This window comes from Rhipicephalus microplus, chromosome X (assembly GCF_043290135.1).
Source record: "Rhipicephalus microplus isolate Deutch F79 chromosome X, USDA_Rmic, whole genome shotgun sequence".
Lineage (NCBI taxonomy): Eukaryota > Metazoa > Arthropoda > Arachnida > Ixodida > Ixodidae > Rhipicephalus > Rhipicephalus microplus.
The window spans coordinates 153,558,969-153,631,057 of record NC_134710.1 but is presented as its reverse complement, the minus strand read 5'-3'; the positions used below and the strand labels follow the sequence as shown (position 1 = coordinate 153,631,057).

The 72,089-nt window shown below is 43.8% G+C and overlaps 1 protein-coding gene across 2 annotated transcripts; it reads right to left on the bottom strand.

Annotated features, from left to right (window-relative positions):
* Positions 1 to 25,171: 25,171 nt before the first annotated feature.
* On the bottom strand, positions 25,172 to 42,424 carry LOC119176898 (uncharacterized). Of its 2 annotated transcripts, none has more exons than XM_075878028.1 (4): positions 42,283 to 42,424; positions 40,714 to 40,874; positions 29,471 to 29,518; positions 25,172 to 26,967 (listed from the first exon to the last, which is right to left on the bottom strand). In XM_075878028.1, exons 2-4 carry the CDS (start codon positions 40,865 to 40,867, stop codon positions 25,925 to 25,927), a joined length of 1,245 nt encoding a protein of 414 aa, XP_075734143.1. In that variant the 5' UTR covers positions 40,868 to 40,874; positions 42,283 to 42,424; the 3' UTR covers positions 25,172 to 25,924. The 2 variants fall into 2 exon arrangements, with proteins under 2 accessions (XP_075734143.1, XP_075734142.1); XM_075878027.1 differs by having other exon boundaries at positions 40,714 to 40,869.
* Positions 42,425 to 72,089: the final 29,665 nt, after the last annotated feature.

Below are 72,089 nucleotides of genomic sequence, written 5' to 3'. Positions count from 1 at the left end.
TATGGCTCCAAGTTACGCTAAGTGGGGCTCATCGGCTTTATCAGAGACTAAAGCAGAAGCATTTTTTTGGCGTTTTAGTGCCGAAAAACCTAGATATCAAAAACAATTCGTCACAATCGTCTCGCAACAGCTTCAACAGAGCAGCGGTGATGATATATCCTTTTCGGCGAAAATATTTGCCGGACGCAGCAAATGCTTTGACCAGTCTTTAAAGAGTTTGCTCGCTCCCATCCGTAAGTGCATCAACAAGTCACAGCAGAATAAAAGTATGAGCAACTAATGTAATACTATAGGGCCTCTGTTCAGCGCTTGCCTGCCCTTCAATACAACAGCACAAGAAGCGAAAGCGTCCCATAAGGTGCTCACACCGCAAAGAGCCTACAAGGAAAATTATCAGAGTGAAAATGTTTGTGAAATTCCGCTATTTTGTAACATTGCCTCATAACATTTTCATTTTTTCGTAAAAACATAATTGAGTGATTATTGTTGTGACGGAAAACTTCGCCTTACTTGTTGGTTTCCCCAGTGTGAAGCCAAGTGACCACTGTCGAAAGGGGGGGTGCTCAGCCCCCCCCCCCCCCCCAACTTTTCTCAGCAGAAGGGGGGGGGGGGGGGCTCGCGCCCTCTTTACCCCCCCCACCCCCTGCTGATACGCTCTATGTGCGCATCTAAACGTGAGAGGCCCAGTCAACGCCGCTAGTAGCCATGACAGGGAGTGTGGAGCACTGTTTTTCTGCCCGTTGTCATCCCGTAGCACGTAATCTCATTACGATTCGGCAACTGACCAATACTTCCTCGCATACTACCCGAAAGCATCATGGCTGCCAGAATGAGACCCTCATCATGAATGAAAGAAAGAAGTACAAATTTGAAGGCTCGTTTTTCTCGCTCAAGCAGCAACTCTAAAATTTGAATCTATGAGGGTGCGGTCACGATCGCCGGTGCGCTATTTCGACCAGCCAGCTTCAGCGGTCGGCTTGTATACCCTTCTACATGCTGCGCTCTCAACGCCAGTAGACTGTGCAAAAAGAGTACCTTTTCGTGGAGCAACCGTTTTCTCTTACACGAGCGTTTTGTAGAGTATCGTTTCCAAAAAAATCTGCTAGCCTGCCTTTTTATATTATTGCAAAATGTTGCTAGTGCATTCATTGTTTCGCCCTTGCGGTAAAATGATGAATTTTTTTCTAAGCTTTTTAGAAGGCATTGGTGCGACTTTCACTTACATTATTTACCGCTGCTTCAAAAACTTGGATTGCTCGGATAGCTTTCACGATGGTGATGCTGTGCTAGTACCTAAGCATCGCCCATCTTCGGTTCACCCAGAGGAATGGAAATTGATTACGCTTCTCAACGTTGATTACAAAACTTTCGCAGCAGTTATCATTCGGTTATTCCTTAAAATGCATAGGCATGCGCAGGGAGAGGAGGGGAAAACAGGAAGGTGCAGCCACCCCTAGTAACCTGTGCTGGGGGGAGAGCGCGAAGTGTGCCCCACACATTGACCTAATAGGAAGGGGGCGCTGTGACGAACCTTCGCCTCCCCCCCCCCCCCCAGAAGAGGGATCTTGCACACGGCTATAAATAATGGAAAATTATGAGGCATGCCCCACCGCAGTGGTTTAGTGGCTACGGCACTCGGCTGCTGACCCGTAGGTCGCGGTATCAAATCCCTGCCGTGGTGGCTGAATTTTCAATAGAGGTGAAAATGCTACATATGCCGTGTGCTCAGATTTGTATGCACGTTAAAGAACCCCAGGTGGCCGAAATTTCTGGAGTCATCCACTTCGGTGTCTTTCATAATAATATGGTGGTTTTGGGACGTTAAACCCCACTTGTCAATATTGTGAGGCATGCTCGCTTTTCCTAAGATAAAATCGTAATCTGGCTTTCGTAACACGTGACATAATTGCATACAGGCCGACGAAATCAGCACGTGGGCTCTCGGTTTGACATTATCAAGTAATACCGGTGTCACACGGGCACTTGTAATCGCGATCAGTGTCGATCCAGATTAACCACGATCCAGATAAGGTCTTCTACATGGTCACTTTTAATCACTATCAGGCGTGATCGTGATCAAGACAATCGCAACCCGAGCATTGGGATCTGTCTGAGAGATCGTGATTTTGCTGTCGTCTGCACCCCCAGCCGAGCTGGTTGAAAGAACAATAAACAAGGAAATCAAGCATAGTTCATTAAAACGCTTTAAAACAGTGGGATCTTTATAAAGAAGCAAATCATATACTTTAGATTTGAACAATATCTGAAGTATTGCATATTTATGATTCGCATAGACTGAATGTATACTTACGGGAGAAGCAGACGAGAAGCAGTCGACCGTTGCCTTCGGCGCTTAGTTCAACTCTCGCTTCGCCGGAGCTGTTGGAGCACTTGAAGCAAACTGATTGTATTGCGTCGAAAGCCTTTCGACTACGTCGCAACGTACGCACACTTCACGGTCGAATGAAGAGATCTTTACAGTAATTGAATGCTGGCAGGAGTGACTGGAAAAGACTTGAGGCGCCAGAAGAGAAACACTGGCGCATACAGCGAGATTGACGCTTCGCAGCGACTACACGGCTACGAGCGGGGGCCATCAGAAATAAAATCGAAGGTTAATAATTTCACACAGCAATACAGGCAAGTGCTAGGAACGCTTTATCGAATGATGGACATATTAAATTACTATTGTAGTGGCACACAAAGCTTTTAGACGTTCGAGTGGTTCTTGCACGAATAACATGGATGATAAAGGGTTCTATAGATATACCGAACGCCGACTTTTGTCAGTGGCATAATTTACGGCACGCAAATGCCCCCTGGGGCATTTCATCTGACCCAAGCTCGAACCGAATCAGCTTGGGTCGTATAGAAGCGGTCATAAAGGCGATCGCGATCAAGAAAACTGATCCGGATTGCCCTAATTGCAATTAAAGGGGCCCTTGTGACACCAGTACAAGGCACTTGATTTTTTTGAAAAGATATTTAGCGCATGACAGTGTCTGGTTTCCCGCAAAGCGTCACTTAGATTAATTGCTTGATTGATTGTTTGATACGTGGGGTTTAACGTCCCAAAACCACCATATTATTATGACAGGCGCCGTATAGAGGGCTCCGGAAAGTTAGACCACCTGGGATTCTTTAACATGCACCCAAATCTGACCACACGGCCCTATATTTCCGCCTTCATCGAAAATGAAGCTGCCACAGTCGGGCATAGTTCCCACGATCTGTAGGTAAGCAGCCGAGCACCTTATATATATATATATATATATATATATATATATATATATATGTGTGTGTGTGTGTGTGTGTGTGTGTGTGGTTAGTGGTTCAGTTATAGTTTTATTTTCTTCTTGATTTTGTAATAGTTAACAGTTGATTGTAGTGATTGATTCATTAATTGACCTTATTAAAATATGGCTGTGGTGCAAATTATGATCACTGTGTAAATAAAATATTGATCATTCCCGCTCTATTTCTACTGGATACCATTTAATGTTGATCCCGGGTTGCACATTAAGGAACCCTTAGTGGTCGAAATTTCCGGAGCCTTTTACTACGGTGTCTCTAATAATCATATGGTGGTTTTAGGACGTTATACCCTACATATCAATTAATCGAGCAATCAATAGTGTGCATACTGATTTGATACAATGTTGTTTTGATACCAAATTCCATCACAGACAGGAGAGTTCAACTGGTTAAAACTGGTACCACTCTAGCGATGATCAAACGGCCTTGCTTTCAAGCTGCGACGAAGCCCGTCATCTAGCGGAGGTGACGTATACCACTGGAAAGAATCGAAAAAACTTATTTTAGTCCTGCAGGGCGCGCTTAGCGCGTAGCGGGCGTCTCCCACGTATAAGGACCGACAGGGAGTATCTGGCGGAGCGTACCATTTCATTTTTTTTTTATAATTCGCGCTGGCTGCTCGATAACTGCAAGACGCACACGCAGCGCTTCTCTTTAAAAGGAAAGAACAAGATGCAGAGAGTTGCACATTTGAGAAAGGACTATTTTAACATTAATATTCTTATAGTTTAACGTATGTCGTGTTTGCATTATTTCTCGAGCGGTACGTTTTGCCACCAGGCCTCCAAGAGCTGTCAAAGGCCCGACAAAGTCATGGCAAATACCGCTAGCGGTGGAGAAGAAAACTGCTAGAAGTGGGCGTCCTTCTTTCGGGGCTTGCGGTGAAGTAGTGTCGTCGTATCCGAGTGAATGCCGATACTCAAGCGCTGCAGTTGCACAAACAACGAGTGACGTAGAAAGTGGCAGATAATTCGCTCCTTGAAGAGAAATAATGAAGTATAACGTAGAATCGGCGAGAGTGCGGAAGGGGATGAATGTCTGGAAATCTCGTACGACACGATTAAACGATGCGTTCATGCAGACAACACAGTAAACATACGCCGTTTCACGGGTATCGATGCTCCCAGAAGAAGGAGCATGTATATATATATATATATATATATATATATATATATATATATATATATATATATATATATACAATGATATCTCCTCGCCCAGCGCAGTATCAATCGGAAATTGTCTGGAAAGGTCTTCATTCCACGTTGGACGTAAAAAAAGTTGATATAGGCATATCCCTGATGAATTAACAGGGTTATCGTTTAAAAACAAGTAACAATACTTGAAACAATATACTTAGAAAATAAAATTAGGAAAAGCGTGATTCGTACTGAATTCGGACACCAACGAGACTGCACCACGAAGTTCACATGGTAGGGCTGTCTAACGACGACCGCAGACAGCGACATGAATTTTTCGCGGCATTACATTGAAGAAAAAAAGGGTGGGGGAAATAAAAGTAAAACATTCGAAAACGGAAATTTGATCTGACGACCTGCGTCATGACCGGTTCCACAACTGCGCGTCAAGCCACCAGAAAAGATAGATGGTGGCGTCTAATACGATTACAAACTCACGGCAACGGGCCCCCTGATTTTTACCATTACACAATGGTGACGGGTCCCCTGACATTAGTCTTTGCTTGCTAGTCAGCCAAAGCTTATTCATTGCGAGAGGCGTCGTAAGCATAAATTTCGGACATAGGCACGTTCTGGTAACCAACTTCAGCGCTGAGCGACATCTTGCCAAAGGTATGGCAGTCAAGTAGGTTGACGAGCTCACTGAGCTCGCAGGCTGTTTGACTGTAGACAAAGCCGATGACACCGGCGTATAGCACTTCTATCCGTCGAATGTTGGCCCAAGTTCGGTGCCCACACAGAAGGAAAGCCTACTGAAGCTGATCAATGAGTTTAAGGACTGTTTTTCTTCGACGTCCAGAGTTCGCCAAACGCCGCTGACAAAACATCGCATCAATACGTGTGAAATGACCAGACCCATACGGCAGAACCCATACCGAGTAGCACCACGGCAACGTGAGGCCATACAAAGTAAGGTGCGAAAAATGCTTCATGTTGACGTTGTTCAGCCCTCGAAAAGTCGTTGGGCATCACCGGTAGTATTGGTGAAGAAAAAAGACGGCAACTTACGTTTCTGCGTAGATTACCGCAAGCTCAATCAGGTTACGAAAAGGGACGTTTACCCGCTACCTCGCATAGACGATTCCTTCAATCGACTACGCCATGCACGTAATTTCTCGTCGATGGATTTACGAAGCGGGTATTGGCAAATAGAAGTTGACGAAAGAGATCGAGAAAAAACAGCGTTCGTGACGCCCAATAGTCTCAAAGTTTAAAGTTCTCCCTTTCGACTTGTGCTCAGCACCGGCAACGTTCCAGTGGCTCATAAACACAGTCCTACCAGGCCTTAAGTAGCAAGCATGCCTGGTATATTTGGACGATGTGATTGTATTTTCAGTGACATTTGCTGAGCACTAGAAGCGACTACGCGCGCTATTTCAAGCGGTATACAGTCGGCTGGCCTAACGCTGAAGCCAGAAAAATGTCATTTTTTCTTCGAAGAGCTTTTTGGGGACACCTTGTCGGAAGTGAATGTGTACAAAATAGCCGCTGTTGGAAGTTTTCCAACGCCATCAGACAAGAAGGCAGTTGGACTATTTTTAGGCCTCTGCACCTATTACCGACTCTTAATTGCGAATTTTTCACGTATTGCCTCACCTTTGACACGTCGCACCCGAGAAGACGTCGCATTCGTGTGGGGTGAAGAGCAGCAGGCAACGTTCAACGAGCTGCGACGTCTTCAAAGCCTTCCAGTTCTCGGACACTTTGACGATGACGCTCCGACAGCGGTTCGCACCAACGCCAGCAATGTCGACTTGGGAGCTGTAATCGTACAGTGGAAAGATGGCGCCTAACGAGTTATTGCTTATGCAAGTAACACTCTCTCCCGGACAGAGGAGAGATATTTCGCTACTGAAAAAGAGTGTCTTGTAGTGGTTTGAACGGTTATAAAGTTTCACCAATATTTGTACGGCCGCCCGTTTAAAGTTGTCAGCGACCATCACTCTCTTTGTTGGTTGACGAACTTGAGGGACCCATCAGGACGATTGACACGCTAGCACCTTAGGCTTCCTTAGGTTTGATATGACTATGCTTACAAATATAGAAAGTGACATACGGATGCCGATTGCCTTTCCCGCACCTTATTGAAACACGCAAGTGCCGAAGATGATGACGTAGTGTTTGTCGGTGTTGTCAACACATTCGCAATTGCACAACAGCAACGCGACGACCCCGAGTTGCAACCCATTATTACTTAAAAAACAGCGCCAATAACGAGGGACAAGAGAAAGGAGGAGACAGACAGCGGCACTAAATTCAGCGCAAGTGAATCATGTCGTACAACTCGCCCAAGCAACCACGTTAACCCATTATAAATTTCTTGCAGGAACGCCACCACCTGTGCCGGAGTTCTTTGCAAGAGGACCAGCATTTTTTTGCCCGTTACTAACGGTATGTAGTAGATATAAATGCCTTGCCGTTCGACCATTGAAGGAGGTGCTTCTGCGTGACTTAGTGGTTAACACCTCGCATTCATGACTCAAGTCCCCGTTCAATTTCGTGCACAATTGTTAAAGACGATAGTGTTTCTTGGGGTCTTTCGATGCAAATTCACATCAATTATCTACCTAATATACCACTAACACCCGATGTAGTTATATAGGCTGACGATACCAATGTATTCTTCGCTGGCAACTCCCTCCTTCGCCTTGAACAGCAAGCAAACCTGCGGCTGATACATATATCTGAATGGCTTGACAGTAATAGATTTGAACTAAACACTAAAAAAAACTAAGTATGTTTTATACCGACAACCCAACCAGACTATCGCGAGCGAGCCTACAACATCATTTGTAGGACAAAAAATTGAACGCGTCATAGTCCATAAACTTCTTGGTAATTTTTTTCAAGAACACTTGGATTGGTCTTTACACTCAAACCATGTTCGTACCAAGATTTCCAGATCCACGGGTATCATGTGTAAATTGCGACAAGTTCTCCCTCTGGTTAAAAAACAACTATATTACTTAATTTTTCACTCACATCTGCATTAGTGTCTTCGTGTATGATGGAATACGACTAAGGCAAACATTGATAAAATTCACATCTTACAAAAAAAGCTGTACGACTTATATCAGGGGTATCATCCAGGCATCAAACCGCGCCTCTTTTCAAGGAACATAAAATACTAACGATAATCAACGTCATGAAAGAAAAATGGGCTATGCTTATTTATAAACAAGTACGATCTGATCGTTAAGGGTTTTATCAAAGGCATTTACCAAGAGATCATGGTCACAATTTACTGCATAGGACATATATATATGAAAAAACACGTACCTATTACGGCCCACAAAAAGTATTGTACCGAATTTCACAATTTTATTGAACACCCGACTCTATAGCTACACTTATTGACGATACTGGTTCATACGGCAATTTAAAAAGGAAGGTACAGGCTTACTTACTGCCTACACAAACATAATCACCATCATCATTATTTTTGTTTCGTATTCTTTATGTACTTTTGTGTTGAAATGTTATGTTCTGTGTTTTATGTACCCTAATGTAAATCACATTAGCGTTTGAGCATATTCTATAAACTGTTTTTCATTTTTTGTTTTCTTAGGTGCCTTGTGGATGTCATTAGCTGAGCAAATTTCTCTCATATATTTTTTTTTCATTCTCGCACAGATGTGATTTCCATGTAGCAACACATTTATGTTTAAGTTTACACAGAGCGTTGTGTTATTTTGGTGGGTTTTGTGTTTAAATGGGGCCTGTGTTTTGTCAGGCTTTCATGCCTTGCCATCGGTCCCCTAAGCAAAAAGGCAATTTGTACATCTCGTTTTATTGTACCGCTTTGCCTTTTGCTTAAAACAAACGTGAATAAACTTCAAAAATTTGGTCTGTCTGTCTGTCTGTCTGTCTGTCTGTCTGTCTGTCTGTCTGTCTGTAAAGTTGTCTGCTTGTCCGCCCTTAACGGTAGTCTAAACAGCCCCAACGTGGCCAAACGATCTTCCAAACGGCAGACCCCATCCACAGCGCCCACCAATATTGCTCAAGATTCAGCGTTCATACTTGTGCGATGGTTAATTAAAAAGCAATTATTGCGCATATCTAAGGCACCATAACAACACGCCCAAATTCTGTATGTTTGTCTCTTACTAGAAATGCATACTTAAGTAATTCTAAGGAAAGTAGCGTTTATCACGTTGCGCTGACTTTGCAACGCTTGCACAAAAAGGCAATTGTTTTCAACTCTTTGCTAAGACGACACGGTGGTGGCACCTACCCGTCGCCTTGCGTTCTACACCATATCACCTCCATGACGGGCGCGCAGGGCGCGCGCGCTTCGGTTTCCAAGATAACTGCTAGATAGCGCTCATGTCTCCCGTGTGACGTGACTTGATGCGCTCGTTCGCGTCCGCTGCACGCTTGAGGCACTCCTATGCAGTGCCTCCAGAATACCATTCACCGATTTTCTTGCGCAGAACATCAAAGTAACGTTTTTTTTTACTCTCTCCAGACGCAAGATTATCGTCTTTCAACAACATTTGCAGTGTAGCATAAAATCAAAGAAACGTTTTTTTTTTCACTCTCTCCAGACGCAAGATTATCGTCTTTCGATGACATTTGCAGTATAACATGCAGATACGAGGTTATTTATTTTTTGCGTTGACATATATGTAGATATCTATGCATATATGGTGGGCGACGTTGATTGATTTGCGGGCTTTAACGTCCCAAAACCACCATATGATTATGAGAGGCGCCGTAGTGGAGGGCTCCGGAAATTTTAGACCACCTGGGGTTCTTTAACGTGCACCCAAATCTGAGCACACGGGCCTACAGCATTTCTGCCTCCATCGGAAATGCAGCCGCCGCAGCCGGGATTCGATCCCGTGACCTGCGGGTGAGCAGCCGAGTACCTTGGCCACTAGACCAACGCGGTGGGGCATGGGCGACGTCGATTGCAAAGTCCAGCGAAAAGTGTCCATGCAATTGCTATCACAATAAGAGCTATGCGGTAATATAGACCTATAGACCGTTTTCACTGAAAGGAGGGGTGTAATATCGAACCAGTGCAATTTAGTGCCTCTCTCTCCACCAGCCGTTCGGCCACCACCACAGCTGTGTGGGGATTGCCACGTTTCGCATGCGCGGTGCGCGAGAAGTCAATGTGTTTCCTTTCTTTTAACACGAAAGTGTTTTATTCCAAGGTACGCTGATGCTTCAGTGACGTATTTTCGTCGCATAAATGACTTCAAAAAAATAGGCACGATCAAAAAGCAAAACGTTCCGTCCACGAGGGACGAGCCCTCTTCCTTTCGGTCCGCGTCAACAAATGCGGGGCCTGCTACCCACTGCACTACGGCCACATACTCCGAAAGCTTTTTAAACGCACCTTTTGTATCTACCACTGTCCTTTGGCAGTGCTGTTGGCAAAATGAAGTAATGCATCCTGACCAAGCATACATAATAAGCGCCTTCAACGCACCGTTTCTACGCGTCTGTCCCATTCGGTGCACTTCCAATAGAAGTAGTGCAGTTTAGTTGCTGCATTGACACAACACTAGGTGGCGACATTAGTCTTAGCATCGGCATCGCTCATACCATTTAATCATCAATACCAATAATAGGCATTTTTAGAATAGCACACCGCAAGCTCTTGCAGTGCGGTCGCTGCCACTGCGCATGCGTCGTAACACGAGTCGGCGTTCGCGTTCGCAGACCGCACGCAAAAAATCCTAAATTGCATGCGGTGATGGCGGCCCGTATGTGGCCCGCAAGCGCTGGTTTCGAGGCTACAATATCGCTGCGATCGCGCATTGCGGATCGAAGTAGGGCAAACGCTATTCTAAAACTCATATGGCGCCCGCAACGTTCACAGTGCTTGCAAACGGTTTTCTGAAACTCCCTAATAAATAACTCTGCGTCACCTGGCTGCAACGCCGCGTTCGCGGCCGGCCATCAGTGTGAGTGTAGACGCGAAGCGCGTTGAGTTAGTCGCGCAGCTGCGTTCAATACTCCAACATGCTGTGAGTGGGCGACCTTGACCCGAATTCGGTGTCTGTTCTGTGACGATTCTCCTGGGCTCACACGGCTTTCTCTGATGTCGATATCATCGTATATGCAAACATATATGACAAGGGTTTGTTTAAGCATTGATCGTGTACGTTATATAGCCATCGGAGCAGAGATGTATCACTAAGCGTCAACGTGATTGCATTCACGGTAAAGTGTGCTATAGCTGTGAAACATGAGGGGATATTGTACAAGCTCTCTTATGTTAACGTGGAGTAAACATTAAGCTTCTTGGGTAAGGATACTTCATGTGAATTTCGTGTTACACCAATTGCTATGACGATGGGATCAGCCATGTTTTTGTTTTTTTAGATGAGCTAAAGCAGTTGTGCTGCGAAAATTGAAATAGCCTACAGGAAAAGGTAGAGAGTCTGCCACGTCGCTGTGTTTGAATGCGACAAAAGTGATGTTTCATGCAGAAATTGTTACACCCAGAATTCCTATGTTGTAACATCAACATCCACCATTTCAATGCAGCGACAATGCCTGTGGCTACCGAAATCTAACCACGTGCAATTTCTGGATTAGTGGAAGAGCGCTTTCCAAACTGCACGGCAAAATGGCCCGCATGAAACAAGTGTTATTTGGCTCAAGAACAGGCCTTTAGCGTTTTTTTTTTCGACGGTGCATCATTCTTCGACCTATAGATTTTGCGACGATAACTGGGACAGTTTTGCGACAACCACGTCTTTTTTCGCGGCAGCCCGAGTGTCTTGAATAATCGAAGAACCACTGTTAAAGCCAGGTCGTTCATTAGCTCAACACGTGCGCTCGTCATGATGCTTCTTTAAAAAGAGAAAACGACAATTTTACCAAGAACGAACGCACTTTGGCGTATATCGCCAGTGGCGGCTGCTCTTGCCGAAGTGACCTTACACCATAGCAGGTTTCTAGATGTGCAAGGAGTTTTTTGTTTTATGTTTGTGCTGTTGTAACGATAAAGTTTGAGTTCATCCGTCGTACATGCGTTTGTTATGCTGCACAACGATCAGAGAAGCTTTTGACTGCGACGACAACACGAATGTACACATGCATTGGTGTTTCTGCTTTCTTCGCTTCATACATTTTGTATACTGACGTTCTGAGCCTGACCAAATAATCTACTAGTGATTGTAGAGTCACGTTAAACTTCAAGAACTGCAGCGAAGAATGCCGAGAGTCATTTTAAACACTATTGCACGCACCTAAAATGCACGCTGGACAACTACGTACAGCCGTGAGCACCTTTAACTCGAACGCTCCAACGCGTGGCCTCGGCCAATGCCACCTAGATAATTCCAGGCCTGCTCACTGTGTTGGTCATGGGCTCTGACGTCACTCCGTTTTGACCAGCATGTTTCGCTGCACAGACGTGCACGCTTGCTTTCGGCGCACGTCAGACATGGATTGCCAAGCCCGATGAAAGAATTCGTGGCGTGCTAGTGTTCTTGTTGGCGACTCGAGAAGACAGTATATTTTTTTGTCCGTGAACTGCAACATGGATATGCGATGCGTTTTGCGCACTGGATATTCACAAGCTGTACTGCTACAGTTCCGAACGTTTGGGCGATGCTGCGTGGCGAATCGACGCGGCAAAGGGACCGAAGTTGCGAGTGTTCTCGCTTTCTAAGGACAATCGAATAAAGAAATAGGAGCGTGCCATTCGTCAAGCTGACGTCGATATCCGTTTTCTCTGTGACCCGAAGGTGTGTCCGTGCTACATATTTCTAAATCTTTCCAAAGGCCCCATCTCGACCATGTTCCGTTTTTTGCTTTAAAATAAAGATGTCATGTGTGCTTCTGAATTGTTAGCGTAAGCCCTAGTATAAATAAAAAACGCGCGTGGCAGTACGTTTTCAGAACAGGCGTTTTTGCTTCAGGGTCGGTAAACATTTAGCTATTCGCGATTACCGCCGCGGACTTGTTGTCGTTCACTTGGTTGACAAAAATAAAAAGAAGCATGCCGCATTGCTTAGTTCATTGGTTTTGTGCATGCTATTTTCTTGCCGGTGCTCCAACCATTTTATTGCGGTAGTATTGTGGCTATCACCGTAGCCTCATATGTTTCCTTGCAATTTAGATGCGTGTAGACACTTACGGTAAAACACTTTCTTAATTGATGTTCAGGTGTGTGATTTCTACTTCAAGCTAGAATATTTAAAAACCACTACCGAAAATATACTAATCCAAGAACCGGCACTGCAGTAGAAGCACCCACGGGGGCTACACGGTTCAATATAAACCCAGTATTAAAATTTTCTCCGTGCACGAAGGTAAATAACCGACTACGCACCACTACGAGAGGGCCAGAGCAAAAGAGGAAACGCCACTTCTTGGGTCGGTCCCAAGAGAGTTTTGAGAAACGAAATATTTTGTTTTCTGTTTCAATAGTCATGACCCTGATATTGTGCCGAGTGTGGCATCAGCACACAATCTCCTAAATAACTACGTGTCTATGAAGACAGTTGTTCGAAAAAGTAAAAATAAAACTGCAGAAACTGCAAAAAAGTAGCAACAGTTTTTCCGCATGCTCTCGATAGTGTGTGTCTGCGTGCGTGTGTGCGTAAATTAACAATCAATAATATAGAAGGCGGCGGGGTCAAGAGTTCTTGTGTGGACTATATAAAATAATCGTAACACAATAAGCCTTTGTTGCAGCTCGAAGAGCCGGTGTTTGAGCACTTGAGTGCCTACGTTGTGCGCCTCGCTCAGCTTGCACTCACTCTGTCAAATCTTAGGCTAGTCGTAGTGAACGCCACCGCTACTGATTATGATAGCGACGCGAAATGACAAGCACCAATATCTGTTGCAGCACCTCGATCGACTTGCAAACCAATATCTTCGCGATTGACAGAATATTCCTTCTAGGCCATATATACTTCGAAATCTATTGTATGTTGTACATATAGAAAACCGCCTCCAGCCAGCGTTTTAATTTCTTACTTCACCACGATGCACAGATGTAGAGCGGTGAAGAGTTAACAACACGAGCACTGTCGCACTACAAAACGCGCGCAAGCAAGGGGTTGTTTGCGAGTAGTGATTTTCAGAAATGCATTTATTACGAATCCAATAGCGGTATAACCAAATAATAGAACGCTTAAACAAACCTAATACCCTTATAATAGTTTTCAAATAGTAAGGAAACCTTTTTAAAAATAATCGAGAACTCTACAACAGTTTATTCGAAAAGAGTACTCACACATTGTCACCAAATAATACAAGTGTGAAAACCGTGATGAACTTGAGTATAGCAGCGACCGGAGCTTTTGCAATACTTTTCAACTGTATGTCGAAATACCACAGCAACCACATTATTCAAGTTGAAACGCTGTTGCCAGCTTTTAAGTGAAATTGCAGCATAAAATCTAAGCAAGTTTGAACCTATGACCATGCATTCAGCTAAAGATTTATTGGAACAGGCAAAATTTTCACAGAGAGCTTGCAAAAATTAAGTGTTGAAAGCTGTATCTGTAAGAACTGTTTACGTGAACAAAAGACTTCCATGTGTTTTTATTCATGAAGCCTAATGCAGTCATAGTCCCTAACTTCAATGATGAAAACAGGAACGAATTTATGCTATGCAGCTCCACCACAGTAAAAACAGAGTGAAAGGGCAGTTTTCAACAAACATTTTTTATCTGGTAAGGGTTATAGAATCAATAGTGCTGCCAATACTTGGGCTGCATTCGTTTTGGTAGTTCAGGGATTACAAGAAGAAAATAAACCTTCAGCTGTTCTCATGTTTTGCTACATCAGGGTTGTCCCATAGGGGCTGATTGTTTTTAGAATATTGGGTATTTCGTATATGTATTGCTCAATTTGCCTAGTAAATGCTATTTGATACGTTATTTAAATATTTGCACACCCCTAGTGTTGGTGTCGCTACCAATGACTCGCCATCTTTTTCTGTGAATGTGATTGGGCATCTGTACACATCCCGAGCGCTTTGCGAGTTTTTTTGTGCTGTATTATATCCTTCATTGAACACACCCTTGCACGTGCCTCAAGGTACGTAAATGAAAAAAAAAAACGTACCCGGCTTCAAGTGATGCCAATTCGTAACATGAAATGGGAGTATTTGCTGAAAATCGCCCTGAATCTTGTCGTCCATTAGCAAGAAGGATCAGTTTATAGCACAACTTTTTTTTACTCTTAGCTCACATCAGTAAACTAAGCATCAGCCTGTTCATAAGTAATTACTTGTTTAATAATGCTATACTTGTGCAATAATTTCAAAAACAAAAGGTCAGACAGCACAATTAACTCTGCTGAGATAGGAATGAATTTAACACAGCAAGTTGCAAGCTTTGGAAGCCTCAATTTTCTGGCTCAAGTTGAGTCAAATGCTTACATACTCTAGGTGCTTTGTCAAAAAAAAAAAATAAATGCGAAATCTCCCTTGAACATTTCATTGTTGTCCTGAAAAAAATGCAATATGTTAATTGTTTTTGCCCGACAGTTTTGGATATGAGAAGGTTGTCACAAGATGTGCTGAAAATGAAAAAAAAATACTTGCCATTGCGAAATGCTTGGGTAATGTGAAGTCCACATATATTGCTACTACAGCTATGTGACTTGCTATATATATTTGTCACGGCACTAACACATGTAGCACAACGCACCACTAACAGCTGTTTTTTTTGCTTATTGGGGTAAAAATAACTATATCTTTTTACTTGGGATAAATCAAGCATATAAATGACAAGGCTGATCATTAAGTGCTTGCATATTTTCAGATGTGTTTTTTTAAGATAAAGATGGCTTTCGTTTACAAAGACTTTAAATAACACTCGGCACAGGCGGCACTGCAGTGTTTGAGTAGGTTCACGATAAATTGAGATCACACTGTTAAGTCTGTGGACAGGGCCCGAATAGTCTAGTAATTACGCAACCACTAGCAATAACCCCGGAATTTTCAATAGCCCTTGTATAAAAGCAGGTGCGCTGTACTGCTGGTTAGATTATTGACGACCGACGCAGTGTTTACCGCAATCATGGGAAACTAGGTATTGCTTGTAGTTTGACTTTCCGTACTTCAGGCAAAAGTTCGCTGAAACAAAAAGTTTAGTCTCAATCCTACCGACTACTGCAGTCTTTAACATCATGACCACATGACAATACCAGTTTTTATGTCTTTCAAAGAGATGTGTACATCTATAAATCATCAAAGTTAAAATTTTATTTTTTAAAAAATGTTCAGATGCACAACTGCAAAATTGTACAATGCATTACTAGCAGCTATCTTTTTTTTCATATTTTTCTGTGCATCCATTTGGTGAAGCGGAGCAGTATACAAGTGCCACTGATAAAGGAGACTATGTGACAAAGCCAATTGATCCTTTAGAGCAGCTTGCATCCCTAGCTGTCGAGCAAGGTGTGAGAGTGAAGGTTTCAAGACAAATGCCAAAAGGAAGCAAAGCTGTGCTGTTCAGAATGGCCTGCTTGTGGTTCCCCATTTCCTCGGAATAACATTGGGAAGTAAAAAGTTATGTTACTATGTTTGCTCTTGGTTATAGGTTTTTTTGTGTGTACCCCACTTCGATCGATTTGTGGGGTTTAACGTCCCAAAACCACCATTTGATTATGAGAGACGCCGTAGTGGAGGGCTCCGGAAATTTTGACCACCTGGGGCTCCTTAAGATGCACCCATATCTGAGTACACGGGCCTACAACATTTCCGCCTCCATCGGAAATGCAGCCGCCACAGCCGGGATTTGATCCCGCGACCTGCGGGTCAGCAGCCGAGTACCTTAGCCACTAGACCACCGTGGTGGGGGCATGTACCCCACTTCCCTTGGTAAAGCTAAGTGTGATTGAGGGTAAAATAAATAGATGCAAACTGCAATGCAGAAGTTTTTGAACACCAATACTGTTAAAAATCTGGTGCACAGCTAAAAGTTTAACAATTAACTCACACAAACCACAGTTTCTTGTCTTTCATTCTAGTCATAATGCTTTCACAAACCCCCGCTATTACTATCAACAGCCACAGACTTCTTTCTACCACTATGTTCAGATTCGTAGGAGCAGATGCTCATCTAAAGAACCATCTGTACATTTCACTATTAAGACAGAGGATAGCTCCTGGTATCAGAACATTAATTAAAGCATGACCATTCCTCAACTTTGCCTAAACTATACTACGCCTTCACCCACAGTCATATTACGTACTACATCACGTCATAGGCGAACAACTATTCATCTCATATCTTCCCACTTCAACGCCTCCAAAACTAAGTCATTCGCACTCTGACATTCAGTACTCTATTAACCAACGTGTCCCCACTTCTTCAGCAACATGGTGTACTAACAGTGATTTGCAGTGTAATTTGTTCACATATAAATTCAGCATTCTTGTGTTCAAGTGTCTGAACGGTTCCGAAATAATCAATGCTTTACAAAAATTTCAATTGGTAAACGCCAATTTCAACAGATTCGCCTGTAACAATTTTTTGCTATCACATACAAGCACTAACTACGGCAAACAATACCATATTTGCTGCCATATATTTTTGTAATTCAATACCACTATGCACTAAATATTTGTCATTCAACACATTTAATAAAGAATATTACCTCATTTTGCAATCACAGTTAATCTGTATTTATATATTGGTATTTTCTTACACTTACTGCTATTACTGTAAGAGTTATTTTTATATTTATCACTCGTGTAGATTTGAGTTGCCTGGAGCATCATTAATTGAAGTCTCGTGTCTCCAAGATCAGGTAGCCGTTTTTTTTTCATAGTCATTGTTACTGAACGTCGTTTTATTACCATTTTTATTGGAATTTATAATATAAGTTTGCCTTCTCTTTATTTCTGTAAACATCATTTCAATTCAAGGATTACGAACATGACAGGAATTAAAGTGATTGCACAGTCAAAAGTACCCCCTGCACTCGAAAATTGAAGGCTAGTTCGACGTTGCTTTCACCTCTGATGACAGACAGTAATGTGGTGTAACTGTGCTTGCAGATTACTTAACGGAACAGATTTTGATTGTTTTAGGATAAGTGAAAGCGAAAACATACAGCACTACAAACTTCATTGGCAATTTTTTTATTTAACGTAAATATGAAGTCTCAATTGAAGCAGGTTTACTCCGGCAACTCATGCGTTCATTTTATTCATTTTACATTTTCAAATGTTTGCAAAGGTTCTGTTGCACAAAAGTTTCACGTCAAACAGAATGAGAAGTTATATGTACTAAACGCCTCCAGAAAAAGTCTACAAAGGCAGGTGCTGTCCTCATTGCAGTACTTGTCCACGCTGAGCCTAACAGCAGTTGCCGGCGGCATACCAGATCCGATCACTGAGCTCCATTACTTCGGGAACTAGTCTATAGGTGGGGAGGAGAGAACAAAATGGTTTTAAATTCCGAGTTCGGCAACATGCTGCCTAGCGACATTTTTACTTGTTTTTCAAGACAGTTGCATGCGAAGAAGTCTGCACTTTTAGGTGTGTCAACCTTACAAAGCAAGTCACAGAGATGGCATCCCATCAAGTACAAGAACCGACAATTGCACAAGAGTCTAAATTAAAGTCTGAACGCAAGGAATGGAAGCACAGGGAGGTTTTTATTGTTAAAAAATTATGTGACATGATCCCGTGCTGAATCTACTAGAATGATCTACCATTCAAGCTGAATACAGATGAATCACAATACTGAACAGTAATGCATTTTCCATAGTGAGATGGAATACTGCCAAGTACTTGCTAACTTTGTGTGGTTAGTTACTGCAGAAACACGTTCGCCGAAGTGGCAGCGAATTGCACAACAACAAAGAAAGAAGCACCGGCCATCCTAAAGGCACCCAAAACCTTCAACGAAAGACGATGGTGCAGTATCCATATTCGAGATTCCACTTGTTGATGAGTTCAACTCTAAATGCTGTCATGCTTTGAGAAGAAACTGAAGCTCTAAAACTGACTTAAGCAGAATTGATCGCAGTGCCACCCACACTAATTTAAAAAATATTCGATCTTCTTTATCATAACCACTGTCATTTGAGTGGTCATGACCGCATTTGTTGGACGTACATGAAGCTAACTAAGCAGTTCACATAATCCGGCATAAAAGAAGACAACACGATAAGTACAATCATATCACTAGTGCCATAATAATAAGGTAAAGTTTAGGCAGCTGAATCAACAAACCGCACAAACAAAATACTTTTCTGCACCATTGGAGGTCATTCATATGAACTTCAAAGAATATTGTAAAAATATCCAAAAGTTATGGCTTGTAATAAGATGGTGGCAGCAAAATAGGACAACGGTATACCAACAGTCTGATCTCCGTTCCAACTAAAAATGTCTGACAAAAAGTCAGTATTAGTGAGAGACATTGAAGCAGATTTATAGTGTCATCTACACAATGAATGGCAAACCAACAGTGTATTGCACTCTGGTTTACTGCTCCATGTCATTCATTAGTTCATGAGGCGAGTGAAGTAAGCCAATCCCTACTTCCCAGAAAGATGGAAGCTCTGCCTTTAAACGACTTAGCTCATCATGCACAGCCCTCTAAGGTGTCTCTGGGGAGCACACTACTTTTTATGTAATTTTAAATACTGCAGCCTCAACGAAGGTATTGCCACAGTGGGCAAAGAAAAACAAGAACAAATCAACATTAATGAACAGACTTTTCACATATTTACCAGCCAACGTGACCGAGTTTAAGTAATGATGAGCCTGACAGAAGAGGAAACTAAAGAGGGTGAAGCTAAGTAAAAAGAGAGAGTGAAAAGGAACTTCGACAAAACACAGAGTATAGCTGTACCGAGAATTGTGGTTCGGGACTTGGTGCTGGTCATGAAAGAATTGCCAAGCTCAGCAGTGAGTCACAGAGGGCTATTCTCTTTTGTCAAAATGGCAAGCCAGCAGGGACATTTGAAGACTGCTCGGTAAGTTGGCCTCAACGGCACTTTCAAACGGGCCTCCACAGCCAACATTCTAAAGGAGTAAGGCACTACTTTTTAAAGGCGTCTGTACTCGACCATGCATATTATTATGGATTCAAAGGGGACTCTGAGCAAGTGAGAAGCAAATAAAATCGTGATAAGATGTATATTTCTTATTTTAAAGTAAGGTTTCCTGTGGCACATCAGGCAATTCTAGGGGGCTTCATGCTGCAATCTGGCTAGTTGTGGTGGCATCAGGTACAAAAATGGCCATTCATTGCCACAAAAACTAGTGAAATGACTGCTTGTGGGTCGCCAATGGAGCCACAGTGCGTAGCAGCCGAGCGAGTTTCACTATTTCTCACACATGTACATGACGAGAAGCTCATATTGTGTTACGATGTCAGGGCGCTGTAGAAATGGGAACAAGCTTTTAAAAGCATAATCTAATTACTCTTGCAGAGTGTACTCGCACTTTGTAGTGCATTTTCTAGATCATTGAAGGCTGGGCTTTACATTTGACTCCAGAAAATGAAAATTTTATTGTCCGTACCCTTTTATCATTCCAGGAGGTTTGAAAACAAGGGCTGGGGAAGTGAAGGAAGCTGAAGCAGTTGCGAATGACAAATGATTTCTTGCACAGGGAGCTGGGAAGACTGAGGTATTAAGATAAAGAAGGTAAAAATCCCAACAAAAAGAACGATGTGTCTGTATTATGTGCAGCCTCTTTACATGCCACCTGATAGCAGCTGTATGATAGGCCAAGGTTAGCATGCATAAAATTATGTGAACTACCTTTCCCAAGATCACCAAAATTTTGGTATGTTTTAGTACAATGCATACCAACTACGTATCAACAGCGTAGCATTGTACCTTTTTGTTAGCTACACCTTTGAGCATAATTATGGTTATATATTTGGCATAATCTGCATAAATCACAAATTACCTGTCAGTGTGAGGAGTGGTGATTTTTTTATTATTATTTTGCATAGAGCCAGAACTAGCAGTGTTGCAAAGGGCCCATGTAATTTCTCAGCTGATGTTGCAAAGAGATTATAAACTGTTCATAAACTGATCATTCCCAACCATACAGCTAGTGTAGCATTCCCTGTTACGTGCACTCGGCACACAATCATAATTCTTTTGCCATACGCGAACGTCCATTGTCTGTAAAAATGAATGCCGGAAATGGTGTATTTTGAACACTATGTGCAACTTAGCTGCAGCTGATTATTCTCTACATTTACAGGACATTTGTCAAATAATTGACGCGTAAAGAATGCAAGCTCAAACCACTAACAATTCCGGATCGAAGTTTTGATGTACACACTACAGTCTTTCCCACGCGAACTGCAGTGATTTGCAACATCACTTATACTCTGCACTCGATCGTAAAGATTCACACAAGCCATCAACAAAATATTCAGCAGTATTGCTGTGAAGCTCTAATAAACGCGTGCGTAGTTTTTATTTTCTAGCTTTTGACAAACACTCGAAGCTGCGGACTTCGCTTTATTTTTTTTTTGTTTATCTTATTACACTGTAGCCTATGTGCACTAAAGGCACTGTAACAGTAGCAATAGCCGCGCTCTCGCTGGGTAGCATAGTAACCGAAGCTGCACCTGTACGAGCAATGTTTGCGAACTTGACTGCCACGACGGTCTCGTAAGCAAGCATTTTATGGCTCTGTTATGAACTGCTAAAAAGAAAACTTACCGAGACCAGCATCTCGACGTCGTCTTAATCTTCACTGGATGTGACTGACGATTTCTTGGTGTCTCCTGCAATTGTTGAAAACGGACTAACACTGCCGGCGGCAGTGAAGCTCCGCGTCGATAGAAGCACGCTCACAACGTTTGCCGGCACACTCGAAGTTTCTACACGTGCCTCCAAAAGATTGGAAGGCGTTTTTCACAATCAAGATCGCCTGAGCGAACACAGCGCACTTTACTTTAGCCTGGCAGCTGCCCACAGCATTGTCATGGGCGCAGCCATCTTTCCAGACAATATCACGCATGAACCAAAACGCGCACAGCTTCCGAGAGCCTCGTGAGGCTGCCTGGCGCAGTGCATTGTGTGAGTGAGGGGGGGGGGGGACGTTACCCGCTCGCCTTTGTAAACTCCCAAACGGGTGGCGCTTATTTATCATTCCTTCAACGGAGCTGCAAAAAACCAAAGGTGTCATTGAACTTACGATACTACCTTATACCATCCGATGAAAACCTCGGAAAAAGTGAAACTCTGACGAAGCTGAACACACCGCGTTGAAATCGGGCTGCAGTGACTGCACAGCACAAACGTAAATTTAGTCTCTTCACACTGACCTCCTAATAAATTGAAAGCGGTGTGACAAACTTGGCATACAAGCAAAATAAATGCGAACGCTATATACAAATGGACGCGAAAACGTAGATAGTGGTAGTTTGCCGACAGCTTTGAGAAGACGCGAATGCCTCAGCAAATGCGCGTTTTACCGGTAACATACATAGAGTTCGTGCCGTCGCCTCACTTTTAATGTCATAGAGACACAGCTGGTCACCATCGACATTCGCATAGCACTCGCTCAAAGACAACGTGTTTGTTTTCCCACAAAGGTCCCGCAAAGGTTATCAATGAATCGCTCTCGGTTCTGATAAGATGCACACTATGGAAACCTTTTTATAATCTTTTTAAGGGGAGATGCGGGTCGAAAAACGCAAGTTTTTTTGAAAATTATCGATTTTTATTTTTGCCTGTTTTGATAAGTACCTCTATCGTTATGAAAAAAAAATGCAGGTCGAGAATTCACTGGGAATGCTTTAACATTGCATCTAAAGAGCACGAAGTGCCTGTTAAAAGGTCCAAAAGGTGCAGTCTTCGAGCCCCTAGCCGCCGATAATGCACCACCACTCGCCATTGTTGATCGCGCAAGCCGAAGAGTCGAGCTTCACTCTTGAAGCAACAACAGTTTTACTCGCTGATGCGGCGGAAGAAATATTAAAAAGCACGCTTCTGCGTATTTTTTGAGCGCGCGACTGTGTTATCACGTGATACGGATCGAGGACCGCCATTGGGCGCTGTGCGCCTGTATATGCTGTGAAGCCTATTTGCAAGGTCCATGTCTTGTTGAGCCGCGCAGCTGAACAATGCTTTTCTCGTGTAATTATCTCCGTTATGAATGAAAAAAATTGCTCGCAAGTGAAAGCCGTTGTGCGGCTTTCACTTGCGACCAATGCATCAAAATCAAACTATCTTGCGATCAATGCCAAACTTGCGGTCAATGCATCAAAATCAAAAACTAATGCATCAAAAGTCGTTCACACCCATCAGCCGGAAAGTTCGTGATGCGGAAATGAATGACGTCAGCACCAATCTTGCGAGGTTGAAAGAGCTCGCAGTGAGATAATTTAGCAGGGACGACATTGCCATTATGGGGGACAGTATGTGGCACAAACATGGCCGCAAAATGGCATGACACTGTACTTAAATGTGATTTCGCAGTCTTGTCGAACTTCTTCCTAGCTTGCACTTGGCATAGGGCTCTGGCAGATGGAGCAGAAGTTTGGCGAGAGTTTCATGGCCGTGTCTGTGAACGAAATGTCTGTGAGGAGCCGCCTCGAAAAATCCGAGAGGGACAAACTCGTAGAATTGGCGTATTTTAGTCACAGTGGCCACTACAAGAAGGATTGTTCTTTTTGGTGTGTAAATTTAATCAGATTTCATTATATTTTTTCATAAATAAAAACACATTTTTGGCTTAAAAACTAGTTTTTCTCAAAACACAAATGTTACCATTTTTTCAATGTGCACCTCCTTTTTCGGGCACTTCTAGTGCTCGGATCTGCATAAAATTTTGCCCAATGTTTTTCTAAACTATGAAAAATGCAATTATCTAGTTTAAATTTCAATATTTTATTGTATAATAAAAGTTCTATGAACATTTACTAGGGTGGGTGAAATATGGACTTTTACGTCTATTATTTTCCACGCCTATTACATATTTTGTATGCGCTTCCTCATCAGTTATTTGCATTCTACACTTTATTTCAAACATTACCAACTATGAATGGTAAAAGTTTATGAAAGTTAAGGAATGAAACGAGGGGGGCGGCAAAGGGTTAAGGTGTTTACTTTGTCATTTTGCAGAGCTAACAGTGAGCAACTTGCAAAAAAATATTTGAAATCAGCATAAAAAGTTCCATATTCAGCTCAAGTTTCATCGCTCTAGGGTGTATTAAAAAAAAGTGTCTTCGAGTAGTATGTGCCCTTAAACCTTCGGAGCAAGTCACAGGTTACGCTGCACGTGGAGGGCGACCAGATTACAACGCGTGTAGAGCACGTGGATGGGCTGATGTATCGCCGGCAGAAGGTGGAAGCGGGGTACCAAGAGACCGGCTTTTGCTTCAAGGCAGCGAAACACACGCGGCACAGCGGCCCCTGGCCGAGGTTGGGAGGCCCATACGACAACGAACGTCATGGGCCCCCGCGAAAACGTAGCCAGGAGTGAAACGTGGCAAACACGGGATGCGACGTGATTGCATTAGACCTGCCGGTTAGGCAGACCCGAAACAGTCACCTGTGAAACCAATGCACGTGCCATCTATCGGTAACTGCAGCAAGCATATCAGTTTCAACGTTTGGTGGCGCTGACCTCAGTTCAAGAGAACTGAGGCCACGCGTCGGAGCGTTCGAATTAAAGGTGCTAACGGCTGTACGTATTCGCTGAACTGCATTGAAATTTCGCCAATTATTTCGAGAGTTGACCGAAAACTTAACACTAGCGCATACTCCCCGAACCCCGCAACGCAAGCTGCAACAACAACAAAAAAACATACCAACCAATTACCCATTTACACGTGCTGCTTAAGGAATGCATCACCTCCTGATCATCGTCGGCACCACAGCGGGAATGTCTCGTGGGTAGTCACTGCTTTATGTGCCAGCCATTTCGAGGTTGACAGCTTGGAGATTATTTAATAGTGCAGTTACAGCCACGAAGCGTTCATGTGCTCCGAACGTGTGCCACGAAGAACAGCAATACCCTTGGTACTGAGTGCATAAGCTGGCTGCATACACCACCGCATTTCCCCCCCCCCCCCCTTCTCCTAAGACACCAGCGGCGAAACATGGCATACGCTACGCAGTTCTGCAGCTTTCTGGTGTAAACGTCACAGCCTCCTTGTGAAATTGATCTATAGGCAATGGTTACCGGGTTCCGCGGGAAAGGCGAAAGCAATGACCCCTATTGCGCCAGGCCTGCTCTTATCTCATGCTTGCTTGCCCGCAGTGCTCGCTCACCATCAGCCGTGCAGTCTCCAAAATCGTAGCCCCATTGAAGGCCTCTGCTACAGATAATTGAAGATTGTGAATGCACTTTTAAAACATGAGTGCGAGAGCAATTATCTGATTTAATTGAATCACCTTGCGCTACGTGGCTATAATGCAGCAGTGTTTAACCAGTGAAAATGGTCACTGGAACGAAATGTGCGCATAACAGCTAAACTGCGTTGTATAAAACAGCGTTATGGTCTACAGCGGTCAATGGCGCTCAATAGCACACAGTATTCGGTGCTTCAACTATTGATGTGGGGTGAAATATTCCGACTTGGACTAGCTGGATAATTGCATTAACGTCATAGGAGTTGCAGGGGCACAATAGACTACAACGCACATCCCACCGTATTGCCCCTGTGACCTCGCTATGACTTCTGTTGAGCTCTATGATCCATATGGGCCGATTAAGTAACTAGTATTTTAGTGAATTGTGTTTAATACTGCTTTATTTTATGGTAAAAGCAAATGTTCCAACTACAAAACGCATAATGAATGAGCACTGTTCCACTATACAGAGCTGCTTCCTTGCATACAAAGGAGTGTCTTGCCAGCAGATCGTGCATGCGTTTCGGCGCGGAGAAGAAATCGCACGCGGAATGACGTTCACATCCAAACATGATTGCACGTCCTGGCATGCTGCTAAAGCGAAGGATTCTTAAGATGCAGCAAACTTATTTTTCCATCCAGATGTTTATTTAGCTGTGCACTTACTATGATTTAAAAGCCAAAAGAATTAGCGCCGCTGCATGAAAAGCTGTCCTCGTCATTGTTAAAAACATGTGGTAAAATGCTTAACCGCGTGCACAGCGTGTGTCTGAACGTTTTATTTTGTCCCTCGACGTGCTGGTTTTGATTGTTGCTGTGGAGGATCGGGAGCAGACTGAGAATTTTTCGAAAGTTTCTACGTGCTCCCGGCGCTTCACCGTCTTCGCACCTTTCATTTTAACTGTGCTTGATTGCGCAACAGTGACAGGAATTCCGTCGCTGTGCCTACCTTTTTTTGAGGTCGAGTTACTTGAGTCGCCATCTCGTTCGTTAGCTGGAATCTCCATGTTACCTTCCATAGGAAGCTCCTCCATCTCACCATCGCTAGAGCAATCCTCCATCTTTTCACTGCGATCTTCATGCTCTTTCTTGCCTTTTGTCGTAGGTGACGTCTCCTCCTCATCTTCGCTAGAGCGCTAGGCATCGTCCTCGCTTTCGGTGTTGTACTTATTCGCCATCTCCTGCCCTTCGCTGAACTGCGCGGCAGCTTGTTCCTCGCCTTCGCTGGTGCACTTTGCCGCATCTTCACCTTCACTGGAGGACTCGGGAGCCTCAACGATTTTGTCCGTGGCTTTTTCCTTGCCAGCTGCACGCGCTTTGGTCTTCGCCAAACTGGCAGTACCTGTTTTTACTTTCTCGCTGTCAGCGGTAGCAGCACTTCGGTTTTTTGCACTGCCTGTAGCCATCCCGCCAGTCTTCGTCTTACCAATCGTCGAAGCCTTGGTATTTGCTTCGCCCACAGCGCCCTTCCTGGCCTTTGCGTTTCCCACAGTGCTCTTAGCAGCCTTCGACTCCCCACCAGCACCCTTACGACCCTTCACTTCCGCATCTGCGCCTTTAGATCTCTTCACCTTCCCGCCAGCGCCCTTTTCGGTCTTCTCTCCGCTAGGGCCCTTGGCTGCCTTTGTCTCTCCGCCAGAGCCCTTGGCTGCCTTTGTCTCTCCGCCAGAGCCCTTGGCTGCCTTCATGTCTCCGCCAGGGCCCTTGGCTGCCTTCATGTCTCCGCCAGGGCCCTTGGCTGCCTTCATGTCTCCGCCAGGGCCCTTGGCTGCCTTCATGTCTCCGCCAGGGCCCTTGGCTGCCTTCATGTCTCCGCCAGAGCCCTTGGCTGCCTTCATGTCTCCGCCAGAGCCCTTGGCTGCCTTCATGTCTCCGCCAGCCCTTTTTCTGGCCGTCGCCTCGCCAGAGCCAACTTTCTTTGTTCCGCCCTCTTCTTCTTTAGCTTTCGTTTTCGGGGCATTTGCAGACTTCCCAGCAGCCGGTCGTTTTTTTGCTGGTGAGCCAGCAGCCATAACTTTTTTCCGAAGTTTCACCTTTGTCACCAGCTTCACTCTCCCGGTTACTCCTTCAGCATGTTCTGTTGCTTTAGTCCTCACCAAAATATTGTTCTCTAGGGCCTTAACAAAAGTCCTCTTAAACTTCGCTTTGAACAGCCGTGTGTTGACTTCGGGATATTTGCCTGCAAAATTTGAAATTCACTTAAAGAATAGAAAACCCCGTAAGTTTAATTTACATAAAATCTATTAACAAGGTGTTTGGAAGACAAAATAAGGTTAAATAGTGTGACGTCCTAATGCAACAACAGCTTTCAAAAATTCCTTAGCAGTGCACTGGGTTACGCGGCTATGTGGTGCCTTTTAACGTTGCCTAGATTCAAACACATCAGTATTTTGCTTTCGGTCCCCCATTATATGCGAACAGCGATCATATTGACAACGACCAGTAAGATCATTTGAATTAACCTAATTCAATCAACATTGTTTCAGTCCGTTCCAGATTGAAAATTCTAGCATCCATAAAAAAAGGCTGAGGCTTCGAAGAAACTTGTCTTGGTGTTCTAATACAAAGCAACTGATCACTGGTATTTCGTTCAGGACGGCCATTTTCTCGTTGTAAGAATGAACACAGCAACATTTACTACCAGCCTGGTACATGAAGTTTGCACACAAGATGCAAGAATGAACGCAGCAATATTTAGCACCGGCCTGGTACTTGAAGTTTGCATACATGAAGCCCTCTTTGAACGGTTTGTAAAGTGCGCCTGAGGTGACATGCTCACAATGAAGACGTTTCGCTGACCACAAGCACGTCAACCGCCAGTGCGTTGAACCTATGCTTGAGGATAACGACGTCACGCTAATGAAAGGATTAGGTGAGGAAGTTGGCGTGAATAACTCACAATAAATAGACGATATTGTCAATATGGTACTTGAAGCTGGCAATATATATTGGTTCCTCCAGCGCAGGGTTCAAAGGTGTCAGTCAGATTGATGGGCGGAAAATAAGAGCGGTTGGGGGAATTCCCATTGTCGCTCACAACGAATAGAATCTAAAGTGTTGATTATGGCTCACGAAGGAATTACAGAAATGGAATAAAGATGAGAAAATTACTACATTAGGCTTACACCCGTGCTTATGTACATCTAAATGAGCCATGTGGTTTCTGAGCAGACTATGCATTACAATCAATGTCGGCTTCTGCTCCGATAGCCTGCCTTAGTGTTGCTTCAAGATAAACACACTTGCTGGTGCTGTTTAACCATTATATTCACCCATAAAGTTCATCGCAAACCTTGCCTTCACCCACGCCTGAACACTTATCCGATTGGCTGCCTCCTCTATCGCTATGTGCACTAGTGTCTCTCGCCACAGATGCCACTAGAGCAATATCCGGCGGAGTGGATGACAACAATGAAACAGGCTAGATCTCGGCGTGGCAAACTGTAAAGCATGCAAAACGAATTGAAATATGTCAGAAACTGAACAACGCTTTTCAACAACGCGGGTACGACCAGCCTCTGGTGGAACAACCTCAAGCGAGATTTCCAGACGTGATCCACCTTCGAGAATACATCACTGAACGAGTTTGACCGGCTTTGTGAACGTAAGCTGCGTGCAGGATATCGTTTGTGAGAATAAGCGTAGCCTGTGGATGAATTATTCAGTTATGAATTGTGAAGCCATCGTATTTCTGCAAGAGTGAGCAAGATCTTGTCAGAGACGAACATAATCGAGAACATCATACGGGAAATAGAGGACGATGTTCTTTAAAGTGCCGCTCACCAAACTTCCCAGATCAGGGGCAGAAATGCTTAAACTGCGTTAGTGTTGCGAAGACGTCTGCGGCAGCGATCGTTTACTTGTCATATAGCGCTACTGCACCGAAAACCATTGGTAAAGTAGCGCATTGCACCGTGTTTGTTTTCAGCGCCTCATAAGGGTGAGGGCTCTGCAAAGCAGTGAACGATAGCCGAGCGAATAACAAAGAATCAAGAAACCACCGGACCTCATGTACAATGTGCGAAGTGTGTTTTATGCAGTATACCTCAACAAAAGTTAAAAAAAAAAACAGAGGGCAACAGGTCGCTGTAATGATGAACACTCTGCTGGGACACTTAAACGTGCTAACGATTGCAAGGAGCAGGTCACCATGCGGCATATTGCAAACAATGTTCAAAAAGGCCGATGTTCCAGGGCACCACGTTGCTAGCACGTGGTGGTGATAACAATACCAGAGGTAAAGAAAGCCTTTTGCATCATAGCTTAAAACGATGAATTTGTCAGCAAACCCTCATTACATTTAACTCAGGCAGAAATTAATTTCTAGAAATTGACATACACTGATCTCCCGAAATGTCTGATTACAAAGGTATGTACCATATTCGTGCATTATCTTTGCTTTCATGTAGTCTTTTTGCTGTGTACCACTTTCACCCTAACCATCCTATCTGTCTATCAACTGATGTTTCACTCTTTGAAAGATATGAATAAGCCGGATGCGAGTTTGCGCACCACCTGCCCTGAAGTCTGTCTCATTTTCGTCTCGTAATCAGCACTGCAATAAGAAATCATGAAAGTTACCTCGATAGGGCTAGAGTGGCAGTACACATATTTGAACACTTACGACAAGATTGTCACAGATAGTGAAGTCATTACTATGTAGATCTTGAAAGGTATCTCACCTAGAATGAATTTTTTCAGATAGACGGGAGACGCACCTCGTCTGTCATCTGCGAGAACAAAAAAAAAAAAAAAAACTTGAGAATTCTATGAAACGTGTTCTTCAACCTAACAAAAACATGGTTTCTAGACTTTACGGGTTCCTGTCATCCCTGAAAAGTGACTACGTTAGCTTCTTGAGTACTCTTACTACTTGCGCTGTTTCATAGGGACACACCACCAAAACAGTTGTGCTTGAATGCCAACAAAAGTGCACCATTTGCGCATCAGTTCGCGAGTGGGGTAGAGGAGGAGAGAGTGGGGCACAGAAACCTTTTTTCATTCCTGCAAGATTGATTTGAATTTAGTCACTAAAGAAATAGCTTAAACAGACATTTCAGCTGAAGCAGTAACAATTTAAGGTAAATGTTGAATGACAATTTCAAGTAAACGTTAAGGTTTACAGACGAAAGTTGTAAGCAAGCTTCGTTGAAGTAGGGGTGTGCGAATTGCAAAGTTTTCATGTTTAGTTCGGAAATGGGAAAAACACTGTAACGACAAATCGAACTTCGTCATTTGATTATGGAAGAAAACATCACTATCAGGTGCTTGATGTGTCCTACATTCTGAAAAAAATATATAAAGAAAACTATTTGGTCACTGTCTTCATATTTCATTTCTCTGTAATAATAGACATTTTAAAGGGGCCCTGCAACACGTTTTTCGTATTGTCTGAAAACAGTGCCGATCAATAGTTGAAGCTCCAGAGAACATGTGAGCGAAACATGGCACGCAACCTAGAATTTTCCATTCTCAGTCATCTAGTTGTCGCTCTTTCATCTCGCTACAAATGATGCCGTATATCCAAAATGCCAATGTTATAAGCCCAAATACCATGGTCACGTTGGTTCATTTGAGCATCGTGAGTTGCATAGTTACCGTGGCCACCGCGTGATGCCACCGCATACCCGCGCGACAGCTCGCAACCACACTGAAAGCAAACCACACGTTCGGAGCAAAAAAAAAAAAAAACAAAATTGTGCGCAAGGCCGTGACGCGCGGTGACGGTGAGACGCATCTTTTTGCCCCCTTTGTCATTCAGGTCCTGGCGCAACCATCAGCGCGCTTGCTTCTAGGAAAGAAGACGGAACGCGCTTGAAACGTGCGACAAATGCCAAACTCCGCTCATACATTACGAATTCCAAAAAATTTCGGCGACAGTTGAGGATATAGGCTCTTAGTAAATCCATTCGACTATTACTTGGTAAAGTGTTGCAGGGCGCCTCACCGCGGTGGTCTAGTGGCTAAGGTACTCCGCTGCTGACCCGCAGGGCGTGAGTTCTAATCCCAGCTGCGGTGGCTGAATTTCCGATAAAGGCGGCAGTGTTGTTGGCCCGTGTACTCAGATATGGTGCACGGTAAAGAGCCCCAGATGGTCGAAATTTCCGGAAGGTTCCACTACGGCGTCTCTCGTAATCGTATAATGCTTTTGGGACGTTAAACTCCACATATCGATCAATCGAATCAAATCAAAGTGCTGCAGGGCCTCGAATGGGGTTGAAGACGTTTATTACTTGAATAAATAACGAACTTTTAACAAGTTGACATAGGTGGTCGAGTGAAATGCGAGAATCTGAGCCAAGAGCCTATTGCCGCATTGAAATTTCCCGAAACTCGTAGGTGCACGCCTCAACCCTGCCGTAAGGAATCTAACACTTATGCGCGTAACATTAGCCATTTCGAACCATCCCGGAATGCCTCTTGCAGTTCATTTGTGCATGGCCCTCAACGCCATAATTGTTCCTTTTGCGAATCAGCGAAACCATACGCGTCCTTAAGGCAACACGTTAGCCTACGCAGTGGCTCACTTTGTACTTTCGCTGCTTATTAAATACAGGCGCCCTTCAATGAGTGGCCCTTCAACCCCATTTGTGCGATTCGCATGTTTCCACTAGTGGTGGTGCGAAAACTATTTCATGTTTCCACTCTGAGATTTTGCACCGTAACGTATGTTGCAAGGCTAGTTGGTGTGTAGCTCTGTAAAAGGTGGTTGGCGCAAACTATAAAGACGAAACAAAAGACACGAAAAAGGGCACACTCGCAGCGGACTTATTAAAGCGATGCTCATGTTCTGAAACCCCAACGCATGTGTACAACCACACGAAAAGCTCGAATAACTATAACCACAACGTATCAGATAAAAAAGCAAATTCATTATCATACAACGACAGGGACGGAACACCGATACTTTGGTCACTCAATTGCCTAATATACGTCGCCTCTGCCAATTCACGTGCCATTTTGTTTGCTTCTTCACAAGATTCTCGTGCAGCTCAGTAGCGGTTATCACGAGCACTACTTACAATTATACGGCAATTGTGAATTCGTGCCGCGTTTCATTGACAGCGCATTTTTCCTTAAGCGATCATTTATACATCGGGCCGACTCAACAATGTACACCCTGCCAACACAACACCTACCAAACAATTCAAAAACTTTCGTGCTTCTTTACACAATCAGCACTTGGTGCGCCACATGAACGGGCACAAATACGCGAAAGCCTACGAGGTGCCGAGAACACGACAGGAACCTCAAAACGAACGGCTACGTTCTTCAACGAATGAGCCACTCTGTGTACATGCGGAATGACAAGACGGCGCTTCTTGTGTGTTATTTCATTTGTGACTGAATCGCTGGTGGCGTAGTTTCGAATTTTTCTCAATAAAACTTCACATACTGACGTTAACGCCAACGAAAGAAAACTCGCAGACACGAGCCTGGATGCTTGCACCCTTAAACTTTTTTCAAGAACGTGCTGGGAAAACCTGGTAAGAGCCAATTGTAAGCTCGTACTAGGAATAGTCTTTTTCACTACTTTAGGATGGGCGGAATGATACGACAAAAAAGCCTTCCGAGCACGAGGGTGACATATTCAATACACGTGGTTTTTGTGAAGCAAACGTGACACATGCAGAGTAGGATTCATGACTCATTCTCTGCATGTGTCACAGTTGTTTTAGACATGTTTACAGCGTTTAGACAAGGGCTCAAGTTTACCCACGAGCTTCCTGTCAGTACCAAACTGCAGTTTTTAGATCATCTCATGCTTCACAAAAACCACGTGTATTTATGTGTCACCCTCGTGCTCGGAAGGCTTTTTTGCCGTATCATTCCGCCCACTCTAAAGTAGTGAAAAAGTTAATTGCTAGTACGAGCTTACAATTGGCTCTTGCAAGGTCTTGCCTCCACGTTCTTAGTTTAAAGAATGTTTTAGGGTACAAACACCCAGGCTCGCTTCGGCGCGTTTTTTTTCGTTGGTGTTAACGTCAGTATGTGAAGCTTTATTGAGAAAAATTTGACATGATGCCACCAGCGATTCAGTCACAAAGGAAATAACACAGAAGCGCCCTCTTGTCATTCCGTACGTACACAGAATGGCTCATTCGTCGAAGAATGTCGCCACTCGTTTTGAGGTCCCTGTCGTGTTCTCGGCACCTCAGAGGCTTTCGCGTATTTGTGCCCGTTTATGTGGCGCACCAAGTGTTGATTGTGTAAAAAAGCACAAAAGTTTTTGAGTTGTTTGGTAGGTGTTGTCTACTTGATTCTACTCAGTTGTGGGAAGGTGTACATTGGCCAGTCGGCCAGATGTATAAATTATCGCTTAGGGAAAATGTCCTGTGAATGAGAAGCGGCATGGGTTCACATTTGCCGTATCATTGTAAGGAGTGTTCGTGATAACTGCTACTGAACTGCACGAGAATCTTGTCAAAAAGCAAAGACAAAGTGGCTCGTGAATTGGCAGAGGCGATGTATATTAGGCGATTTGGTGAACAATGTATCGGTGTTCCGTCCCTGTCGTTGTATGATAATGAATTTGTTTTTTATCTGATAGTTTGTGATTATAGTTTATTTATTTGGTAATACTGTCAACTCTCATTGAGGGTCATAACAGAGAGGACATACATAAAGAGTGTACAAGGCTTAAAGTTTGTTAATACCTTTACAACTCTATGAAACTTGGTATTTTCTTAATTAGCAACTCAACATTCAAATAATAATTCGTTTGGGCTTTTCGTGTGGTTGTACGCATGCAAGTTTTGTAAGCATGCAAGAAAAAAATTTCTACTGCAGGTCTTATTGCCAATGGAAACGTTGGGGCGATAGAAGGACGGTTTAGGTATAACTGGGTAGTAGAAACATCGTTCATAAGTGTTTTGCATGGGTGCTGCTTCAGAGACATGATCTTAACTGCATAGTTGACTCCTAGATACGTGCGCTGATAGTCTTGTGGCCACTTATCTGACTCTGCATAAAGGCTGTGAATAGGGCTGGTACAGAAGGCACCAAGTGCCAGCCGGATACCTAAGTGGTATACAGGGTCCAACATTTTCAGTGCTGTCCTTGAAGCTGACTGATATACTATGCATCCATAGCCTATGCGTGACAGAACCAGGCTTCGAAAGAGATATGAGACAGTTCCTGTCTGTCCCCCACGACTGATGCGATAAAATCTTGATTGATTGATATGTGGGGTTTTACGTCCCAAAACCACTATATGATTATGAGAGACGCCAAGCAGAGGGCGATAAAATCTAAAAAGTTCATGGTCTTGAGACATTTTAACTTCAGCTGTTTTATGTGCTGGATGAAGGTGAGTTTGAAATAAAAAATTACACCAAGGAATTTTTGTTCTTTCGCGATGACTATGTTTTGTCCATTCATTAATATGCAGGAGTCAGGATGCGCACCTCGTCGTCTCGAGAAAAGCACACTAGTAGTCTTGTCAGTGTTAAACTTAAAACCATTCTCGTCAGCCCATTTTCAAGTCAGTTAACACCTAACTGTATCTGGCGTTCGCATACAGTCAAGTTACACGATTTGAAACTAATTCGAATGTCGTCCACGTATACAGAGTACGATATTGCAGGTGAAATAACAGAGCGAAGAGAGTTCATTTTAGCTATAAATAGTGTGCAGCTTAATACTCCTCCCTGCGGCACTCCATTTTTATGAAGAAATGTACGTGATAACACAGTACCTATTCTTACACGGAACTTCCTTTCAGACGGGTAATCTTTTAGGATGGTAATCAACCTGCCACATATTCCGAAAGACAGTAGATCTTGCAGGATTCCGTTTCGCCAGGCAGTATCATATGCTTTCTCAAGATCAAAGAAAACAGACAGACAGTATTGATTGTGTACAAACGCGTCACGAATATATGACTCAAGGAGGAGAAGATTGTCGGTTGTGGATCTAGCTGTACGGAAACCAGACTGGAACGGGTCCAATATGTCGTTGTATTCCAAGTAATAGACCAAGCGGCAGTTAATCATTTTTCCAAACACTTTGAGTAGGCAGCTTGTGAGGGCAATAGGCCTGTAACTATTTACTGAAGAGGGATCTTTGCCCTGTTTAAGGATTGGTAGTACTATTGCCTCTTTCCAAGCAGAGGGTATTTTTCTGGTATTGAAAATCTTGTTGTAGAGTGCTAAAAGGCAGTTCAGGGTTTCATCAGGGAGATTTATGATCATTTCATAGGTAATTGTATCAGAACCAGGAGCAGAACTTCCACAGGAACCAAGGGCAAGCTTCAGTTCATATAGTGTTAGTGGTTTATTGTATCCGTCTGATAGACTTGTTCCGGCACAGAGGTACACTTTCAGCTATGCTTTTGTGGCGTAAGAACTTAGCGGTATAGTTTTCTGAGCTTCACATTTTCTCGAAGTGTTCGCCAAGGGCGTTTGCCTGTTCTGTTGTATCACTGCAGTCATTCACCAAAGGGAAAGGATTTGGGCCTTGTCCTTGAAGTTTATGCACCCTAATATAAACCTTACTGACGTCTGTGTAGGAGTTTATTGAGGATATATAGCGTGTCCAGCTTTCCCGTTTGGCTATACGGCGAGCACGCCTGCCATTCGCTTTGCAACTTTCAAAGGATATCTTCTGCTGTTGGATAGCTAGAAAAAGTCCTCCATGCTTTGTTTGGCCGTTTTTTAGCAATTTCACACTCCCGATTCCACCATGGCTTTGTGTTAACCTTATCATTCCTGGACTGCGGTATGCACTTTTTTGCCCAAGTAAGAACATATTCAGAAATATAGTTGGCCATTTCTTCTACTTCCAAATGGTCTACCTCCTCGAGGTGTAGTGTACATAGCTCTCTGAATTTCACCCAGTTTGCAACATGAAAGTTCCACTTTTTAGGATAAGACGGCCGGTCATCCCGTTGTTTTGTTACTGAAAGAGTTGGAAAATGGTCACTTCCATAGGGATTATTATTAACTTTCCAATCTAAGTAAGGTAGGAGTGACGGTGACACATTGGCTAAATCTATGCATGAATATGTATTGTGTGTGGCACTGAAGTATGTTGGCTCTGCCTTATTGAGCAGACAGGCTCCAGATGCGAGAAGAAAGTTTTGTATTGCACGACCTCTCGCATCACATTTGGTATCACCCCATAGCAAACTGTGAGCATTAAAATCTCCAATTAATACATATGGTTGTGGAAGCTGATCAATAAGCTTTTCGAACTCTGCTTCATTGAATGGTTCGTCAGGGGCTATGTAGATCGAGTAGATAGATATAAGACAGTTGAACAGAATAGCGTGAACAGCCACAACATCAAGAGAGCTTTGTAGCACAATGTGCTGGCATGCTATGCTTCTTTGTGCAATGATGGCCACACCTCCAGAAGATAAATTGCCACCATTTCGATCTTTACGAAAAACCACATATTGATTTAAGAAATTCACATGAGTTGACTTTAAATGAGTTTCCTGAACACAAAACACTTTTGGCTGATAGTCATTAAGCAAGTCTTTGATATCATCTAGGTTATTAAACGGGCCTCTGGCATTTTACTGTAGTATTTGTGTGTCAATTTTAGATGTGTTTTGTGTTGTGTGCTCAAGGATGGAAACTAAGCTCACGGACCCTTTCCAGGGACCGTGACACGAGATTTTTCTTTTTTGGATCGGTCGACAGAGTCGCGCCGATCCTTAGGCGCTTGCTGCGCCCTCACGCTCGGAGTTGTGTCCATTGCCTCTTGCGAGCGCTGCATTTGTTTTGAGGGCCTCGCCTCAAAAGACGAGGCCTTCGCGGCCCCCAGCCCGAAGGTTGGTGGGTTTTTCTTAGATGGCGGAGCAGCACTGGCTGCAACCGCCGAGGGGACGGATGGCGTCACCGCCGGCTCACTACGCGCGTGCCAGACAGCCGCCGGGGGCCGTCGTGGCGCTGCCCCCTGACGCGCCACTTCGGCAAAGCTAGTTTCTGGTAGGCAGGACACCTGCCTTCATGCCTTCCTAAATGAAATGTTTTGTTTTACTTTAATTGTGATAATTTCCTTTTCTTTTTTCCAGCATGGGCATGACCGTGAGTATGCGGCATGCTCCCCATTACAGTTCGCACAGTAAGGAGAGTTTTCACAGGCATCAGATGTGTGTTCTTCAGCACTGCGTTTTGCGCAAGTTAGGCAGCCTCGGCAGTTCTGCGAACTGTGGCCGAACCACTGACATTTAAAACATCGTAGAGGGTTTGGTATATAAGGCCTCACTCGAAGCTTAATGTACCCAGCCTCAACGGAGTCAGGCGGCACACTTGAATTAAACGTAAGTATTAGGTGCTTAGTCTGGACTTTGCCATCACGTCTCATCCTAATTCGTTTCACGTTGATGACAATCTGTTCGCTGAAACCCTCCAGGAGTTCAGCCTCAGTCAGCCCTAACAGGTCATCATCTGAAACACCATGGGTGGTGTTCATGGTTCGGTGTGGGATTACTATGATTTTGGTATCTCCAAATTTCACTAGATTAGACAATTTTTCATATTGTTTCTGGTAGCGGAGCTCCAACAGGAGGTCACCACTTGCCATTCTCGATGCTTTATATCCTGGGCCAAATATTTCTGTCAAAGACTTCGAAACAAGAAAAGATGAAAGTGTTCGCACTGGTTTGCCGGGTGTGTCAGCGTGGATAACGTGGAATCGGGGGAAGGATACTCTCTGGTGACCAAAAAACTGGAAGACTTCATCGGTGCGCCCTCTTTTCTGAGGGCGATCAGGAAGTGGGGGGAAGGAACTAGCCATATGAAAAGGTTTATTTTCGACAGCGGCGCCAGCCACCCACCATGGAGTCCTACAAGGGGACGCTGCAGGGTCTGTAAGCACAGGCCCTGCAGACGCCAGCTGTACGCCCCCACTATAACCGAATATGGTGTATCCAAGGTAGGCTAGCCACACAGGGTTAACCCTTGCCGCCAGGAAACACGGAAGTCAACGGAAGAGAGTAGAGGACAGGAAAGATTTAAAGTAAGGGAAAAGACGAAGATGTGAGGTGGAGCCAGGAAAAGGCGACTGCCGATTCCCCCCGGGTGGGTCAATCCGGGGCTGCCGTCTACATGAAGCAGGGGCCAAAGGGGTGTGTTGTCTCCGTCGGGGAGCCTTAAAGGTCCAATCACCCAGCATCGGCTCAACTCCCAGGATCCCCTTTTCCCCGGACACGGCAAAGCCACGCACGGCTAGACGTGGGAAGGAGCCGAACCTCACCCCCCCCCCCCCCCCGTTAGCTCGGGTCCGTGGTGTCGCTACACACCAAACGCCTACTTGCGCAGGTGCCCCTGCGGGGAAAAAAGGGAGGGCTCATTGTGGGTGCACTTCGTATAGACAGGCATTCAGTCTGTGGTTCTTAGTGATGCCGGCACAACACTGCTTGTCATATCTTGAAAACAGCTATGCTCACTTGATACACCACGCGAAGCGACTAAAGATGTCGGGGGTGCGTTACAAAATATCGTAGAGCTTTATCAGATCCACCGTAAACCACAGACTTGGCTGTTTACCGGATGCAGTCACCACACGTCCCGAACACTGTCGCCCTCACCGCCAGAAGCCGCTCGTTCCGAGTATCGCCTGTTTTGTTTTTAATTTTGAAAGCCTGCAATTGCCGAGCCCGGTATACATCAGCGAACGTAGAAGACAATCGTGGCCGGTAATTGTCGTGAACAGCCGCGTCATTCTGGCCATCTAGTTGCACTCATTGGCGCCTTGGTTTAGGTTACAGTGCAATACTTGCCAGAGGCCTCGTAACTGCTAAGACGTTTGAGGAGCCCCTGTGGTTTTTCCCTCGCATTGGCCCCACACAAACTCATGCCTCGTGCTGGCGTCACGCAGGTCAGACGTCTGATACGCATAAGCAAAGCAGGCTACACGTTTGGAACAACAGCACACGCCTGCAAGTAAACGCCAGCGTCGCAAAATGGCCAATTCGTCTATCTGAGCTAGAGAATCGACAATGAAATGAAGGGAGGCGATTCTCAATTAAAGAAAGATTCTACATTTCTACTCAACTCACCACCCTTAGGTTTTTGTGAATTCCTAAGGTTAGTTTGAAGGGTTCGTTTAAATCTCAACTTATTGCCGTAACTGGCGTCTAGCAGTGTGGCAGCTTGGGCCAGTTGGTACGGCATGACGATAGTTATAGCGCGAGAACAAAACAATGACACAGAGACAAGAAGCGCTCGTGTCCTTCGTGTCCTTGTCTCTGTGCCATCGTTTTGTTTTCGCGCTATAACTATCGTCATTGAAGTCTAGCCATCTGAAGGCGTTTGCCACTACAGAAAAAAAGTTCGCAGCTTGCAACGAGTCGCTCAAAGCTTCGCAGAGCAGAGCTGGTCGGTACTCGTCTTGACCTGGCCTGGCTAGGCCCACGTGCGTTCACACGCCGTTGCCATTAAATGCTTACATTGTAAGTCACAACTATTGGCTAGATATCAACTGGATTCAATTGGGAATCACTTCTTTGACAACTTAGCTTAATCAGCCTAAGTGGCATATTTGAGGCTTGATCTTCATTAGCTTGCATCTCAAGTCAACGAAATCAAGTTATAGCTTATTTAGCCTAAATAAGATGAATAGCTCACTTCGCCGAATTTACTTATTTGTGGCTTGGTCTAGATTACGTTGAATCCCAAGTCAATGTGGTTTCAAATAGCTCAGTATACTAATCATCCGTAATTATAGATCAATCTTGAGTATGTATAATCAGCTTAGCTCGTACCATTTTGCCGAGATTGCATGGCTGGGCATACTAGAATCTTAAATCTAGCTTAGGGCTAATTAGGCTCTGAAATACCTATGTTTGGTTAACTAGGTTTTACCGGGCCATACTGCCCTTAATAGCTAAGATTAACTGCAGTTAATCAGGCACACCTACTAGCCAGGATTGCAAATGATGACACAAAAGAAACTAAAAAAAGTTTGCAAATGACGCCCACCTCCACCTAATCTGCCCACACCTACATTTGTAAAGCGATAGAGTAGGTCCAGCCATGGTATGCAGACCTGCTATCCTATTATTTCATATCAATACTACGCACGTATATTGGCACATGTGCACTTGGTAGATATATCAAACAAGACAACAAAAGAAAGAGCGCGTCATTACATCAGCCAGCTTTGCCGACATAGAAAATGTTAACAGCTCGACAGTAGAACGACAAGCAAATGATACAGCCGTGCAACGGGGTGACCGCGAGTGCAGGAAGCTTAAGCGGCCAGATGGTTGACTCGATTTAAATGGGCTTCCAGATCTCGAAATCGCTACCTTCAGACTTGTTACACCACAGAACACTTAACAGCATGCAGTACTGTATTTCACCTCGACTAACGACAATACGCAAACTGTTGCTCGGACAGCGCTGCCCAACATTTTTTTAATGCAGTGCTTGCGTTGGGAGGTTCGGTTACACGACGTGCGCAGCTATTCGACAATATCAAACTAAACTGTGGCAACCAAAGGGTTGTAACACATTCTAATGGCACTTTCAACTTCAGTGCTTACAAAAGCCGGTTTACTAGTATATGTGAAGATAATTGAGTCAGCCAAATGAAACTGCTCGCAGGAACTTAAACGTTCTGGTTTCGTATGCAATTACTTTTGCTCATGCTTGTTGGCAGAGTGTGCAGTTTTAAAAGTTTCTTTTCAAGGACAACGTGTAATGATATTTTTATAGAAAGCGTGGAATGGGAATTGGCTGTAATTTACAGTGAAACTGTCCATATTTACGCACGGAGCATTCTCTAAGTAAACGCTCACAACGACAGCGGCCCTGTTGGAGTGGTCAGTACAGATTTCCAATAAGTAAATGTGGTGTCAAATGTTAGACTTCACTACATAACAGGCGAGCACAAGGCTGAGAGGTAGTTCATAAACTCGTTACAATATACGTTACGAGAGCAACACGGCGAGGAGAGGACGTGCACTTACTCAGATTATTCATTGCATCGACTATCATATCGATCATCTTTGGAGGTGCTTCTTTTGGTTCCTTCCGCTCGTTGGAACTAGAAGATGAGGCTCCATCGCTTTCCGAAGGCTCGGACAGCTCCATTCTAGCTTCCTTGACTCGCTTGGCCATCATGCCTGTGCTTCATCAGTAATAACATGTCATTCCCCAGAATAATTCTTTTGCACATCTGGTGTTTTACGTCCCAAAATCACAAGGTAATGAGTGTTGCTGTGGTGGAGTGCTCCGGAAACGGACTAGTTGCCTTGCGTTTTCTAACGCACACTGGCATCCACGGGCCTCTAGTATTTCGCCTTCATCGAAATGAGACTGCCACGGCCGGGATCGAACCCGCGACCTTCGCGCCTGCAGCCGAGCACCATAACCGCTACAATGCAATGGTGGACAATTCTCCAGAACGAGTTTGCATGCATACACACAGTCTGAATCACTTCGCTACAGCTGTTTCTTGCAAAAAAAAAAAGCTAATGCCGATGCCACGATGACGCTACGCGCAGTCATAAATTTTGGGGAGTGTTAGATCCGCTTCCCCTACCCCCTAGTTACGGCCGTTGGAAGTGGCGGCTACAGGCTGCGTCCACGCAGGCGATGTCTGCCTCTGTATGCATGTGATATTCAGACTGTATTCAAGAAGAACTTCCACTCAGTGCGCAACGACGCAACACTGAGTGGTCCATTGTGAGGTGAAAATCAAGCACTACGGCAGATCTCTTAATCTTATCGCAAATGCAGCAGCGGCTGCATTTTCGATGGAGGCGAAAATGCTGTAGGCCCGTGTGCTCAGATTACGGTGCACGTCAAAGAACCCCTGGTAGTCGAAATTTCCGGAGTCCACTATGGCGTCTCTGGAATCATATGGTGGTTTTGGGACGTTGAACCCCACATATCAATCAATCTTATCGCAAACGAAAGAGCCCCCCGACTGTCACCCTTCTGTGGGCCGCAACACAGTTTACGAAGCCGTTTAATTACGGCTACGCCAAGTTCGAAACAAACCAGGTTATTTTCGATGCGTTGATCATTTTTTTATTTACAAGTTGCAAAAGCACAATATAATATGCCGCGTCGTAGTGGCATTCTACGACATATTTTACAACTTGGAGTTCTTGAAAGGGCACCAAAGCGGATGGGTGTTCTTGCATGTTACACCACTCCTGCAATGCGGCTGCCGTGACCGGTAACCAAACAATTTTCCTCTAGCTTACCAGAACACCTAAGCCGATAAGTGACAATGGCGGGTGCTGCGGTGGCATTGAGGTATATGGTCCACCCCAAACCATGAGCGAGGCGGGAAAGTTTATCGGCTAGTACAAAACGCCCAAAGACAAGTCAAAATGCTAATTCTCAAGCATTATTAGCAGGCACTGGAACCGTGAAGAGACTACAAGCGTCATACGAGTACCGCGGCAGCTTGGAGGAAGTTACAGGACGTTGCTTCACTCGATACATATTCTTACACATTTCTATATTTTTACCTCGATGTTCACGGAACCTTGTTACAAAGAAAAAGAAAGAGAAGTGCCACTTACGTTTGTGTTCTTTCCACAGGCAAAACAGCGGTAGCACTCACGGCTGAAGCGAAACGCGACGATAAACAGTGACCACTGAGGCCTCCCGAAAACCAAGCCTATAGCTTCAAATCTAGCGTCAGCATCTGATTACGTCGACCACAGCGACACGCCCCAGTAGCGCCCTCGTGTTTGCGGTTCAATCGCATAGCATGACACGCATCTTTTGCATCTGATCCACGCATTCTTGATAAGAAGCATGGCATGTGTGATACTAGCAGTTGACATCACGCAAAAAAGAAACGAAAAACGCCAGTCGTGCGCAGAGAAAGCTGAAAAAGCTACTTTTGTAGAGTGTTTTTAATGCACTTTTGGGGCAACTATTGCATGCACACTTGCATGGTATCCCCTACAAGATGTAATCAAATAGGTCGCGCTAGTTTGGGCGAAAAGTGGCTCAGAAGCTATTGCTAGCGACATCATGATTGATTGATTTGTGGGGTTTAACGTCCCAAAACCACCATATGATTATGAGAGACGCCGTAGTGAAGGGCTCCGGAAATTTCGACCACCTGGGGTTCTTTAACGTGCACCCAAATCTCAGTACACCGGCCTACAACATTTCCGCCTCCATCGGAAATGCAGCCGCCACAGCCTGCTAGCGACATCAGCATGGGAAGTTATGGGAGCTGGAATTTAAGTGCTACTATGTTTTTGAGGGAAAAAACGCTGAAAGTAAAAAAAACCAAATTTGATTCAAAGACGAAGCAATCCCTATGTTGTACAAAAATGACATTTTTTTTTTCGAACAATATCATGTAGGTGTAATGAGCAAATTATTTATGGCAGTTTTTATTGTTGCGAAAATTCATTTTTAGCGCCCTCTAGCCATGCTATTATTACTCAGGGCAGCCCTTATAGTGCGTCAAAAGGCACACTCGCGAAATTCGTCTGCGGTGACAAACTCCCACACGCGTTTAATACTCCCGCACTTGCTTGCATTCTCTGCTGTGCGCCGAATTGTGAGGCACGCTTCATCGCTGGTGAACGTCATGAGGGAAGAGCCCCACCGTGGTGGTCTAGTGGCTAAGGTACTCGGCTGCTGACCCGCAGGTCGCGGGTTCACATCCCGGCGGCGGCGGCTGCATTTCCGATGGAGGCGAAAATGTTGTAGGCCTGTGTGCTCAGATTTGGGTGCACGTTAAAGAACCCCAGGTGGTCGACATTTCCGGAGCCCTCCACTACGGCGTCTCTCATAATCATATGGTGGTTTTGGGACGTTAAACCCCATATATCAATCAATCAATCAATCATGAGTGAAGTGTCCGATGGGCACCGGAACGATGCGGATTACATTTACGCTTAGTGCTTTTGTCGGCACCTGCGGAAGCGATGTGCTGTGCAAGGATGCAGTAGCAACAAGTGCATGCCTTGTGACCAATGTCTTCTCGATAAGAAATAAGGGCAATGGTTCGTAATACAGTGTTCGCTGTGTTTTCATCCGCCAGTATTTCTGCAACCCGGCTCCCTTTTCGAGCATGCAGCGCCTACTCTTATTCGCGTTATCCGTGAGCAGATCGCCAATCCGTGAACAGATCGTTATCCGTGAGCAGATCTATCACGCTATAATTCGCATGTCTTCATACGCAGGGGTAAGCTAGGATTAGGATTTGTGGAGTTTAACATTAGGATTAGGATTAGGATTAGGATTAGGATTTGTGGAGTCTGGAGTCCTCCTCTACGACTTCTCTCATAATCATATGGTGGTTTTTGGACGTTAAAACACACATACCAAATCTAATTAAAGATTTATTGTGCTGCTGATGAACTCCAAGAAGGCAGCCTAAAAAGAATGTGGTGGTTTACCTAATAATTCACTGGTGGATCTAACGCCTTTTTATCAACAATCCGCGCGTGGCTCTTACTCCCACAATGGCTGGGAGCTTCTACGAAGTGCGCTCTCAACAACAACAACAACAAAAAGCGGTGCCAAAAGTATAATTGGAGCGGCCGTCCCCATATAGATGCGCTCTACACATAACTGCTGCGAGCGTCGACACGCGACGTATAGCCCTTAGTACCAGCCAGCGCTGCCCACGAGGGGGGGGGGGGGGGGATCTTCTTATCAATGCCGTCACTACGCACGAGTTTGGTTGTGTTCATCTACTGTGGCCGCGCCGCAAGAAACTTGGTTACTCAGCAAGTGCATGTTTACTTAGTTGCTCTCGATGTTAATTAGTTGCTATTACAGTAAAACAATCATGCACCTTCTCATATAGTTTCCTAAATATACACTAGAGGGAACTCTAGTGTTTGTCTATGACAGCTCCAACGCATGTTGCTTCAGCGAGCATAGGAATTATGGGTAGTACACGAATTGGCCTAGTCTTCGTATTTTTTCTATTTATTTACAGTGCCTTACAGAGCCCTCGAAGGGCATTGTGTAAGGGTGGTGGCACAGATAATATGTTAGAATTCATATATATAATACAAAATTGAACAATTCAACTTGTGAGAAACATGTAAGCACAATACATCTAGAAAAGTGAGCTACATTATGTGAAGTGGGTGAATGTGAAATAAATACAAAAAGATACTTTGATGGTAACTATAACCTTGCAATAGCGCAAAAAAAAAACCACTTACCTCACAAGAGAGTTCACTCTAAATAAAAATACAGAATGCAAAAAAGGAAAAAAAAGCAGGAGATAGGAGGATTTATAAAACCCTTCGGAAACAGTCCTATATAGGCCCAAATGATTATGAAGATGCGATACAGCAGTTTTCGGTGCATAAATACTTTTTTTATGACAAAACTTTGTGTGGTCTTGCTCTGACGCAAACTCATGTGGCAAATCATTCCACAAACGAATATAAGAGCCGACTGGTTGAAAGCGTTAGTATTGACGTACATGCGTGATAAGGTAAAGCTGTTGTGTAGTCTGCTCGAAGTTCGATGTGCTAGATTAAGGTGAACAGATGGCATAAGGCTGGTGTGAATGAGTTTGTGGAATAGTGACAAAATTGAAATGTCACGGCGAGTTTTCAGTGGCTCGAGTGCAAGACTATGTTTAATCTGTGCTACGCTGGACGGGCAGCTGTGATTACGCGCTATGAATGGACTAGCTCTGTTCTGTATACATTCTAACTTATCTATGAGGTATTGTTGATGTAGTGACCAAACGGCGGATGCGAACTCAAGTTGAGGACGTATTACAGCAAGATAAGCCCGTTTACGTACATCGGAGAGAACACTGTGTGGATTTCGGCACAGAAAACCTAATCGTCTTGATGTGTTGGCACAGATAAAAGTGATATGTGTGGACCACGAAAGCGGAGAAGTTAAGCTTATGCCTAGGTATTTGTAAAAATCAGTGCGTTTTACAATGCTATGATAAGTTATGTATTGACAATTAAAGTTATCACGCTTGCGACTAATAGTGATTAGTTTGCATTTGGATACACTAGGTGTCATCTGCCATGTTTTGCACCACTCATTATTACGCTCGAGGTCTTCTTGAAGGTTTATATAATCGCAACTGTTGCGTATGGGATGATAGATAGTGCTGTAATCAGCAAATATACGCATACATGAGGATAAGTTCTCAGGCAGGTCATTAATGTAGATGTGGAAAAGTGAGGGGCCAAGAACACTGCCTTGTGAAACACCAGAGGAAACGTAACAAAGTGATGAAGAGTGATTGTCGGTGGTTAGTTAAGTTTCTGAGCCATGTTAGCGTGAGTGAATAAAGTTTTAGTGATGACAGTTTTATTATCAAGCGACAATGAGCAACACGATCTAATGCCTTTGCAAAATCAAGAAATAAACAATCTGTCTGTAGATTGCTGTTCATGTTAGAATGTAGGTCGGTTGTGAACTCAAAAAGTTGAGTCTCGCAAGAACGACCCTTTTGGAACACGTGCTGGTTAGAGAAAAAGAAATTGTTAGATTCTAGATGCGCATAAATGTTAGAAGCTATGATATGCTCAAGCATCTTGCAACATCTGCACGTCAAGGAAATTGGGCGATAATTTCCAGGTGAACTTTTACTACCACTTTTATGGACTGGCACTACCTTCGCTATCTCCCAGTCAGAAGGCAACATTCCTGTAGTGAGCGACTGCCGAAAAATGTGAAACAGGATAGTGCCAGACACTTAAACAGTGTTCTTTAATATTTTTAATTGATATCGTCAATACCAGAAGATGATGACATCTTGAGATTTTCAATCATTTTAACTATGCCTTCAATTGTGATATCTATAGGTGACATGAATGAGTAATCGCGTTCAACAATTTCTGAAAGATGAGCATGCTCTCTAGTAAACACGGATGAAAAGATTGAACTAAAGACATGAGGACAATCAGTGTCGGCAAAAGGAGTGTTATTTGCATCGTGTAATGAAATGAAGTTATCGTCCGGATCACGACTTATTCCTTTCCAGAATTTTTTCGAATTAGATTTTAGGAGTGAAGGTAATTCCTGGGAATAGTATTTATTTTTCGTAGTTGTAATTTTGTGGCAATATTTCTTTAGGCATTCCTCGTATATATCCCAAGACGTGTGTGAACGCGATTTTTTCGCAGACCGATAAAGCCACTTCTTTTTGTTTCTAAGTCTGTGCAAAGACTTGGTGTACCATGGATTAGTTTTAAATTCGTAATCGTTATCAACGGCACGTGTTTTTCTATTAGGGCTGAAATGTCATTCTTGAAAAAAACCCAGTTTTCCTCAACTGAGCGACTGTAAAAAGATGGCAATAGCACATTGTCAAGGAAAGACTCAAGTTTCCTGTTAATGGCTTCATAAGCGGCTTTATTATAATTTCTAATTTTCTTTGATTTGGTTCCTGCAAAAGGTGGTAAGATAGAAAGATCAACTTGCAGCAGTTTGTGGTCACTAAAGCCATTCAAATAGTTTATGTGGTCTATAGTTTCAGGTGCAGTTGTAAGAACGAGGTCAAGTGTATTTGAACCGCGAGTTGAGTGAGTGACAACCTGAGCGAAATCAGTGTAAAGTTAAGTTAATGAAGTCAGTTGAGTACTTACAAGATGACAGCTGCTCCTAGTCAATAAATGGTAGATTAAAGTCCTCGAATAGATAAACGATGCGAGCCTCACAGATTTCGATGGCAGAAATAATGTTGCTGCGCAACTCTTCTAAGAAAGAATGATGACAATCGGGAGGACGATAACAGCTGCCGAGCAACATCGTTGTGGAATAAATTGTGCAAACTACCCATATAATTTAAATATTATAATGGGAAGCGACGACATAAGGCGTGATGGTTTTTTTAACAGCTATAAAAACACCACCACCCCTTCTGTCTGGGCGATCGCTTCGATAGACTTTGTATCTGTTAGCATGCATAAGAATCTCATTGTCATTGATGTCAGCGTTAAGCCATGTCTCAGTGAAGACAAGAATATCATCGATATAAGATGAGACTATTTCACGTTTCGATAAGATGCTTCTAATATTAGTGAATGATACTGTTAGTGATAGAGGAGTGCAAGCCTTATGCAGCTCCGGCTTCCTAAACGTTTGTACGTTTCCTTTTAGCTATCTGCTTGAGCATATAACTGACTTAGTGACGGCGTCATAGACGTAGTTAACGTTTTCGATGCGCAGCTTGTCTATTACAAGCTTAAATGGCTTATTTCGAGTTCTGTCAAATTCTATTAGCTTTCTGCGAGTCTGTCGCGTTGCCAATGAAAAATCTTCGCGTATTGAAAACGTAGTGCCCTTCAGATTTCGGGCACGCGACAAGATTTGGTCCTTATCTTTAATAAAGGTAAGTTTGGCTGTGATTGGTTGGCACTTTTCTTTATCATGTTTATCCAATCTATGAACCCTTTCAGACTGAGTACCAGTGAGTGAAGCTGCAATTTTTCAAAACAAAACCCAATAACTTTCTGTTGAGAAGCTGCCCAATCCTCATTAGCATTGTCTTTCAAACCGAAAAAGAGTAGGCTGGATCGACGCATCCTATTTTCCACTTCATCACATAGTGAAGATATTGACGTAAGCTGATCCGTAAATCCTCGCAATGTGTCTGCAGGTGTGGCCTTAGAACTCATACCTGCGGAAGACTGTGCCTCTTCAAGTGATACCACTTTTGCACTTAGGCGCTCAATCTCATGTTAAGTTGACTTCAGCGTTTCAGACATATCGCGAAGAGCGGGTTCTGTACTGTCCCTAGCCGTAATTCCGGTGGCCTGAACGTTTTCTAACGCATCGACCTTTAGTAAGGGTACAGCTGAATAAACATCTGGATGGAAAAATAAGTTTGCTGCATCTTAAGAATCCTTCGCTTTAGCAGCATGCCAGGAAGTGCATTCAAGTTTAGATGTGTACGTCATTTCGCGTGCGATTTCTTCTCCGTGCCGAAACGCATACACGATCTGCTGGCAAGACACTTCTTTTGTATGCAAGAAAGCAGCTCTGTATAGTGGAACAGTGCTCATTGATTATGCGTTTTGTAGTTGGAACATTTGCTTTTACCATAAAATAAAGCGGTATTAAAAACAATGCACTAAAATTACTAGTTACTAATCGGCCCATATGGATCATAGAGCTCAACAGAAGTCATAGCGAGGTCACAAGGGCGATACGGTGGGATGTGCGTTGTAGTCTATTTTACCCCTGCAACTCCTATGACCTTAATGCAATTACCCAACTAGTCCAAGTCGGAATATTTCACGCCACATCAATAGTTGAAGCACCGAATACTGCGCGCTATAGCGCCATTGACCGCTGTAGACCATAACACTGTTTTATACAGCGCAGTTTAGCCGTTATGCGCACATTTCGTTCCAGTGACCATTTTCACTGGTTAAACACTTCTGCATTATAGCCACGTCACGCAAGGCGCTTCAATTAAATCGGATAATTTTGCTCTCGCACTCATGTTTTTAAAGTGCACTCACAATCTTCAATTATCTGTAGCGGAGGCCATCAAGGGGGCTACGATTTTGGAGACTGCACAGCTGATGGTGAGCGAGCACTGCGGGCAAGCAAGCATGAGATAAGAGCAGGCCTGGCGCAATAGGGGTCGTTGCTTTCGCCTTTCCCGCGGAACCCGGTAACCATTGCCTATAAATCAATTCACAAGGAGGGTGTGACTTTTACACCACAAAGCTGCGGAACTGTGTAGCGTATGCGATGTTTCGCCGCTGGTGTCTTAGGGGGAGGGGGGAGAGAGAGATCTGCGGTGGTGTATGCAGCCAGCTTATGCACTCAGTACCAAGGGTATTGCTGTTCTTCGTGGTACACGTTCGGAGCACAGCAACGCGTCGTGGCTGTAACTGCGCTATTAAATAATCGCCAAGCTGTCAACCTCGAAATGGCTGGCACGTAAAGCAGTGACTACCCACGAGACATTCCCGCTGTGGTGCCGGCGACGCACAGGTGATGCATTCCTTAAGCAGCACGTGTAAATGGGTAATTAGTTAGTATGTTTTTTCTTTGTTGCAGCTGGCGTTGTGGGGTTCGGGGAGTATGCGCTAGCGTTAAGTTTTCGGTCAACTCTCGAAATAATGGGCGAAATGTCAATGCAGATGAGTGAATGCGTACAGCCGTTAGCACCTTTCATTCGAACGCTCCGACGCGTGGCCTGAGTTCTGGATGGATGGATGGATATGGCTGTACCCTTTAGATCGGGTGGTGGCTAGCGCCACCAAGCCGTAATACTTAATGAACCAAAAACTATATTTATTTATTTTCTTTAAAGTGAGTTTGAGGATTCGAACTTTGCAGTGAAGAATTTAATTTTCACTCGTGCCTTGACTTTAGCCACCAATCAGATAATCTCCTTCTAGTTAAGTCTACCCGCTTAAAGTCTATTTTGCCCTCCCGGTCCCTAAACCCCAGTGCTTTGAAAAACTCTGCGCCATCATCCTGAACTATAGAGTGGAGCCCTTTACAGAACATTATCAAGTGTTCGGCAGTTTCTTCTTCCTCTCCACACGCACTGCATACTGTGTCTACCCCTTCGTATTTGGCCCGATATGTCTTGGTTCGCACTACTCCCGTCCTGGTCTCAAACAGTAGAGAACTACCCCGAGTATTATTATAAATCCTTTCCTTGGCGATTTCCTGCTTAAAAGTTCGATAGATCTCTAGTGCGGACTTCTTAATCATGCCAATTCTCCACATGTCAGTCTCCGTTTCCTTCACTTTCTGTTTAACCGATAGTTCTTTTTGGTTTGGCCACCTGCTGTTTTCCAAGTATTTACCAGTCAATTTCCTGGTTCGCTTCCTTCATTTTGTATCGACATTCTTCATGTACAAGTAGCTGAAAACCTTCCTAGCCCAACGCTCCTCCCCCATTTCTCTCAATCGCTTCTCAAATTTTATCTTGCTGCTAGCTTCCCTGCCCTCAAATGATGTCCATCCCATATCACCTTGTACTCCCTGGTTTGGTGTATTCTCGTGAGCTCCTAGAGCAAGCCTACCTATTCCACGTTGCTTAATTTCTAATCTTGCTTGAACTTCTGATCTCATGCACAAGACCGCATTGCCGAACGTCAGCCCAGGAACCATGACCCCTTTCCATATTCCTCTCACAACATCATACCTATTGTAATTCCACAGTGCCCTATTTTTCATGACTGCTGCATTCCTGTTACCTTTAGTCGTCACGTATATTTCGTGTTCCCTCAGGTACTCGGTCCCATTGCTTATCCATACGCCCAGATATTTGTATTTATCTGTTATATCTAGCGTGACCTCCTGTATTCGAAGCTCACTACCTTCATTATCATTGAAAATCATGACTGCTGATTTTTCCTTACTGAATTTGAAATCTAACCTATCTTTCTCATTACCGCAGATGTCCATCAATCTCTGCAAATCTTCCTTGTTGTTGGCCATTAGCACTATATCATCTGCGTACATTAATGCTGGTAGTGCCTGATCAATGAGTTTTCCTTGTTTGACTAAAGAGAGGTTGAAGCCCAGTCCACTTCCCTCTAATTTCGCCTCTAATCCTTGTATGTACATCATAAATAATAAGGGTGACTGGGGACACCCCTGCCTAAGCCCCCGTTTTACCTCTGCAGGCTTGGATACCTTTTTTCCCCCTTTATAACTACCTTGTTACCTTTATAGATATCCTTTAAAAGATTAATGACTACATCTTCCACGCCTAGGGCGTCCAGTATTCCCCACAATTTCTCTTGGACCACGCTATCGTACGCTCCCTTGATATCCAGAAATGCTAGCCACAGGGGCCTGTGTTCATTTTCTGCTATTTCTATCCGCTGCGTTAATGAGAACAGATTGTCTTCCAGCCTCCTGTGTTTCCGAAACCCATTCTGCAGTTCTCCCAGCAACCCCTCATCCTCTATCCATGCCTGCAGTTTTTCCTTTATAATCTGCATCGCCAGCCTGTAGACAACTGATGTAACTGTTATAGGACGGTAGTTGTTTATGTAAGCTTTGTCCCCCTTTCCTTTATAGATCATGCTCATCCTGCTAAGTTTCCTTCCATCGGGAACTTCCCCATCGATTATTAGTTCTCACTGCCTCTCTCAAAGCCTGCTTAGACTTCGGACCTGATGTCTTCATCAGCCTAATTGGAATGCCACCTGGGCCTGTTGATGTACTACTAGGAACCCTTTTCTCAGCCCTTTCCCACTCTCGTTGTGAAAACGGAGCCATTGCACCACTTGATTCGTCCTTGTCTACTGTGGTGCATAAAGTACTTCTTTGTTGGAATTTTTCTGTCACCCTTGTTCTTATATATTCAATAGCTTCGTCCCCTTCTAGCCTAGCACCTTGGGCTGTAGTTAAAAAACTCTGCTCCAGGCTCATCTCATTTTTTAGGGAGTTTAGATGGTTCCAAAATTTCGCAGCTGCCTTTCTATCTATTTTATGTACTTCTACCAGCCCCTAAGCTCCCTTTCTTCTAATCTTTTCATTGATCAGAAGGGATGCATCCCTTCTACAGCTTAGAAAGGTTTCCAATTTTCTTTCAACAATAACTGTCGGTTCACCCCGCTGCTTAGCATGTCTGTGTTCCCTAGAGGCTTCCTGACGTTTTGCTATGGCTCTCTTAACTTCCTCATCCCACCAACTTTTGGGTTTGTGTCTTCTTTTCCGGGGTGACTTGTCACGCATCTTAGCAAGCTCTAGCTCGAAGAGTCTAATTAGATTCGTGTATGTCCACACTGTCTTATTATCCTCCGTGATTACTTTCTCAATTTGTTTAGTGGCTATTTCAATTTGCCTTTCTGGATAAAAATTTTCCGGTAGTTGCTCATCTTGTCTCCTTCCCACTTTCACTGCTCTTCCAAAACTTAGCTTGATACGTTTGTGATCACTACCCAGACTACTGGAGCCACCTTCATCTCTGTGCATTCCCCTGAGCTTATCATACATCCTACGTGACATCAGCGCATAATCTATGATCGACTAAAGCCTTCCTACCTCCCATGTTATTTGCCCTTCACACTTCTCGGTACTGTTGCAAATGAACAAATCAAGCCTTTCACACATATCCATGACCATTTTGCCTGTCGGGTTGGTATACCCATCTATATCTTCTATGTGCGCATTCATGTCTCCTAGTATAATTATCTTGCACTCTCTTCCTAACTCCTGAATGTCCTTTGATATACACTCTACCATTGCCTGGTTTTTCTCTTTGGCCTTTGCTCCTGTCCACAGGTACACGAAACCAAGGAGTGTCATTTGACCTGCCACTTTCCCTTTTAGCCATAAATGTTCTTTGCACTCCTGCTTGACCCTTTGCCAGTCTGTACTTTTATGAATGAATGCCCCAATACCACCCCCCTTTCTGCTGCCTTCTGTTCTATTACAATATTCCCACGTGTAGTCCGGATTGTTCGGAAGTTGTTCCATGTCCCTGAGATGTGTTTCTACAAAACCGTATACCATCGGCCTCTCTTCCCTTAGCTGTTCTTCTATCTCTTCCCACTTCAGCCTGTTCCTACCACCCTGCATGTTAATATACCCTATGTCTGAATTGGCTCGGCGCTCGTGGCTACGTCTATTTATGCCCCGGACTCTACCTATCTTAGATATTGGTGCCACTTTTGAATCGTATCTGTCCATACCACCTGTCGAAGTGTCTCCTTGGTTGTTTTCCTTGTTACTAGCTATCCTGCACCAGGAAGGGCTCGCTTGCCCCCCAAAAAAGCTACTGCGCGTCTTGCAAGTCGCCAACCCACCTCATGACCTAGCCGCCCATCGAAGTGAATTCTGTCTCGTTGAAACCCCCCCCCCCCACCTATGCACCTCTCTGTTTATTTCCACCACCTCAAAGCCTTTCTCTCGACTCATCCGCCATATCTCTTGGTTTGCGTTGAGAACCGCTCTTTGCAGGTTGCTATCACGCACCGGTACCTCCGGTATCGTGCATATCACTACCTGTACCTTAGGAGAAGTGGCGCGCATGTCATCGACGCCTTTCGCCAGTGTGGCTGCTAGTACTGCTGTATCTTCATTTAGAACATCGTTTAAACCGCCTGAAATTATCACGAGGTTTCGTCTATCAGCTGTTGTTTTGAGTTTTGCGCTCGCTTGCCTCATGACTGCTTCCAGCTTGCGTCCTGGGAACGCTCCTACTGCAACCCTCTTGTCACCTCTTACCCTCTCTTTGATGGCTTCTGTGCATCGATTTAAATTCGAGTCCCCGACGATTATCACATGCTGTGACTTTTCAGCTGAAGCGTCCTGCACCTGGGGGCTACTTGCACCTGTGACGCTGGCTGCTTTGTTCCCTCCCAGCCCCACCACTACCTCGCTGAAGCTGGGCCTTGCGACAGTTGAACCGGCTAAACCTGTTTTTTCCAAACTTGCTTGCTTTTCCTTTTCCACCGTTCTGGTTGCCGGTTCCCTACTGTTCTCTTCGTAGGTCGCTTCTTTGTTCAGCTTCGCTAGCGCTTCCTCGGCAGACTTCAGTCTTTCTCCCATTGCCCTCGTTTTCTCTTGCTCTGTCACCAACGCAGTCTCGAGCTCGGCGATTCTCATCAGCAGTTCACTCTGGGCAACCATCATTTTCTCCATTTTTTCCTCGACCTCACATTGCCTACACTTCGCGTCAGCCTCTTCTTCATCCACTTCTACGCTTGGGTCTACTTTCAAACCCACTCCACATCCTGAACACATTACAGTCTTTTTAACAATGTCTTTCTGACACCAATTGTCCCTATACTCGATCATTACTAAACTCGAGCCCTGCACTACGAAAAAAAAGAAAGTCTAAGCTCTACTACAAAACTTTGGGTGTTCAATGTACGCGCACCTCCCCCATGGTGTGGCAAAAGAAAAAAAACAACAACAAATAAATTCAAACACACACCCGCACTAACTAATATATACCTGGTGACTGGCCCCCAAAAAAGCCGTACCATAAAATAAGTGCTACGAAGATTTCAACCGCTGCCTTATAATTATAAAGACAAGCTCAAGACATGCAAAAACACTTATCTGCGCTGTCGATCCGGAGCGCTCAAAAAACACGTCCATCCACCGTAAACCACCAAACGAAGGACCGCTTGTACTGAGGTCAGCGCCACCAAGCGTTGAAACTGATATGCTTGCTGCAGTTAACGATAGATGGAACGCGCATCGGTTTCACTGGTGACTGTCTGTTTCGAGTCTGCCTAACCGGCGGGTCGAATGCACTCACGTCGCATCCCGTGTTTGCCACGTTTCACTCCTGGCTACGTTTTCGCGCGGGCCGATGACGTTCATTGTCGTATGGGCCTCCCAACCTCGGCCAGGGGCCGCTGTGCCGCGTGTGTTTCGCTGCCTTGAAGCAAAAGCCGGTCTCTTGGTACCCCGCTTCCACCTTCTGCCGGCGATACATCAGCCCATCCACGTGCTCTACACGCGTTGTTATCTGGTCGCCCTCCGCGTGCAGTGTCACCCGTGACTTGCTCTGAAGGTTTAAGGGCACATGCTACTCGAAGAAACTTTTTTTTAATATTCACACTAGATCAATGAAACTTGAGCTGATTGTGAAACTTTTTATGCTGATTTCAAATATGTTAGTTTTCTTGCAAGTTGCTTACTTTTAGCTCTGCAAAATGACAAAGTAAACACACCTTAACCCTTTGCCCCCCCCCCTGTTTTCATCACTTATATTTCGTAAACTTTTACCACTCATAGTTGATAATGTTTGAAATAAAGTGTGGAATGCAAATAACTGATTAGGAAGCGCATACAAAATATGTAATAGGCGTGGAAAATAATAAACGTAAAAAGTCCATATTTTCCCCACCGTAGTAAATGTTTACATAGAACTCTTATTATACAATAAAATATTAAAATTTAAACTAGATATTTGCATTTTCAATAGTTTAGAAAAACATTGGGCAAAATTTTACGCAGATCCGAGAACTAGAAGTGCCCGAAAAAGGAGGTGCCCATTGAAAAAATGGCAAAATTTGTATTTCGAGAAAAAGAAGTTTTTAAGCTAAAGTTGATTTAATATTTATAAAAAATATCATTAAATCTGATGAAATTTGCACACCAAAAAGAACAATTCCTCTTGTGGCCACTGCGACTAAAATACGCCAGCGCCATGAGTTTGTCCCTCTTGGAATTTTCGAGGCGACTCCTCACAGACATTTTGCTCACAGAGAGGGCCATGAAACGCTTGCCAAACTTCTGCTCCATCTGGCAGAGCCTTGTGCCAACTGCAAGCTAGAAAGAAGTTCGACAGGACTGCGAAATCCCAAGTAAGTACAGTGTCATGCCATTTTGCGGCCATGTTTGTGCCACATACCGTCGTGCATATTGGCAATGTCGTCCCTGCTAAATTATCTCACTGCGAGCTCTTTCAACCTCGCAAGATTGGTGCTGACGTCATTCATTACCGCATCATGAACTTTCCGGTTGATGGGTGTGAACCACTTTTGATGCATTAGTTTTGATTTTGATGCATTGACCGCAAGTTTGGCATTGATCGCAAGATAGTTTGATTTTGATGCATTGGTCGCAAGTGAAAGCCGCACAACGGCTTTCACTTGCGAGCAATTTTTTTCATTCATAACGGAGATAATTACACGAGAAAAGCATTGTTCAGCTGCGCGGCTCAACAAGACATGGACCTTGCAAATAGGCTTCACAGCATATACAGGCGCACAGCGCCCAATGGCGGTCCTCGAACCGTATCACGTGATAAGCCAGCCGCGGCACTCGAAAAATGCACAGAAGCGTGCTAATTTTTATTATTACTTCCACCACATCAGCGAGGAAAACTGTTGTAGCTTGAAGAGTGAAGCTCAACTCTTCGGCTTGCGCGATCAACAGTGGCGAGCGGCGGTGTATTATCGGCGGCTAGGGGCTCGAAGACTGCACACTTTGGACCTTTTAAAAGGCACTTTGTGCTCTTTAGATGCAATTTTAAAGCATTTCCAGTTAATTCTCGACCTGCATTTTTTTTTGTAACAGTAGAGGTACTAATCTTATCAAAACAGCAAAAATAAAAATCAGTAATTTTGAAATAAAAATAACTTGCGTTTTTCAACCCCCATCTCCCCTTAAAAAGATTATAAAAAGGTTTCCATAGTGTGAATCTTATCAGAACCGAGAGCGATTAATTGATAACCTATGCTGGACCAAGCAAGTAAACACGATGTCTTTGAGCGAGTGCTATGTGAATGTCGATGGTGACCAGCTGCCTTTCTATGACATTAAAAGTGAGGTGACGGCACGAACTCTATATGTATGTTACCGGTAAAACGCGCATTTGCTGAGACATTCGTGTCTTCTCAAAGCTGTCGGCAAACTACCACTATCTAAGTTTTCGCGTCGATTTGTATATAGCGTTCGCATTTATTTTGCTTGTATGCCAAGTTTGTCACGCCGCTTTCAAATCATTAGGAGGTCAGTGTGAAGAGACTAAACTTACGTCTGTGCTGTGCAGTCACTGCAGCCCGATTTCAACGCGGTGTGTTCAGCTTCATCAGAGTTTCACTTTTTCCGAGGTTTTCATCGGATGTTATAAGGTAGTATCGTAAGTTCAATGACACCTTTGGTGTTTTTGCAGCTCCGTTGAAGGAATGATAAGTAAGCGCCGCCCGTTCGGGAGTTTACAAAGGCGAGCGGGTAACGTCCCCCCCCCCCCCCCCCACACACACAATGCACTGCGCCAGGCGGCCTCACGAGGCTCTCGGAAGCTGTGCGCGTCTTGGTTCGTGCGTGATATTGTCTGGAAAGATGGCTGCACCCAGGACAATGCTGTGGGCAGCTGCCAGACAAGACTAAAGTGCGCTGTGTTCGCTGAGGCGATCTTGATCGTGAAAAACGCCTTCCGATCATTTGGAGGCACGTGTAGAAACTTCGAGTGTGCCGAAAAACGTTGTGAGCGTGGTTCTATCGACGCGGCACTTCACTGCCGCTGGCAGTGCTGGTCCGTTTTAACGATTGCGGGAGACACCAAGAAATCGTCAGTCCCATCCAGTGAAGATATAAATGACGTCAATATGCTGGTCTCGGTAAGTTATTTTCTTTTTAGCAGTTCGGAACAGAGCTATACAATTCTTGCTTACGAGACCGTCGTGGCAGTCAAGTTCGCAAACATTGCTCGAACAGGTGCAGCTTCGGTTACTATGCTACCCAGCGAGAGCACGGCTATTGCTACTGTTACACAGTGCCTTTAGTGCACATAGGCTAGAGTGGAATAAGATAAACAAAAAAATAAAGCAAAATCCACAGCTTCGAGTGTTTGTCGAAAGCTATAAAATAATAAAAAGTACACACGCGTTTATTAAAGCTTCACTGCAATACTGCTAAATATTTTGGTGAAGGCTTGTGTGAATCTTTACGATCGAGTGCAGAGTATAAGTGATGTTGCAAATCACTGCAGTTAGTGTGGGAAAGACTGTAGTGTGTACATCAAAACTTCAATCCAGAATTGTTAGTGGTTCGATCTTGCATTCTTTACGCGTCAATTATTTGACAAATGTCCTGTAAATGAAGAGAATAATCAGCTGCAGCTAAGTTGCACGTAGTATTCAAAAATACACGCTTTCCGGCATTCCTTTTTACAGACAATGCACGTTCGCGTAATACACATGAATTATGATTGTGTGCCGAGTGCACGTGACAGGGAATGCTACACTAGCTGTATGGTTGGGAATAATCAGTTTATGAACAGTTTATAATCTCTTTGCAACATCAGCTGAGAAATTACATGGGCCCTTTGCAACACTGCTAGTTCTGGCTCTATGCAAAATAATAATAAAAACATCACCACACCTCAGGCTGACAGGTAATTTGTGATTTATGCAGATTATGCCAAATATATTACCATAATTATGCTCAAAGGTCTAGCTAACAAAAAGGTACAATGCTACGCTGTTGACACGTAGTTGTTATGCATTGTACAAAAACATACCGAAATTTCGGTGATCTTGGGAAAGGTAGTTCACATATTTTTAATGCATGCTAACCTTGGCCTATCATATAGTTGCTAACAGGTGGCATGTAAAGAGGCTGCACATGATAGAGACACAGCATTCTTTTTGTTGTGATTTTTACCTTCTTTATCTTAATACCTCAGTCTTCCCAGCACCCTGTGTAAGAAATAATTTTTCATTTGCAACTGTTTCAGCTTGCTTCACTTCCCCAGCCATTGTTTTCAAACCTTCTGGAATGATAAAAGGGTACAGACAGCAAAATTTTCATTTTTTCGAGTCAAATGTAAAGCCCAGCCTTCAATGATCTAGGAAATGCACAACAAAGTGCGAGTACACTCTGCAAGAGTAATTAGATTATGCTTTTAAAAGCTTGTTCCCATTTCTACAGCGCCCTGACATCGTAACACAATATGAGCTTCTCGTCATGTACTTGTGTGAGAAATCGTTAAACTCGCTCGGCTGCTACGCACTGTGACTCCATTGGCGACCCACAAGCAGTCATTTCATTAGTTTTTGTGGCAATGAGTGGCCATTTTGGTACCTGATGCCACCAAAAATTGCCAGATCGCAGCATGAAGCCCCCTAGAATTGCCTTATGTGCGACAGGAAACCTGACTTTAATATAAGAAATAATACATCTTATCACGATTTTATTTGCTTCTCACTTGCTCAGAGTCACCTTTGTATCCATAAAATTTGCATGGTCGAGTAAACCCGCCTTTCAAAAGTAGTACCGTACTCCTTCAGAATGTTGGCGTTGGAGGCCAATTTGAAAAGACTGCTCGGTAAGTTGGCCGTTGAGGCGAACTTACCGAGCAGTCTTTAAATGTCCCTGCTGGCTTGCCATTTTGACAAAAGAGAATAGCCTCTGTGACTCACTGCTGAGTTTGGCAATTCTTTCATGACTACCACCAAGTCCCGAACCACAATTCTTGGTACAGCTATACTCTGTTTTATGTCGAAGTTCCTTTTCACTCTCTCTCTGTACTTAGCTTCACCCTCTTTAGTTCCCTCTTCTGTCAGGCTGATCATCACTTAAACTCGGTCACGTTGGCTGGTAAATATGTTGCTTTGCAGGAGCAGTGAAAAGTCTGTTCATTAATGTTGATTTGTTCTTGTTTTTTCTTTGCCCACTCCGGCAATAGCTTCGTTGAGGCTACAGTATTTAAAAATACATAAGAAGTAGTGTGCTCCCCAGAGACACTTTAGAGGGCTGTGCATGATGAGCTAAGTCGTTTAAAGGCAGAGCTTCCATCTTTCTGGGAAGTAGGCGTTGGCTTACTTCCCTCGCCTCATGAACTGCTGAATGACATGGAGCAGTAAACCAGAGTGCAATACACTGTTGGTTTGAAATTTATTGGGTTGATGACACTATAAATCTGCTTCAATATCTCTCACTAATACTGACTTTTTGTCAGACATTTTTTAGTTAGAACGGAGATCAGACTGTTGGAATACCGTTGTCCGGTTTTGCTGCCACCATCCTTTTACAAGCCATAATTTTTGAATTTTTTTACAATATTCTTTGAAGTTCATATGAATGACCTCAAATGATGCAGAAAAGTGTTTTGTTTGTGCCGTTTGTTGATTCAGCTGCCTAAACTTTACTTTATTATTATGAGACTAGTGATATGATTGTAGGTATCTTGTTGTGTCTTCTTTTATGCCGGATTATGTGAACTGCTTGGTTAGCTTCATGTACGTCCAACAAATGCGGTCGTGACCACTCAAATGACAATGATTATGATAAAGTTGGAAAACTTTTTAAATTAGTGTGGGTGGCACTGCAATCAATTCTGCTTAAGTCAGTTTCAGAGCTTCAGTTTTTTCTCAAAGCATGACAGATTTTAAAGTTGAACTCATCAGCAAGTGGAATCTCCAATATGGATACTGCACCATCGTCTTTCGTTGAAGGCTCTGGGTGCCTTTAGGATGGCTGGTCCTTCTTTCTTTGTTGTCGTGCAATTCGCTTCCACTTAGGCATACGTGTTGCTGCAGTAACTAACCACACAAAGTTAGCAAGTACTTGGCAGTATTCTATCTCACTATACAGTATCATTACTGTTCAGTATTGTGATTCATCTGTATTCAGCTTGAATGGTAGATCATTCTAGTAGATTAGGTACGGGATATTGTCACATAATTTTTTAACAATGAAAACCTCCCTGTGCTTCCATTCCTTGCGTTCAGACTTTAATTTGGACTCTTGTGTAGTTGTCGGTTCTTGAACTCGATGGGATGCCATCTCTGTGACTTGCATTGTAAGGTTGACACACCTAAAAGTGAAGACTTCTTCGCATGCAACTGTCTTGAAAAACAAGTAAGAAGGTCGCTTGACAGCATGTTGCTGAACTCGGAATTTAAAACCCTTTTGTTCTCTCCTCCCCTACCTATTGGCTGTTCCCGAAGAAATAGAGATCAGTGATCGGATCTGGAATGCTGCCGGCAACTGCTGTTCGGCTCACTGTGGACAAGTACTGCAATGAGGACAGCATCTGCCTTTGTAGATTTTTTCTGGAGGCGTTTACTACACATAACTTCTCATTCTGCTTGACGTGAAACTTTTGTGCAACATAACCTTCGCAAACATTTGAAAATGTATAATGAACGCATGAGTTGCCGGAGTAAACCTGCTTCTATTGAAACTTCATATTTACGTTAAATAAAAAAAAATTGCCAAAAACGTTTTTAGTGCTGTATGTTTTCGCTTTCACTTATCCTAAAAAAAGCTAAATCTGTCCCGTTAAGTCATCTGCAAGCACAGTTACACCACATTACTCTCTGTCTACAGAGGTGAAAGCAACGTCGAACTAGCCTTCAATTTTCGAGTGCAGGGTGTACTTTCCACTGTGCAATCACTTTAATTCCTGTCATGTTCGTAATCCTTGAATTGAAATGATTTTTATAGAAATAAAGATAAGGCGAACTTATAATATAAATTCCAATAAAAATGGTAGTAAAACGACGTTCAGTAACAATACTTGCCTATGAAAAAAAAAATGGCAACAGAATCTCGGACACAAGGGACTTCAATTATTCATGCTCCAGGCAACTCAAATCTACAAGAGTGATAAATGTAAAAATCACTGTTACAGTAATAGCTGTAAGTGTGAGAAAATACCAATATATAAATACAGATTAGCTATGATTGCAAAATGACATGACATGACAAACAACTTTATTTGGTCTTGAGAGGCAAGGCAGCGGGCCAACTATGTAGGTCCCCACCCAGCCGTTGGCTAGTCCCATGTCGGAACAGAGAGGCCATGCCTCTCCGCTCGTTCACGGGCCCTCTGGACAGCCTGAAGCTGGACGTCTTGTCTGGGGTTTGTGATTGCCGTCGTCTAGTCTTCTTCTGTTTTAAAATCCTGTAACGCAGGGCACAGCCAGAGCATGTGACTCACCACAATCTGGGCAAAGTGGATCAATATCCGGATGAAGCATGCTCAGAAAGCCCCTAGAGGGGTAAGACCCCGTCTGGAGCATGCGGAGCGTGCTTGCTTGTGATCTGTGGAGCTTATGATGGGGAAAGGGAAAAGTCTGTCGCTCTCCTTTGTAATGAGATGTTATCTCGTGAAAAGTAACGAGAGGATCACTGTGGACGAGCTCTCCCGAACTCACCCGAGAGACCACCCCGTCGCGGCGATTGCAAAATGAGATAATGTTCTTATTTAAAAGTGTTGAATGACAAATATTTAGTGCATAGTGGTATTGAAGACATAAAAAATATGGCAGCAAACATGGTAGTGTTTGCCGTAGTTAGTGCTTGTAAGTGATAGCAAGAAATTGTTACAGGCGAATCTGGTGGGATTAACGTTTAGCAATTGAAATTTTTGTAAAGAATTGATTGTTTCGGAACCGTTAAGACCCTTTAACACAAGAATCCTCAATATATATGTGAATAAATTACACTGTAAATCACTGTTAGTACACTATGTTGCTGAAGAAGTGGGGACACGCTGGTGAATAGAGTACTGAATGTCAGAATGTGAATGACTTAGTTTTGGAGACGTTGAAGTGGGAAGATACGAGATGAATCGGTGTTCGCCCTTGACGTGATGTAGTACGTAATACGACTGTGGATGAAGTCGTAGTATAGTTTTGAGCAAAGTTGAGGAATGGTCATGCTTTAATTAATGTTCTGATACCAGGAGCTATCCTCTGTCTTATAAGTGAAATGTGATTATGGTTCTTTAGATGAGCAGCTAGGACTGCTCCTACGAATTTGAACATAGTGGTAGAAAGATGTCTGTGGCTCTTGATAGTAATAGCGGGGGCTGGTGAAAGAGCATTATGACTAGAATGGAAGACAATGAACTGTGGTTTGTGTGAGTTAATTGTTAAACCATCAGCTGTGCACCAGTTTTAACAGTATTTGTGTTCAAAAACTTCTGCTGTGCAGTTTGTATTCATTTATTTTACCCTCAATCACACTTATCTTTACGGAAGTGAGGTACACACACAAAAAAAACTATAAGCAAGAGCAAACATAGTAACACAGCATTTTACATCTCATTGTTAATCCGAGAAAATGGGGAACCACAAGCAGGCCATTGTGAACAGCTCACCCTTGCTTCCTTTTAGCATTTTTCTTGAAACCTTCACTCTTACACCTTGCTCGACAGCTAGGGATGCAAGCTGCTCTAAAAAAATCAATGGGCTTTGTCACATAGTCTCCTTTATCAGTGACACTTGTATACTGCTCCGCTTCACCAAATGGATGCACAGAAAAATATGAAAAAAAAAGATAGCTGCTAGTAATGCATTGTACAATTTTGCAGTTGTGCATCTGAACATTTTTTAAAAAATAAAATTTTAACTTTGATGATTTATAGATGTACACATCTCTTTGAAAGACATAAAAACTGGTATTGTCATGTGGTCATGATGTTAAAGACTGCAGTAGTCGGTAGGATTGAGACTAAACTTTTTGTTTCAGCGAACTTTTGCCTGAAGTACGGAAAGTCAAACTACAAGCAATACCTAGTTTCCCATGATTGCGGTAAACACTGCGTCGGTCGTCAATAATCTAACCAGCAGTACAGCGCACCTGCTTTTATACAAGGGCTATTGAAAATTCCGGGGTTATTGCTAGTGGTTGCGTAATTACTAGACTATTCGGGCCCTGTCCACAGACTTAACAGTGTGATCTCAATTTATCCTGAAGCTACTCAAGCACTGTGGTGCCACCTGTGCCGGATGTTACTTAAAGTATTTGTAAGTGAAACCCGACTTTCTCTAAATAAAACCCATGTGGCAATATGCAAGCACTTAGTGAGCAGCCTTGTCATTTAGATGCTTGATTTATCCCAAGTAAACAGATATAGTGATTTTAATTCCAATAATAAAAAAAAACAACTGACTGTGGTGCGTTGTGCTGCATGTGTTAGTGCCGTGACAAATATATATAGCAATTCACATAGCTGTAGTACCAATATATGTAGACTTCACATTACCCAAGCATTTTGCAATGGCAAGCATTTTTTTTTCATTTTCAGCGCATCTTGTGACAACCTTGTCATATCCAAAACTGTCTGGCAAAAACAATTATTATATTGCATTTTTTTGTTTCAGGACAACATTGAAATGTTCATGGCAGATTTCGCATTATTTTTTTTCTTTACAAAGCACCCAGAGTGTGTAGGCATTTGACTCAACTTGAGCCAGAGAATTGATGCTTCCAAAGCTTGCAACTTGCTGTGTTAAATTCATTCCTATCTCAGCAGAGTTAATTGTGCTGTCTGACCTTTGTTTTTAAAATTATTGCACAAATATTGCAATAATAAACAAGTCATTGCTTATGAACAGGCTGATGCTTAGTTTACTGATGTGAGCTAAGAGTAAAAAAAAGTTGTGCTATAAACTGATCCTTCTTGCTATTAGACGACAAGATTCAGGGCAATTTTCAGCAAATACACTTGTTTTTACTCCAATTTCATGTCACGAATTGGCATCACTTGTAGCCGGGTACGTATTTTTTTTCCATTTACGTACCTTGAGCCACGTGCAAGGGTGGGTTCAATGAGCGATATATTACAGCACAAAAAAAACCTCACAAAGCACTCGTGATGTTTACAGATGCCCAATCATATTCACACAAAAAATGGCGGGTTATTGGTAGCGACACCATTACTAGGTGTGTGCAAAAATTTAAATAACGGATCAAATATCATTTGCTAGTCAAACTGAACGGTACATATATGAAATACCCAATATTTAAAAGATAATCAGCCCCTAAGGGACAGCCCTGAAGTAGCAAAACATGAGATCAGCCGAAGGTTTATTTTCGTCTTGTAATCCCTGAGCTACCAAAACGAATGCAGCCCAAGTATTGGCAGCGCTATTGATTCTATACCCATTACCAGACAAAGAATTTTTGTTGAAAACTGCACTTTCACTTTCTTTTCACTGTGGTGGAGCTGCATCGCATTAATCCTTTCCTGTTTTCATCCTTGAAGTTAGGGACTATGACTGCATTCAGCTTCATGAAAAAAAAACACAAGTCTTTTGTTCACGTAAATTGTTGTTACAGATACAGCTTTCAACACTTGATTTTTACAAGCTCTCTGTGCCAGGGTATATGTTGGGATGATTTTGCCTGTTCCAATAAATATTTAGCTGAATGCATGGTGTTCGGTTCAAAATTGTTTAGATTTTATGCCGCGATTTCACTTAAAAGCTGGCAACAGAGTTTCAATGCATGGTGTTCGGTTCAAAATTGTTTAGATTTTATGCCGCGATTTCACTTAAAAGCTGGCAACAGAGTTTCAACTTGAATAATGTAGTTGCTGTGGTAGTTCGACATACAGTTGAAAAGTATTTCAAAGGCTCTGGTCTCTGCTGTATTCAAGTTTATCACTGTTTTCACAATTGTATTATTTGGTGAGAGTTCGTGAATACTCTTTTCGAATAAACTGTTGTAGAGTTCTCGATTATTTTGAAAAAGGTTTCCTTACTATTTGAAAACTATCATAAGAGTATTAGGTTCGTTTAAGCGTTCTAATATTTGGTTATACCGCGATTGGATTCGTATTGAATTCACTTCTGAAATTCACTACTCGCAAACAACCCCTTGGTTGCGAGCGTTTTGTAGCGCTACAGTGCTCGTGCTGTCAACTCTTCACCGCTCAACAGTTGTTGCGGGGAAGTAAGCAAAAAAAAAAAGCGCTTGCTGGAGGCAGTTTTTCATATGTTACCTCAGTCCAAGCGAGCTGAAATGCCACTTAGAATATTATGAAGCCTGCTCACTCCCGCCGTGATGTCACTTGTTTTCCCCGAGCGGGACCGTGTACGGGAGGCTGTGAATCCATTGCCACCATCGTCTCCCGTTAAAAGATAAAGCGTTCGCGGCGAGTTTTACGTGCTTAACAGCTTTATTCGGCCTTCTGGGTGGACAAAAGGCGCTCACTTAAGAAAAGTATTGCATTTGAAAGCTTTTGAAGATTCACCTGTGAGCCATTTCTTTCACGAAAAAAACAAAGATTGTACGCAATCCAACGTGTGGTCCATCTATAGGTGGAAAATTTGACAGACCAACAAAGTCACAAAATAAAATAAGTAAATTATTGATTGTTAATTTACGCACACACGCACGCAGACACACACTATCGAGAGCATGCAGAAAACTGTTGCTACTAATTTGCAGTTTCTGCAGTTTTATTTGTACCTTGTCGAACAACTGTCTTCATAGACACGTAGTTATTTAGGAGATTGTGTGCTGATGCCACATTCGGCACAATATCAGGGTGATGACTATTGAAACAGAAAACAAAATATTTCGTTTCTCAAAACTCTCTTGGGACCGACCCAAGAAGTGGCGTTTCCTCTTTTGCTCTGGCCCTCTCGCAGTGGTGCGTAGTCGGTGATTTACCTTCGTGCACGGAGAAAATTTTAATACTGGGTTTATATTGAACCGTGTAGCCCCCGTGGGTGCTTCTACTGCAGTGCCGGTTCTTGGATTTGTATATTTTGGGTAGTGGTTTTTAAATATTCTAGCTTGAACTAGAAATCACACACATGAAAATCAATTAAGAAAGTGTTTTACCATAAGTGTCTACACGCATCTAAATTGCAAGGAAACATACTAGGCTACGGTGATAGCCACAATACTACCGCAATAAAGTGGTTGGAGCACCGGCAAGAAAATAGCATGCACAAAACCAATGAAGTAAACAATACGACATGCTTCCTTTTATTTTTCTCAACCAAGTGAACGACAACAAGTCCGCGGCGGTAATCGCGAAGAGCTAAATGTTTACCGACCGTGAAGCAAAAACGCCTGTTCTGAAAACGTACTGCCACGCGCGTTTCTCATTTATACTAAAGCTTACGCTAACAAATCAGAAGCACGCATGACACCTTTAGTTTAGAGCAAAAACGGAACATGGGCGAGATGGGGCTTTTGGACAGACTTGGAAATATGTAGCACGGACACGGACACACCTTCGGGTCACAGAGAAAACGGATGTCGACGTCAGCTTGACCAACGGCACGCTCCCATTTCTTTATTCGGTTGTCCTTAGAAAACGATTGATTTGATTGATTTCTGGGGTTTGACGTCCCAAAACCACTATATGATTATGAGATACGCCGTAGTGGAGGGCTCCGGAAATTTAGACCACCTGGGGTTCTCTAACGTGCACCCAAATCTGAGTACACGGGCCTACAACATTTCCGCCTCCATCGGAAATGCAGCCGCCGCAGCCGGGATTTGATCCCGCGACCTGCGGGTCAGCAGCCGAGTACCTTAGCCACTAGACCACCGTGGCGGGGCTGTCCTTAGAAAACGATAACACTCGCAACTTGGGTCCCTTTGCTGCGTCGATTCACCACGCAGCATCGCCCAACCGTTCGGAATTGTAGCAGTAAAGGTTGTGAATATCCAGTGCGCAAAACGCATCACATATCCATGTTGCAGTTCACGGACAACAAAAATACTGTCTTCTCGAGTCGCCAACAAGAACACTAGCACGCCACGAATTCTTTCGTCAGGCTTGGCAATCCATGTTTGACGTGCGCCGAAAGCAAGCGTGCACGTCTGTGCAGCGAAACACGCTAATCAAATCGGAGTGACGTCAGAGCCGATGGCCAACACAGTGAGCAGGCCTGGAATTATCTAGGTGACATTGGCCGAGGCCACGCGTTGGAGCGTTCGAGTTAAAGGGGCTGACGGCTGTACGTAGTTGTCCAGCGCACACTTTAGGTGCGTGCATTAGTGTTTAAAATGACTTTCGAATTCTTTCGAATTTCTTCGCCGTGGTTCTTGAAGTTCAACGTGACTCTACAATCACTAGTAGATTATTTGGTCAGGCTCAGAACGTCGCTATACAAAGTTTATGAAGCGAAGAAAGCAGAAACACCGATGCATGTGTTGATTCGTGTTGTCGTCGCAGTCAAAAGCTTGTCTGATCGTTGTGCAGCATAACAAACGCATGTTCGACGGATGAACTCAAATTTTAGCGTTACAACAGCACAAAGATAAAAAAAAAACTCCTTGCACATCTAGAAACCTGGTATGGTGTAAGGTCACTTCGGCGAGAGCAGCCGCCCCTGGCGATATACGCCGAAAGTGCGCCCGTTCTTAGTAAATTTGTCGTTTTCTCTTTTTAAAGAAGCATCATGACGAGCGCACGTGTTGAGCTAATGAACGACCTGGCTTTAACAATGGTTCTTCCATTATTCACGACACTCGGACTGCCGTGAAAAAGGACGTGGTCGTCGCAAAACTGTCCCAGTTATCGTCGCAAAATCTATATGTCGAAGAATGATGCGCTGTCGAAAAAAAAAACAACGCTAAAGGCCTGTTCTTGAGCCAAATAACACTTGTGTCATGCGGGCCTTTTTGCCATGCAGTTTGGAAAGCGCTCATCTGCTATTCTTGAAATTGCACGTGGTTAGATTTCGGTAGCCACAGGCATTGTCTCTGCATAGAAATGGTGGATGTAGATGTTGATTGATTGATATGTGGGGTTTAACGTCCCAAAACCACTATATGATTATGAAAGACGCCGTAGTGAAGGGCTCCGGAAATTTAGACCACTTGGGGTTTTTTAACGTGAACCCATATCTGAGCACACGGGCCTATGGATGTTGATGTTACAACATAGGAATTCTGGGTGTACCATTTTCTGCATGAACCGTCACTTTTGTCGCAGTCAAACACAGCGACGTGGCAGACTGTCTACCTGTTCCTGTAGGCTATTTCCATTTTCGCAGCACAACTGCTTTAGCTCATCTAAAAAAAACAAAAACATGGTTGATCCCATCGTCATAGGAATTGGTATAACACGAAATTCACATGAAGTATCCTTACCCAAGTAGCTTAATGTTTACTCTACATTGACTTAAGAGAGCTTGTACAATATCCCCTGATGTTTCACAGCTATAGCACCCTTTACCGTGAATGCAATCACGTTCACGCTTAGTGATACATCTCCGCTCCGATGGCTATATAACGTACACGATCAATGCCTAAACAAACCCTTGTCATATATGTTTGCATATACGATGATATCGAAATCATAGAAAGCCGTCTGAGAACCAAGAGAATCGTCACAGAACAGACACCGTATTCGGGTCAAGGTCGCCCACTCACAGCATGTTGGAGTATTGAACGCAGCTGCCCGACTAACTCAACGCGCTTCGTGTCTACACTCACACTGATGGCCGGCCGAGAACGCGGCGTTGCAGCCAGGTGACGCAAAGTTATTTATTAGGGAGTTTTAGAATACCGTTTGCAAGCACTGCGGGCGTTGCGGGCGCCATATGAGTTACAGAATAGCGTTTGCCCTACTTCGATCCGAAACGCGTGATCGCAGCGATATTGCAGCCTCGAAACCAGCACTTGCGGGCCACATGCGGGCCACCATCACCGCATGCAATTTAGGACTTTTTGCGTGCGGTCTGTGAACGCCGGCTCGCGTTACGACGCATGCGCAATGGCAGCGACCACACTGCATGGGCTTGCGGTGCGTTATTCTAAACATCCCTATTTTTGGTATTGATGATTGAATGGTATGAGTGATGCCGATGCTAAGAGTAATGTCGTCACCTAGAGTTGTGTCAATGCAGCAACTAAACTGCACTACTTCTATTGAAAGTGCACCGAATGGGACAGACGCGTAGAAACGGTGCGTTGAAGGCGCTTATTATGTATGTCATGGTCAGGATGCATTACTTCATTTTGCCAAGAACACTGTCAAAGGACAGGGTAGATACAAAAGGTGCGTTTAAAAAGCTTTCGGAGTATGTGGCCGTAGTGCAGTGGGTAGCGTGCCCGGCATCTGTTGACGCGGACCGAAAGGAAGAGGGCTCGTCCTTCGGGGACGGAACTTTTTCCTTTCTGATCGTGCCTATTTTTTTGAAGTCATTTATGTGACGAAAATACGTCACTGAAGCATCGGCGTACCTCGGAATAAAAGACTTTCGTGTTAAAAGAAAGGAAACACATTGACTTCTCGCGCACCACGCATGCGAAACGCGGCAATCCCCACACCGCAGTGGTGGTGGCCGAACGGCTGGTGGAGAGAGAGGCACTAAATTGCACTGGTTCGATATTACACCTCTCCTTTCAGTGAAAACGGTCTGTAGGTAGGGCTCCAAATATTACCGCATAGCTCTTATTGTGATAGCAATTGCATGGACACTTTCCACTGGACTTTGCAATCGACATTGCCCATGCCCCGCCGCGCTGGTCTAGTCGCTTAGGAACTCGGCTGCTGACCCGCAGGTCACGGGATCGAATCCCGGCTGCGGCGGCTGCATTTCCGATGGAGGCGGAAATACTTTAGCCCCACGTGCTCAGATTTCTGTGCACGTTAAAGAACTCCAGGTGGTCAAAATTTCCGGAGCCCTCTACTACGGCGTCTCTCATAATCATATGGTGGTTTTGGGATGTTGAACCCCACGTATCAATCATCGTATACTTTGTCACCCATTTACATCGCGTAACACCAAACATGGTATATGTGAAGCTAACGAAACGGCCGCGAGGGCGCTATTCTAAGGGCGCAGGTTCGGATCCTGCCCACGGCAAGTTATCTTTTTACCCCCATTTCTTTCTTTACATTTACCTTACAATTGGCCTAATAAATACTTTCCTTGGCATTATTGTCTCTTATATGTCAATATTATATATATATATATATATATATATATATATATATATATATATATATATATATATATATATATATATATATATATATATATATATATATATATATATATATATATATATATATAATGGGGCGATGACGTAGTGGTTAGAGCAGCCGCCTCGCATGCAAGAGGTCCGCGGTTAAAATCCCGGTGCCGCGCAGTTCCCAACCGGATTAAAAAAAAATCCGCGTGTTGATGGAACTGCATTAAGAGGCACGGGGTTTGGCCTCACCGGCAACCACCGCCGGGAACGCACTCGCTCACCAGAGAAGGATTGGCCACCCTGGTGCAGTATCTGGCCACTACCTCCCACATGCATACGTCAAATAACTCACGGCCCTCAGTCCCCAGCAGCTGCGAAGCAACTGACCACGGCGGCGGTCAGATCTGCAACGCAGCAGAAGATGCTAACAATCTCTGGATCCGGGCAGGCCGCCATTGGAACCTGAACTTGGCAATGTTTAACGCTAGAACGTTATCTATTCAGGGAAGTCTAGCTGTACTATTCGAGGAGCTAGAGGGTGTTAAATGGGACAAAATAGGGCTCAATGAGGTTAAGAGGAAAGATGAGGCCTATACGGTGCTACAGAACACGTCCTTTTCTATCGGGGCTTGGCTGGCAGAAGAGAACTGGGAGTGGGGTTCCTAATTCACAGAAACATAGCTGGAAACATATAGGAATACTATAGCAATAATGAAAGGGTGGTAGGAATGGTAATTAAACTGAATAAAAGATACCAGACGAAGGTAGTACAGGCTTACACGCCTACATCCAGCCACGATCACGCTTCAGTTGAAAGCTTCTATGAAGACGTGGAATCGGCAATGAGTAAGGTAAAAACACAGTATACTATAGTGATGGGCGACTTTAATGCAAAGGTAGGGAAGAAGCAGGCTGTAGACTAGGCAGTAGGGGATTATGGCATCGGTACTAGAAACGCCAGAGGAGAGCTACTAGTAGAATTCGCAGAACGCAATAATTTACGGATTTTGAATACCTTCTACGGAAAACTAGAAAACCGCAAGTGGACATGGAGGAGCCCTAATGGCGAAAATAAGAACGAAATAGACTTTATAATGAGTGCACACCCAGGAATCGTTCAGGATGTGGAAGTGGTTGGCAAGGTACGATGCAGTGACCATAGAATGGTACGGTCTCGAATTCGCCTAGACTTGATGAAGGAACGACAGAAACTGATACGCAAAAATCCAATCAATGAGCTAGCACTGAGAGGGAACTGTACAGGAATTCAGAGTGTCGCTGCAGAACA

Bases quoted from the DNA above. Each gene is read 5' to 3' on its own strand.
- LOC119176898 (XM_075878028.1), bottom strand. From the start codon at position 40,867: ATGATGGCCAAGCGAGTCAAGGAAGCTAGAATGGAGCTGTCCGAGCCT. The intron at 29,519-40,713 runs GTAAGTGCACGT...TTGTTCTCGCAG, and splicing joins CGATGCAATGAATAATCTGA to ATGACAGACGAGGTGCGTCT. The intron at 26,968-29,470 runs GTGAGATACCTT...CAAATTTTGCAG, and splicing joins TCTGAAAAAATTCATTCTAG to GCAAATATCCCGAAGTCAAC.